Source organism: Aotus nancymaae, unplaced genomic scaffold, assembly GCF_030222135.1.
Source record: "Aotus nancymaae isolate 86718 unplaced genomic scaffold, 86718_ANA_hifiasm-v0.15.2.pri h1tg000081l, whole genome shotgun sequence".
Lineage (NCBI taxonomy): Eukaryota > Metazoa > Chordata > Mammalia > Primates > Aotidae > Aotus > Aotus nancymaae.
In genome coordinates, this window is record NW_026988496.1 from 1633509 (window position 1) to 1705423 (window position 71915).

Below are 71915 nucleotides of genomic sequence, written 5' to 3' on the forward strand. Positions count from 1 at the left end.
TGCTAGAGAAGATGCTAGAGAGAGACCAACAACTATTGGGAGGAAGACTGCTTGTTTGTCTCGGTGAGCAGAGGGAGGCGTAAGGAGAGATAGGAGCTCAGCTTGCCCGTATACCTTTAACTGCGGGACTAGGGTAATGGGCACACAGGGGAGGGGAACTGTGCCTAAGAGGGGTTTGTTAAGGGAGGCACATAAAAGCAATTAGTGAAGTTTATGGCTTCGACTAGCATTAGCCAGGAGAAAGGTTGGGGGTTGCTGCACCTTCATTATTACCCTTATCATCATCACTGTCATTACTACAACCTTTATCATCACCACCTTCAGCATCATCACCTTTACCATCACTACCATTACCATCATCACCATTACCATAACCTTCATTATGATCACCACTTTCACCATCATTACCATTGCCATAACCTTCATTATGATCACTATTTTCACCATTATTACCATCACCTCCATCATCACTTACAACATACTACCATCACTTCATCATCACCTTCATTATACCTTCATTATCATTACCACTTTCATTACCACCACCATTATTAACAGTCACCTTCATCTCGAGGGCCTGAGTTGGTTAGTTAAGGTGGCCTCATTCTGTAGGTCCACTGGGGAGGTGACGTGCCTCAAGGGTGGCTGAATCTGTAACTACTGCATAGGCCGCTTTTTGTTGTGCCACGGCTGTCACTATTGAACTCCTATTTACAAAAAGGCAAGGTCTGGGCTAGAGAGAGGAAGGTTAGACAGGCCCTCCCGATGTGTAACAAATGTGTCTATTAGTTTAGGATAGAAATGGGCTGGGGAGGGGGAATGGGATGGAAGAGGAAACGAAGTAGCCGAGTTGAGTAGAGAGGTGGGATGAAGGCTGACTGAAGGATTTTTAAAGAGAAAGTAAGACTCAGAGTGTGGAGGAATGGTAAAGAAGGCATTTTTTTCTTTTCTTTATGGAAAGCCCTGGTTTGGGTAGATTCTGGACTAGGCATCCTAATGGCGACTTGGGGTCTAAGCGGGACTTCTCGTTCCTCATAGTTGGCTTTTGTGGGGCAGTCAGAGGTGAGGAAGGGATAGGAACAGGTACTACACCTAACACGGACAGAAGTATTCCTTTCCTGAAGGAGGTGGTTGAGGGAATTTTCAGGCAGCAATAAGTATTAAAAGAAGGAGAATGGAGAGAGACAGGACTGAAGTTACTTGAAAATCAGGAGGCACAATAAAGACAGTATTACATAGAGGACCAACAAACAAAGGGTGGGTGCCCCCCAGAAGGGAGACCAGTCTGATGCCTTCCCGACCACGTCCCCGAAGGGATATTTCAGGGACGTCTTGGCTAAGGTGTACCCGTATAATCTCCGGGCCTGGTCACCTCAGAACTTTTCAGTCCAGAGGTGAATCACCGTTATGCCTTATGACGTCCCCGTGGAACTGCAGGTTGAGGCCCACACAAGCCCCGTAGCTGTTAGGCTGTGGGACTACACATAAACCCACTCACTTACTCGCATCGGAATTAGGAAGAGAGAGAGAAAAATAGAGTTAAAAGTGGAAAGTGGCTGCCATTTTAAGGGCGGGGAGCGGCCGCCATTTTGAGAGGAAGAGAGAAAGAGAGAGAGAGAGAAACAGAAAGAGAAAGAAACCAAAAATACAGTTTCTTAACAGGAGCCTTTTATGCCAATGGGCTAGTTTAAAACAACAATTTTGATATAAGCTGGGGGGTTTGGCTCTGCCATGAGGCAGAGCTGCTTGAACAGGGCTTCTGAGTACCCACACCTCAGTCACTGGTAAGGGTTCAGGAAAGTGGGGATGTTTCCCTCAAATTCCTGACCCTAAAAACCCCTCACGGGGAAAGAACAAGAGTGTAGGGACGTCTCCTCTTACACTCAGGTCCTAAGCCAGGGCCCCGGACCCATGGCAGAAAGCCAGAGTCCTGGACCCACGGCCAGAGTCCTGGACTCCCAGCAGGAATCCCTGACGCTGCAGTGGTTTCCAACAGGGACTCCCCAACTGTGGGGTGGTGGGCAACAGAAGTCTTACCTTGTGGTGAAACGGCAGCTCCCCAGTCCGGCTTTGTGTGGAGGAGTCAGTTTCCCCCAGGAGGGGTCTTACAACTCCTCCCGGGTTTCAGCACCATTTGTAAGGTTTGTTCTCGCTGAGTTTAAAATGAAGAAACTGAGGCCAGCACAAGAAGATCCAATGCGAAGGGTTTATTCAGGCTCCCGGGTGAGGTTCTGTGGTCTGACAGGAGGGGCCGGAGAAGTCGCATGGACTCTTCTCAGGCACGGGGTTTTATAGGGAGTGAAGGAGCTCGATTGGTTGTGGGAGAGCAGGGTGTGGGCACAGCAGGACTACTATTGGGTAGGGTTACAAGCCTTTGTTTGAAGGCAAGGCTGTGCGAGAAAGGGAGAAGGGAACATGCCTGTGCGTGTCCGAGCATGCCCGAGCATGTCCGAGCTTCCCCGAGCATGTCCGAGCTTTTGAAAAAAGCGGGGGTTGGGGGGCGGTGGTGTGCATCCATGCTCCTGGTGAGGCAACCGGCCTTACACATGTCATAAACCAGTTTTCATATTTAGTCTTCCATAATTATAATTTTTAACAGCTACATAATGGTCTATTGCTGGCACTGAATTCCATAAGAAATTTCTCATGTAGGATTAACATAAGGGACAGTGTCCTCAGTAACGGTTTTATAATGCACACAGAAGAGATTTTCACATTACTTTCTTGAAACTACCCTGGCTGAAAGCCAAGGATGTAGCATTGAGGCACTTCTGCGGGGCTGAGCTCAGATGGGTCAGGCATGTAACCTTCTGGGGCTCCAACTTGATCTGAGGACACAAAAAGTAAAATGCCACGAAAAGGAGTAGATGGATAGAATGCCCCTGACAATATATTCCATAAATGTCTCTTCTCATAGCCAGGCTTTTGACACGATCTCAGAGGCAGAGTATTATTCTCTGATGAAGGTCAGAAGTATTGGTATGCTCTGTTGTTGACTGAGGCAGGATCCATATGTTTTGGAAGCCAGATAAACAGGTGGACGGGTGACAGAGTTACCATTCTGGCTTGAAAGTTGAGAAGCCTGGCAAGTGTTGTTGTCTGCATAGAAGTTTACCTCATATCTTCATGGAGGTAGGGTGCAGGTGAGGTCAGATTTTTCTTAGGAAGCAGCTTTTGGATCTGAGTTCTATACCACAAAGGAGGGATTTTCGATATGAACAATTTTCAAAGCCCATTATCAGTCAGGTGGCATGGGCATAAGAAGAGAGTCTCAAAATATTCCAATGGAACCTTGGGTTTTAGGAATTATAGGGTCCCGGTGTGCCTTCCAGTATCAATTAGCTGCAGAATGGGGTTTTATATCAACTAATTGAATTTTGGAGACTGTCACTAAGAACAATTAAAATTTTTTGCATAAATGATATCAAGCTGTTATTTCTGGCACTAATTATATAGCAAAGCCTATTGCTTCTTAAGAACCATACCTAATATACAATAATAAAATTTTGTCAGCAGCATAAAACCAGCTTCAGTTTTATTTTAAGAATTTATTTTTTTTAAGAGAGTCTCACTATATTGCCCAGGCTGGTCTCAAATGCCCAGGCTAAAGTGATCCTCCCACTTCAGCCTCCCAAAGTGTTGGGATTATAGGCATAAGCCAGCGTGCCTGGACCAATTTTAATATTTTTAGTATATAAACATTACAACCACATAACAAACAAACCTTCTTTAAAATGGAGAAAAAGAAGAAAATAATTAGCTGCAATACCATCATCCTAACACAACTATCAAAGGGTTTTGTGTAGATGGATAGAATGTCCCTTACAATATATTCCATAAATATCTCTTCTCATAGCCAGGCTTTTGACACGACCTCAGAAGCAGAGTACATTTATTCTCTGATGAAGGTCAGAAGTATTGGTATGCTCCTGAGTCTCCTGATTTTTTCACCACCGTATTTTACATATTTATATTCATATAATATATATATACACACATTTATGTCCTGTCTTAATAATTATAATTGCACATATAATACATAAGTGTATTTTCCTTTAAAAATTTGGAACATTAAAGAAAAAGCTAAAAGTCCCTTTGGACCCTTATCCTACACACCTTCCCCCCTCCCTGAAATAACCACTGTCATGAGTTTGATATGCATTCTTCCCATCCTTTAAAAAAATAGCCGGCATGGTGGCTCACACCTGTAATCCCAGCACTTTAGGCAGTTGAGGCAGGAGGATCCCTTGAAGACAGGAGTTTGAGACTGAGACCAGCCTGTGCACCGTCTCAAGACCCTGTCTCTACAAAAAATTTAAAAATTAGCCAGGTGCAGAGGCATATGCCTGTGTCACCTACTTGGGAGGCTGAGGCAGGAGGATCCCTTGAGCTCAGGTGCTCAAGGCTGCAGTGAGCTATGATCGTACCACTGTACCACTGCACTCTGGCCTGGGTAACAGAGTGAGACTCTCTCTCTCTCTCTCTCTCTCTCTCTCTCTCTCTCTCTCTCTCTCTCTCTCTCTCGACAGATTCTCACTCTATCACCCAGGTTGGAATACAGTGGTATGATCACAGCTCATGGCATCCTTGAACACCTGAGCTCAAGGGATCCTCTGCCTCCCAGGTTCAAGCGATTCTTGTGCCTCAGCCTCCCAAGTAGCTGGGATTACAGGTGTGCACCACCACACCCAGCTAATATTTGTATTTTTTTTAGTAGAGACGGGGTTTCACCATGTTGGCCAGGCTGGTCTCGAAATCATGGCCTCTAGTGATCCACCTACGTTGGCCTCCCAAAGTGCTGGGATTGCAAGTGTGAACCACAGCACTGGGCTGAGACCGTCTCAAAACAACAACAACAACAGCAACTGTTGCATGGGAAATACATAGTATTGTTTTGTGTTTGTTTTCTGTGCATAAATGATTACATTTGGCAACTCGGATTTTTCACACAAAAATGTTTTTGAGGTCTATTGTTATTGACACATCTAGTTCATTCCCTTTAACTGCTGTATTGTAATCCATTTAGTGAATAGGACACATTTGATTTAGCCATTCCCTAAAGAATTCTCATCTTTGGCCGGGTTCAATGGCTCATATCTGTAGTCTCAGAACTTTGGGAGGCTGAGGTGGGCAGACTGCTTAAGCTCAGGAGTTCAAGACCAACTTGGGCAATGTGGTGAAACCCTGTCTCTACTAAAAATACAAAAATTGGCCAGTGCAGTGGCTCACCCCTGTAATCCCAGCACTTTGGGAGGCTGAGATGGGCAGATCACTTGAGGTCAGGAGTTTGAGACCAGCTTGGCTAACATGATGAAACCCCGTCTCTACTAAAAATATAAAAATTAGCTGGGCATGGTGGCGCACGCCTGTAGTCCCAGCTACCTGGGAGGCTGAGGTGGGAGAATCACTTGAACCCAGAGGTTGCAGTGAGCCCAGATTGCGTGCCACTGCACTCCAGCCTGGGTGACAAAGGGAGACTCCACCTCACCCCTCCAAAAAAGAATTATCATCTTTAAAAAAAATTGTGGCAAGAGAAAGAGTGCTAATAAGTCTGCTAAACTGGCTCAATTTCCCTGGTGTCACTCTGAGCACACCAGTGCAAAGAGACAACCTGAAGTAAGATGAAATAAATCACTTTGCATCTCTGCATACAGGTGCTGAGATGACTGGTCCTCACATTACCATACTGTGAGTCTAGATTCACAGTGCTGTTAAGTTGAACTTTTTGCAATGATGGAACTGTTCTCTATCTACACTGTCTCGAAAGTAGCCACTAGCCCCATGTAGCTATTGAAATATGAACAGTGCAACTGAGATTTGGTTTTTAACTTAAATTTGGTCACTGGCAGCTAATGGCTATCAAATTGGATGGTGCAGTAGTCTAGCAAATGGTCATTAAAGCCACAGTTTTTTTTGTTTTTTTTTTTAATATTACAAGTTACATCATCAGAAGCTCCAAGACAATTGAGTCCATTCTCTAAAGGTGAAGTGGTGATGCTGAGATCTGGTCTTGGCCCTCTTACAGACTTTTCTTTTAAGGTTAAGTCTCCTTATTCCTGGCCTCAAGATGGGTTAAAAGATTCATTATCATACATAAAAGACAAGGTTGCTAAAATGTCTGTCTTTCTGGGAAATAACTATCCTCAAACCAAGTAGAAATTAATTTCTAATTCCAACACCCTCACTTGACATTTAATAAACTAAAATCCCTCATCAATCATCCCACTAGCCCACTAAAAGCTTCAAGGATGACAGAAGTATTACACAAAATCAACAGAAGAGTATAAACATCTTACAAAAATGGTCTTGGCTAAGAGCCAGTATTGTTCAGTTAGTTGGGTTATGTCTAATAAATGGGGTTTAGACTCAGAGAGAACTGATCTACTTTCTTGTTTTCCATAAATGCCTGTGGGGCTCTCTGAATCCCCATGTTGATCTCCTTTATCACCCAGAAGGTTCCTGACTGCCCCATATAGCCTGCTAAATCTATAGCTCACATAGATAGGCACGTGGTTATGCAATTTAATCCTAGAGCGGGCTCCAAAATGTCCAGGTCTAGTGTCCAGTTGATCTTCCCTGGCAGTATCAGGCAGATATGACAGCACATGTGAGCTGAAAGGAGGAATAGTGAGAGGCTCAAAGGCACAAATACATACACTCTAAATACAGACAATGGTAAAATAACACGAAAAACATGTTAGCTATGCCTGTTATAAAAATCCATTACTTGGCCAGGTGCGGTGGCTCACGCCTGTAATCCCAGCACTTTGGGAGGCTGAGGCAGCCTGACCAACGTGGAGAAACCCCATCTCTACTAAAAAAATACAAAATTAGCCGGGCATGGTGGCACATGTCTGTAATCCCAGCTACTCAGGAGGCTGAGGCAGGAGAATCGCTTGAACTCGGGAGTCAGAGGTTGTGGTGAGCCGAGATCGCACCATTGCACTCCAGCCTGGGCAACAAGAGCGAAACTCCGTTTCAAAAAAAAAAAAAAAAAAAAAAAAAAAAAAAAAAAAAAATCCATTACTAGCTCCTCTTTTTCATATGGGCCCCGATGTATAAAAGTATACCTATCCTCTGGTCTTTCCCTCCCCCTCCCATTTCCTGTTCTTTTATGTTTACTTTCTCCCATCTCTTTGCTTAGTCTCTTTCTCCTCCTGCCTCTGGCAATTTCCACTGCTGATCCCCTTTCTTCTTTTTCTGGGGCCAGTCTTTTAGCATCCTTCAACAAGGTCATGGACTCAGTTAATCTATAAATGATATCAGGCCATTAAGATATAAGTTAAGGATAGGGGCAGAGCCTGGGTAGGAGAGCCTGGCCCTGCTGTCCCCACCGGACGGAGGCACCATGCACTCGGTCCACTTGTGCTCTTCAGCCAGCACACCAGACATGGTCCAAACTCCTGCAGGGCTGGCTGCAGCAACTCCCTGACACTCAGGAAGGCCCAGGCTGGAGAGGCAATACCTGCTCCCAACAGCCATCTCCCAGGAAGGACCCTGTTGCTAGTGTGGAGCAGACGAGTCAACTTTATGGGCTGGAAGTCCTACCCGGAGGCTGCTTACTGAGCTGTGATGGCTACAAGGACAGATGGGGGGAAGGGCTCAGGGTGCCCAAGACCTGGCCCGCTGGAGCCTGTCACCTGATGGCTGGAGACCACTACACACCAGCCTGCCCGGGCCTTTCTTTCGGCTCATTTAGGGGCCTCCCCTGTGGAGGCAGGGATACACAAAATGCCTTGGGGCTGGATAGGCCTGCCTTTCAGTCTAAACAGAGGCCTAAACACAGCTGGCCAGAAGAGGCAGATAACAGAAACGGATAAAGCTGGCCGGGCGTGGTGGCTCACGCCTGTAATCCCAGCACTTTGGGAGGCTGAGGTGGGTGGATCACGTGAGGTTGGAAATTCGAGATCAGCCTGACCAACATGGAGAAACCATATCTCTACTAAAAATACAAAATTAGGCGGGCGTGGTGGCGCATGCCTGTAATCCAAGCTACTGGGGAGGCTGAGGCAGAAGAATCGCTTAAACCCAGGAGGCAGAGGTTTCGGTGAGCTGAGATCATGCCATTGCACTCCAGCCTAGGCAACAAGAGCAAAACTCAAAAAAAAAAAAAAAAGAAAGAAAGAAATGAATAAAGCTGGCTGGGTGGGGACTATCCGAGGGGCAACCACCAGTGAGCTCTGCTAGTTGCGGCTATATAGGACATATGTGTTGCCAGATCTGATTTTTCAATAGAAACCAGATAGGAGTTTTTTATATAAATGTTTAATTGACTGTTAATTGAAAACTTCTATGTATCAGTGAACATGATAGAGCCCACAGCCTGTGGGTCTGCGCCCCTGGATTAAAATGCAGCCCCACCAGGAAGCCATAACCTGCAGTCCCATCCTGACTCTGGCCACCCCATCCTCCAGGCATGCTGGCTGCTGCTCCAAGACTCTCCTGTCCCCAGGACCAACATGATGCCCAACAACACTGGGGAGGTGCCCAGCTCCATTCCCAAGGGGATTCTGGGGCTCTCCCTCACCCTGGCAAGCCTCATAGTCACTGTGAACCTGCTCCTGGCCCTGGGCATCGCCTGGGACTGCCACCTGCGCAGCCCACCTGCTGGATGCTTCTTCCTGAGCCTGCTGCTGGCTGGGCTGCTCACGGGTCTGGCGTTGCCCACGTTGCCAGGGCTGTGGAGCCAGAGTCACCGGTGTTACTGGTCCTGCCTCCTCCTCTACTTGGCTCCCAACTTCTCCTTCCTCTCTCTGCTCGCCAACCTCCTGCTGGTGCACAGGGAGCGCTACATGACAGTCCTGCGGCCACTCCGGCCCCCTGGGAGCACACGGCTGGCCCTGCTCCTCACCTGGGCAGGCCCCCTGCTCTTTGCCAGTGTGCCCACTCTGGGGTGGAACCACTGGACCCCGGGTGCCAACTGCAGCTCCCAGGCTATCTTCCCAGCCCCCTACCTCTACCTCGACGTCTACGGGCTCCTGCCGCCCACCGTGGGTGCTGCCACCTTCCTCTCTGTCCGTGTGCTGGCCACTGCCCACCGTCAGCTGCGGGACATATGGCAGCTGGAGTGGGCAGTGTGCCATGATGCACCCTTGGCCCTGGCCCGGGCCCTCACCTGGAGGCAGGCAAGGGCACATGCTGGAGCCATGCTGCTCTTTGGGTTGTGCTGGGGGCCCTATGTGGCCACACTGCTCCTCTCAGTCCTGGTCTATGAGCAGCGCCCGCCGCTGGGGCCTGGAACTCTGTTGTCCCTCCTCTCCCTGGGAAGTGCCAGTGCAGCGGCTGTGCCTGTGGCCATGGGGCTGGGCGACCAACGCTACACAGCCCACTGGAGGGCAGGTGCCCAAAGGTGCCTGCAGAGCCTGTGGGGAAGAGCCTCCTGGGGCAGTCCCAGCCCTAGCACTGCCTATCATGCAAGCAGCCACAGCAGTGTCGACCTGGACTTGAACTAAAGGAAGGGCCTCTGCTGACTCCTACTAGAGCATCCGTCCATCCCAGCCACCCAGCCCATCTCCACATCTCTGGATCAGAGCCCCTGCCTCTGTTTGACCCCACACTGACTGAATAAAACTCCTCTGACCGTTTAAAAATAAAAAAAGAAGATATAAGTTAAGAGAAAGGAGGCTTAAACACCATCCTGTTTTTGTTGTTATTGTTGTTTGTTTTGAGACGGAGTCTCACTCTTTTGCCCAGGCTGGAGTCCAGTGGTGCGATCTCAGCTCACTGCAACCTCTACCTCCTGAGTTCAAGTGATTCTCCTGCCTCAGGCTTCTGAGTAGCTGGGACCACAAGTGTGTGCCACCATGCCTGGCCAACTTTTTGTGTTTTTAGTAGAGACAGGGTTTCACTATGTTATCCAGGATGGTCTCACTCTCCTGATCTCAGGATAGTCTCACTCTCCTGATCTCACGATCTGCCTGCCCTGGCCTCCCAAAGTGCTGGGATTACAGGCGTGAGCCACCGCGCCTGGCCAAACACCATCCTGTTTTACTTGTGCTGTGGTTTGGTGTACTCAGAGACTTCTTCTTACCCTGAGACTTTCTATCTTTAACTTTTAAAAAAGAAAGCCTCCCACTACAGGAACAATACATATTTATTAAAGAAAAATGGTAAAGCACAGAAAAAAATTTACAAAGTACTCATAGTCTCATCACTCAATGAAAACCACAGCTAATATTTTGGTATATTTCTTTCCAGTATTATTTTTTCCTACATGGATTTTAAAAAATTGTAGTCACATTGTACATACAATTTTGTATTCTTTGTTTTTTCCTTAACATATAAGTATGTATTTAAATGATTACACAGGTTCATAAATATAATTTTTGTGCCTTTATAATAGTCTATCAGTTGGATATACCGTCGGTTAATCATTTCTGAATTTTTAGCCATTTATCTTTCTTCTTTTTTGAAAAAACAGACATGGGTTCTCACTCTGTTGCTCAGGCTGGTCCTGAACTTCTGGCCTCAAGCAATCCTCCCACCTTGGCCTCCCAGAGTGCTGGGATTACAGGTGGTGAGCCACCACACCCAGCCCATTTATCTTGAAGTGGTATTAAAATGAAGATTTGTACAAGCATTAATTATCAAGGATCTATGTTAAGCACATATAGATTGTCCCAAAACAGTAATTGCCTATGTAATCACTGGAAAATTATAGTTCAATGAAAGCAGCAGGTTTCCAGTGAATGGTAGTTTTCTCCATAAAGTTTAAAAGTACTGAATTTTGTTTATTTATTTTTTGTTCTTTTTTTTTTTTTTTTTTTTTTTGAGATGGAGTGTCGATCTGTTGCCCAGACTGGAGTGCAGTGGGCAGTTTTGGCTTGCCGCAACCTCCACCTCCCGAGTTCAAGTGATTCTTCTGCCTCAGCCTCACAATTAGCTGGGACTACAGGCATGCACCAGCACACCGGCTAATTTTTTTTTGTATTTTTAGTAGAGACGGGGTTTCACCATGTTGGTCAGGCTCGGCTTGAACTCCTGACCTCAAATGATCTGCTGCCTCGGCCTCCCAAAGTGCTGAGATTACAGGCTTGAGCCACTGTGTCTGGCCTGTTTTAAATTTTAAAAAATGAGATTGGGTTTCAATATATTGACCAGGCTAGTCTTGAACTCCTGACATCAAGCAATCCTTCCACCTCAGCGTCCCAAAGTGCTGGGATTACAGGCATGAATCACCACACCTGGCCAAGAGTAGTGAATTTTGTAGTAGTGCCAGGACCTCCGTCTCTATTATGGTATCCTGGTGTAATAGAAAGAAAAACAATATTTTGGAATCAGACATTTTTTCCTTTAGTCGATAAATATTGATTGAGCATCTATTATGTGCCAGGGACTATAAGTACACTAATAAGAAAAACCAGGCCAGGCACAGTGGCTCATGTCTGTAATCCCAGCACTTTAGGAGGTTGAGGCAGGTGGACTGCTTGAGTCCAGGAGTTCAAGACAAGCCTGGGCAACATGGAGAAACACGATCTCTACCAAAATACAAAAATTAGCCGGGCATGGTGGTGTGCACCTGTAGTCCCAGCTACTCGAGAGGCTGAGGTGGGTAGATTGCTTGAATTCAGGAGGCAAAGGTTGCAGTGAGCCAAGATCGTGCCACTGCACTCCAGCCTGGGCTACAGAGCGAGACTCCAGCTAAAAAAACAAAAACAAAAACAAAACCCAAGTGGTTCCCCTCGTGGAGCATATAGTTTAGTGGAGTTCATAGGCAATCAAACAAGCAATCACATATAGCATAATAAGGGCTAAGATGGGGAAATATGGGGGGCTATACGTGTATGAAAGAAGAGATCTAATTTGAAATTGGGGTATCAGGAAGGCTTCCTGGAGAAAGTGGCATGTGAGCTTAGATGTGAAGGATGAGTAGGAGTTATCAAGCTAAAGATACAGAGGGGACTGGGGAACAGACTATGTGTTCCAGACAGAGGGAATAGCAAGTGTAAGGTCTTATAAGTATGTGAGAGACTCTCTTTTATCTGAAGATGCCATTATTTTGCCTTCATTCTTTTTTTTTTTTTGAGACGGACTTTTGCTCTTGTTGCCTAGGCTGGAGTGCAATGGCGCGATCTTGGCTCACCGCAACTTCCACCTCCTGGGTTCAAGCAATTCTCCTGCCTCAGCCTCCCAAGTAGCTGCGATTACAGGCATGTGCCACCATGCGTGGCTAATTTTCTATTTTTAGTAGGGACCGGGTTTTTCCTTGTTGGTCAGGCTGGTCTTGAACTCCTGGCCTCAGGTGATCTGTTCACCTCAGCCTCCCAAAGTGCTGGGATTACAGGCGTGAGCCACTGCGCCCTGCCTGCCTTCATTTTTTTTTTTTTATGAGATGGAGTTTTGCTCTCGTTGCCCAGGCTGGAGTGGTGCAGTGGCACGATCTTGGCTCACTGCAACCTCCGCCTCCTGGGTTCAAGCGATTCTCCTGCCTTAGCCTCCCAAGTAGCTGGGATTACAGGCATGCCTGGCTAATTTTGTATCTTTAGTAGAGACAGGGTTCCTCCATGTTAGTCAGGCTGGTTTTTAACTCCTGACCTCAGATGATCTGCCCTTCTCAGCCTCCCAAAGGGCTGGAATTACAGGTGTGAGCCACTGCGCCCGGCCCTGCCTTGATTCTTAAAGGATATTTCTACAGAATATAGTATTCTGGACTGACAGTTGTTTCCTTCTCACCAATTTAAATATGTTTTCCCTCTGCTGTCTAGTCTCCATAGTTCCTGAGGAGAAGTCCATGGTAATTTGAACCACTGAATGCAATGTTGTTCTTCTCTGGCTGCTTTCAAGATTTTCATTTTTTTTCTCTCAGCAGTTTTAACTATGATTCAAGTAGGTGCAGTTTTCTTCATATTTATTCTGTTTGAGCTTTGGTGAGCTTGAATCTGTAAATGTATAGCTTTGCCAAATTTGGGAAGTGTTCAACCATTATTTCTTCAAATAATGCTTCTGCCTTATTCTCTCTTTCTCCTCCTTCACACATATTTTATTTTATTTGAGATAGGGTCTCACTCTGTTGCCCAGGCTGGAGTGCAGTGGTGCAATCTTGGTTCACTGTAACCTCTGCCTCCTGGGTTCAAGTGATTCTTGTGCCTCAGCTACCTGAGTACCTGGGATTACAGGTATGCACCACCAGGCCTGGCTAATTTTTTGTATTTTTAGTAGAGGTGGGGTTTTACCATGTTGGCCAGGCTGGTCTTGAATGCCTGGCCTCAAGTGATCTGCCTGCCTTGGCCTCCCAAAGTGCTGGGAGTACATGTGTGAGCTACCACACCCAGCCTCCTTCACACATATATTAGACCTCTGATATTGTCTGAGAAACTCTGTTCTTTTTTATTTTAATCCTCTCTCTCTCGAGATTGAATAATTTTTATTATGATATCTTCAAGTTCACTGACTCCTCTGTTATGTTTCATTCTGCTATTAAGTCCATACACTTAAATTTTTATTTCAGATATTGTATTTTTTTAGTTATGAAATTTCCATTTAGTTCTTTTCTATATTTTCTATTTCTCTGCTGAGGTTTCCTATTTTTTTCATTTGTTACCATGGTATTTTTCTCTCCTCATTAAGCAACATCATCTTTGAATTGTCTTTTTCCTTTAGAATGAGTCACATTTTCCTAATTCTTCACATATAGTTGTCCCTTGGTATTCATGGGGGATTGATTCCAGGAACCCTCTTATGGATACCAAATCTGAGGATACTGAAGTCCATCATATAAAATGGTGTAGTTTTTGCATATGATCTACACATATCCTCTCATATATTTTATTTATTTATTTATTTATTGAGCTGTAGTCTTGCTCTGTTGCCTAGGCTGGAGTGCAGTGGCACAAACTCGGCTCAGTGCAACCTCCGCCTTCCAGGTTCAAGTGATTCTCCTGGCTCAGCCTCTTAAGTAGCTGGGATTACAGGTGCATGCCACCACACCTGGCTAATTTTATACATATATATTTTTGGTAGAGATGGGGTTTCACCATGTTGGCCAGGCTGGTCTCACACTCTCTTGACCTCAGGTGATCCACCTGCCTTGGCCACCCAAAGTGCTGGGATCACAGGTGTGAGCCATCACACCCAGCCTCCTCATATACATATATTTGAGACGGAATTTCACTCTTGTTGCCCAGGCTGGAGTGCAATGGCACGATCTCAGCTCACTGCAACCTCCGCCTCCCAGGTTCAAGCAATTCTCCTGCCTCAGCCTCCAGAGTAGCTGGGATTACAGGCATTTGCCACTACGCCTGGCTAATTTTTTTGTATTTTTAGTAAGACGGGGTTTCACCATGTTGGCCAGGCTGGTTTCGAACTGCTGACCTCAGGTGGTCCACCCACCTCAGCCTCCCAAAGTGCTGGGATTACAGACGTGAACCACCATGCCTGGCCTCCTCTCATATATTTAAAATCATCTTTAGATTACTTATAATACCTAATACAATATAAATGCTATATAGTTTTTATACTTTATTATGTGTTTATTGGTGTATTGCAATTTTTGTTGTTGTTTTTAAATTTTTTTTGAGATGGAGTCTCACTCTGTCGCCCAGGTTGGAGTACAGTGGCACATCTCAGCTCACTGCAACCTCTGCCTCCCAGGTTCAAGCAATTCTCCTGCCTCAGCCTTCCGAGTAGCTGGGGACTACAGGTACGTGCCACTATGCCTTGCTAATTTTTGTAGTTTTTGGTGGAGACAGGTTTTCTCCATGTTGCCCAGGCTGGTCTCAAACTCCTGATCTCAAGTGATCTGCCCACCTCGGCCTCCTAGAGTGCTGGGATTACAGGCATGAGCCACTGCACCCAGACTGTTTTTTGAATATTTTTGATCTGTAGTTGGTTGAATCCACAGATGCAGAACCCATGAATATGGAGGACTGATGGTATTGAGTAATTTTAGAGGGGTTCCTGGACATTGTGTATGTTATGTTGTGGTGATTCTTGATTCTGTTATATTCTCTGAGAGGGTAGATGTATTTCTTTTAACAGGCAATTAACTTGTTTAGATTCAAACTGTACTTTGCCTTGCCTGTGGCAAGTGACAGTTCAAATCTCAGTTCCATTTTTTTAGTTTTAGATGGCCCTATGCATGCATGGTTCAGAATACGCCTTGGGGAAGAATTTATACAGATAGTTTAGGGCTCCTTTTCTCAGAATCTCTCCTTTCTTAGCTATTTCCTCACTTTCCAGAGACTGTGGTTGTCCCAGGCTCTGTCCTCTGGTTCTTCAGGCTAGAAAGATAAGGATTTCCTAATGGACTTTCAGTGATGTGGCTGGTGATTGCAGCCTGACCTCAGGCTGAGGCCATAAAAAATGGGAAACTCACCCCATGCTGATCTCTTCTTCCAACTTCCAATTGCCCTCTGAAACCTGCCTGCTTTTGTTCACTCTCAGGAGTCTTCAAATTTGTGTGTGTGTGCGCGTGTGTGTATCTGTCCATGCGCGTGTATTTTGTCCAGAGCTTACAGATATTATCTATTGAGAATTTACTTCATCATACTGAGAATGGAAACTGTGAGAGATTCTTAGATGAGCTTACTTCATATTTTAGGGGTAAAATCATAGATCTCAACTTCTTTCTTTTTCACCTTAATATTTCTGCATATCATCACCCATATTCTCCTCTTGCTTCAGAGAAAAAGCCCAACTTGTTCTCAGGACCTACAGTTCACCAATCCATTCATTCATTTACTCAACAAGTATGTATCAAGCCAGGTGCTCTGCTAGGTGTTAGGGGTAACAAGAGTAAGCAAAAATAGACCCTACTTCACTGAAACTGCTCTCTTCTAGGTCATCAAAAGTCTGGCTTCTTTTTTTTTTTTTTTTTTTTCTTTGAGACGGAGTTTCGCTCTTCTGCCCAGGCTGGAGTGAAGTGGTGCGATCTCGGCTCACCGCAACCTCCGCTCCCCCGGGTTCAAGCAATTCTCCTGCCTCAGCCTCCTAAGTAGCTGGGATTATAGGCACCTGCCACCATGCCTGGCTAATTTTTGTAGTTTTAGTAGAGACAGAGTTTCTCCATGTTGGCCAGGCTGGTCTCGAACTCCTGACCTCAGGTGATCTGCCCACCTCGGCCTCCCAAACTGCTGGGGATTACAGGTGTGAGGCACTGCGCCTGCCAAGTCTGGCTTCTTAATCAACAGATAAAATAACTTTTTCTCAATCATCCTCTTTAACTTCATTGTGTCATTCCCGATTAACTCTGGTGACCAGTCTCTCCTTAAAATTTTTCCTTTGCCTTCCAGGTCTTCTCCCGTCTCATTGATTTTTCCTCTCAATTTCCAAGTAGGGGAATTCTCAGAGACTTTGTCCTTGGCAGTCTTACTTGTCCAAGACTTTTCTTCTCTTGTCCTTGGCAGTCTTACTTGATCTTAGAATTTCAACTACCACTTTTGTGTCCAAGACTCTCAAATCTCTCTTCAGCCCTGACCTCTCTCCTGAGGTTGAGACTTGAATTTCAGCTGTTTGTCTCTGCTTGATTATCTAACAATCACATTAAATTGCAAATAGTCAAAATCCAATTCATTATCTTGCCTCTGAACCCACTCTTCCTACTGTGATTCCTATTTCAGTTAATTCCTGATACTGGAAGCATAGAGTTAAATAAGAGCTGCATTAAGGGTGTTGCAAAAGGGATTCTTGCATTGGGTAGGAAGTTTGATGATAGGGAAAGCTGTAAAGTCCCTTCCAGTTCTGTGATTCTGTTATGTTCCCAGCACAGCGCTGTCCATTTCCTTCAAGGGGCTCACAATTGAACCGAAGGAGACAAACCAATTGAGTGATAACTGGTCTTGACTTTGAATGCCGCAGAAATTCACAGAAACGAGATAACATGCACTGAAGGAGTAAGAGAAGACTTTATGAAGAAGAGAACTAAACCAAGCTCTTTAAAGGTAGAAGCTGTCTTTTATTTCATTCATAGTCCCATAGCACCATTCTCTGCACACTGTAGAAACTCCACAAAGGCTTTTTGAAGTATTTTGTAATATTATTCATGTTCATTGAGTACACAGTTCTTCACTAAATGATGTGGAGGATAACCGAGATTTGATGCAGTCTCTTACCTTTTTCAACCAATCAGTCAACCAAGGAATATTTACTGAGTGCCTATTATTATAAAACACCACGCTGGAAATTATAGGGATGCAAGATGCAAGATGCAAGAAAAATATGTTTTAGACCCTCCCTTAGGGAGTTCACAATGTGGTTGGTAAGATGAGACATATATGCACAGGAGGCTAACTAAGAATGTGAGCCAGAGGCAAATGAACACTACAGAAAATAAGTGTAAACACAATTTTTAAAGTACAGGTTACTGTAGACTGAGTGGATATGGAGGCTTTATGGAGGAGATGGGACCTGCACTAGGCTTTGAAGGATGGGCAGAAATTAAATAGGCTTGAAGTTCTCATAGTTAAGATACAATCCAACACATAAAGCATCGGGCTAAAGACCAAACAGATGAAGAACAAGATCTAGGCAGGAGTATGCAGCTTATATCAGCATTTGTAAGTGTCATTCTACCTCCCTCCCACATAATCATGTTTTTTGTTTTTTTCTTCCTTTTTCCTTTTTAAAATATTTCCCCCCCTCCTCTTTATGGTGACATACAGGCTAAAATATTCTCCTCTGAGAGGAATGTTAAAAGCCTGAGCTCAAAACCCAGACTGTCTGAGTTCAAATCCTGATTTTATCACTTATTAGCTGTGTTATTTTGGGCAAGTTGCTTAATCTGTCTATGCCTCATCAGTACACTACAGATATAAAAATATCACCTATATAATAGGATTATTTTGAGGACTAACTGAGTTAAAATATATAAAGCACTTAAAATAGTGCCTGGCACATAGTAAGTGTTCAATAAATATTAGCTTTTATTAAGGGAAGGAGGCTGGCTAATTTAACGTTATTGCCTTTCCAGGTCTTTTTGTCTCTAGGCAACTAAGTATATAATGAATGAACACCTCTATGGAAGCTGGAGGTCAGACTCTGGTCAGCTGATAGGTTAGGTCTTTAGCAACCCCATTAACATGCACAGACACACTTAGGCTGCCTCACTTTTTCCCAGATTGCCCTCACCCCTAGGCAGCTTAGAGATACTTTTGTGAAATAAATACAATCACCAACTTAAGTAGGCAAGTTGAGTATTTAAAGGCCACTTCATCAACATAGGGAGACAACTGACAACTTTCAGAAGGGATTTAGTTTAAAGTAGACTATCCCCAGCGAGGCCTCAAGTGAAATTAGGGTTAAATGAATGTCAAGAAGGGGACAAGTCACTAATGGTAATAGGCAGCTGGATGAGTGTGTGTGGAAAGGAATAGGGTGCTCCACAGAAAGGCAGTTAAGCTCTGAATCCAGATCCCCTGGAATACAGATTGTATTGATCTGAGCGTTGCTCTTTTGTTCTCACCACTCTACTACCTGTTTTTACAACCAGACCCTCCCCTTTCCCCCACTCCCTGCAGTTCCAGCCTCCTGCTTCCAGGAACACAAACACCCCAAATTATAAGGGCTTTTGATTGGCCATTTCCTTGGGACAGCCTGAAGAGAGAATCGAAAGAAGTTCTTGTCAGTATGGTTGCATAACACTGAGTCGGAGATTGTGAAATGTCCTTTGAGAAAAATGTACGGGCAGGAAGATGAATAGGTGTCTGTTTGATTAATGTACAGTATTGCCTGTGAGCAGGATGATGAACTAATGAGATTCCATACAATTTAAAGTTCCTAAATCTCCATTTCTCAACACCCCCATTCTTGACTCTTTTTGGCAAAAAATCAATGTGGCCAAGGAAACGCAGTAAAGTGTACATCAAGTTCTTTTTTTTTTCTTTTTTTGAGACGGAGTTTTGCTCTCGTTACCCAGACTGGAGTGCAATGGCGCTATCTCGGCTCACCGCAACCTCTGCCTCCTGGGTTCAAGCAATTCTCCTGCCTTAGCCTCCCGAGTAGCTGGGACTACAGGCATGCGCCACCATGCCTAGCTAATTTTTATATTTTTAGTAGAGACGGGGTTTCACCATGTTGACCAGGATGGTCTCGATCTCTTGACCTCGTGATCCACCCGCCTCGGCCTCCCAAAGTGCTGGGATTATAGGCATGAGCCACCGTGCCCGGCCAAGTGTACACCAAGTTCTTATGTCACCTATTTGTCAAGAGATTTGACTCAGCTATTGTGTGTGTGTGTGTGTGTGTGTGTGTGTATGACAGTTGAGGTACAGAGGATAACTGTGCTTCCCCCAATATCACTTAGTAACTCTGAACCTCTGTGCCTGCCATGAAAAATAAAAAGGGTGGCGTGTGTGTGTGTGTGTGTGTGTGTGTGTGTGTGTGTTTGGGAGCCAGCTATTAACAGCTGTTATTGCCTTATTAATGCAAAGGACTTAATTAGCCCAGTACCCTCTACTCTTCTCCTCTTTTCACCCTATCAACATTTTCTCTCAAAGACCATTTATCATTTATTTACACTTCATTGTGAATTTAATTTGCACAATTATCCTAGGGCTATTTGATTTTAAGCCTTATTTCATCTTCACTTATCTATATATTCAACTTTTCACTTTCTATGGAATTGGTCCCTGTAGCACTAAACATATTTAAATCTTGGGCCGGGCACAGTGGCTCAGGCCTGTAATCCCAGCACTTTGGGAGGCCGAGGCGGGTGGATCACGAGGTCAAGAGATCAAGACCATCCTGGTCAACATGGTGAAACCCCGTCTCTACTAAAAATACAAAAAATTAGCTAGGCATGGTGGCGCATGCCTGTAATCCCAGCTACTCAGGAGGCAGGAGAATTGTCTGAACCCAGGAGGTGGAGGTTGCGGCAAGCCGAGATCGCGCCATTGCACTCCAGCCTGGGTAACAAGAGCGAAACTCCGTCTCAAAAAAACCAAACCAAAACAAAACAAACAAACAACAAAAAAAAAATTTAAATCTCTCCTACCCTAAAAAACAAATCCTACTTTGACTATGCATTGCTCTCTAGCTACAACATATCTTTCTTAGACAAGTTTCTCAAAAAAATCTCTACTAAATGTTTCCACTTCACCTCTGATTCAATTCTCAATTCACTACTCCCAGGGCTCTACTGAAACTATTTTCATTTAAGTAGTTGTTAAATCTAGTGGACATTTCTCAAGGCTTATCTTATTTGACCTTTCTACTGTGTTAAACACTATTAACCACCTATTTGCTCTTTTAGAAACATTTTTATTCATTGCCTTCAGATAATTATTGTCTTCTAGCTCTCTTCCTACCTCTCTGAGCACTCCTTCCTAATCTTCACAAGCTTTTCCTTTTTTTTTCTTTTCTTTTTTTGGAGATGGAGCCTTGCTCTCTCACCCAGGCTGGAGTGCAATGGTGCGATTTTGGCTCACTGCAACCTCCGCCTCTTGGGTTCAAGCAATTCTCCTTCCTCAGCCTCCTGAGTAGCTGGGACTACAGGTACACGCCACCATACCCAGCTAATTTTTTTGTATTTGAGTAGAGACGGGGTTTCACTGTGTTGCCCAGGTTGGTCACAAACTCCTGAGCTCAGGCAATCTGCACGCCTTGGCCTCCCAAAGTGCTGGGATTACAGGTGTGAGTCACCGCACCCAGCCCACAAGCTTTTCTTTCTGTGCCTGCCCTTTAATGTTTTTTCCCAAATGGAAATAGTTTTACTTTTTCTGATTAAAAAAGAAATGTAAGTTTACTGTTAAAAAAAAATCAGATCCTTTAGAAAATTATAAAAATATAAAATCCAACTGAAACCCCATCACACAGAGGTAACCATTGCTAACATTTTGGTGTATGTCTTTCCAGACTTTAAAAATTATTATTATATATATATCATATACATTAATACAAGTGATATCATACTACAATATTTTTACCAGCTTTTTTCACTTTTTCATGGACAGCATTCTGTATCAACAAGCATAGGACATTATTTTAAATGAATCGATAGGGGAACTGTAAATTAGGTCGTTTATACAAGAGAGTGAAATTTATGATGGAATTGACTAAGATAAAAAGCCTTGTAAAATATAAAATCCACTGCCCCTTTATAAGAGTTGTTATATAAACAAATTCACAAATTAGAAGAAAAATGACTACAAAAATATTGCAGAAAAGGAATAATTATTTGCTCTTAAAAACAAGATCCTTACACTGGTATCTTTATGTGATTATCTGATTATTTCTGAGGATTAATTATTGGAAGTAAAATTTTTCAGTCAAAAATTTGGTAAATAACATTAAAAATAAAAAAATACAAAGGCACTATACTTAAACACAGTTAATGAAAAACAACTCTCTGCCGTCTGTGACTCCTTTTCTCCAGTTCTGCTCTCCAGAGACAACCAGTATTACAAGTTTCTTCAAGTCAAAGTTTTTTTAAAAAAATACATACTGCCAATCTATTTCCCAGAAAGATTGTACCGATTCACATTCCTACCAAAACTGCATGCCCTCACCAACTTTTAAATCTTCTGTCCTTGCCGCTTCATGTTTTTCTTTTTACATAGTATGCTGATGACTCTTATATCTCTATCTCTCTAACCCTGACCTCGCCCTCGAGCTCCAGGCCAGTATTTCCAGCTATTTGCTGGACATCTCCACCTGGATATTCTACAGACACCCCATATTTATCTAAACTGAATTCATTTTTTAAAAAAATAGAGACGGAGTTTCACCACGTTGGCCAGGCTGGTTTCGAACTCCTGACCTCAAGTGATCCACCCGCCTCAGCCTCCCAAAGTGCTGGGATCACAGGTGCTGAGTCAACGTGCCCGGCCTGCATATGCCATTTCTTATTCCAGAAATTACCTTTTCCCATTTCCACTATTTGTCCTTTATGTCTTTTCATGTTTTTTAACTCAGATGTTTCCTCCTCCAGGGGAGCCTCCCCTAATTTTTCCAATTTTACATTTCCTATGTGCTGCTTTGAACATTTACTTATTTTGTATTTGTCACATTATATTAGTTTTGTTCACCTGTCTCCCTTGCTAGAATGTTAACTCCTTGAGGGCAGGGACTCTCTTATTTAACTCCAGGACTTTAGTGTGTAGCATGGTGCTTGGCACGTAAGTAGTTGCTTAGTGGATATTGGTTAAATTGAATTAAATAACAATTGTGAAATCGTAGGGCCTTGTACTCTGTTGAAAGAATTTCAGGCATCAGTGATATGGGAAATATTTTTTGAGCAGAAGAAGGCAGGGGAAAAAAAGGTGGAGAAAGGATGACCTGAAATCACCACCCAGTCTACCCTTTATGTGGCTCATGTGTAAATTAGTAATATAAATATTAATATTTCTATATTCTCACGTAAACATTTATTCTATCCCCATTATGGGTTGCAGGCAACTTCAGAGCAGTGCCAAGTATTAAGTTCTGCGAGTAGAAATAGAAGATATGAAATAAGTGCCCTCAATTTGCTGAGAAATGTAACATTGAGTGCACCTGGAGTTAGCTTTTACGTGGCAACAAGTGAAGGAATAAGATATGCCCAATTTTCACGAAAAGTGCGAGAGAAATATCTTTCTTTACTCCATCCTAGTTGCTTGCTGCTTTCCTGGCACCATACATAGTGCTGAGTGCTCCACTGCGTGTGGCAGGAACTGAAACCGTCAATGGCACAGGTGGCACAGCTACGTTATAGGTTCTCGGTACTATTGTTGGAACCCCACCCTCCAGAGACCACCCTTCTATTTTCGCGGAAAACCAGGACTTATTCAGGTCACGGGACTTGGGCCTATCACTGTAAGATCCTCTCTCGAGGGGCAGTGCCCACTGTTGATTAATACACGGTATGAGACAATTTCTTGGGTTGAGGAGCCGCGATTGGCAGAACCAGCCTGCGGTGCTAAGCAGGGTATTGGGTACTGCGTATTGGGGATGCAGGTTCCGGGGTGGCCACAAACATCACCCGGAAGCCTGAATATTGCCTCCCCTCTACAGGTCGCGCAGCAGTCAGCATGGCCGCTATTCAGGGCGCAGGGCTCCGGCCGGAGCGGCGTGCGCGTGCGCGCGTGCGTGAGTGCGTGGGCGCGCGTGCGCGACGCCGCCGCCTGTAGGTTGGCTGGTTATTTTGCAAGCGGGAGGGGCCGTGCGCGCTCCTGCCTCAGGCCTCTGTCCCCCACCCCCCTTCCCCGGTCCCAGGCTCTCCTTCGGAAAGATGTCGGACACTGCAGTCGCTGACACCCGGCGCCTTAACTCGAAGCCGCAGGACCTGACCGACGCTTACGGGCCGCCAAGTAACTTCCTGGAGATCGACATCTTTAATCCTCAGACGGTGGGCGTGGGCCGCGCGCGCTTCACCACCTATGAGGTTCGCATGCGGGTGAGTCACGGGGTGAGGAAGACTGCTGAGGGAGGACCGGACGGCGCTGGCGGGAGAGGGGGGAGGGAGGCTACCGCGGGGACGACTAACGGCGGGGAAGACGCCTGAGGGGTCATTTGGGGGTTAGGGGCTTAATAGACTTGGAAAGAGGTCTGCAGATTCAGTTGTGGCCGGAGGATGCAGAAAACTCCTGAGGGAGACATCAGACGGGGGTGCAGGAAAACTACCCATGAGGAAGTGAAGCATGGCTGGATAGGGTGGGGTGGATGGAAAAAGATTAGAGTGAGGAATTCAAGGAGATAGAAATCACGGCTATAGCGACAGAAGGAAGGGAGGGAGGATGGAAGAGGGCTGGGGGATGGAAAGCCAAGGGGATATATCGCTGAGCTCCCTAACTAAACTAGGTTGTGGGAAGTCTGAAGAGGGAGGGCTGGAAGGCCGGCTGCTTCCTAATGAGGTCTCCCTGGGATGATGGAGTTAAGCAAAGCCTTGAATTAAAGGGAAGGTAGATTCCAGAAAAGGCAGACAGTGGGCTTGTGGGAGCAGAAATAAGAAAGGGAGTCTCCTTGAGACTGAGCGCTTCCCTAACTTGTGTCGGATTAGCATCTGAAGGAGAGAAATGTTTTATACTTAAGTTTTTGCAGGTACTACATGCTGTCTCACCTTGAAACCTGGCCTTGCCCTGGGATTGGTGCCTTGTTAGTCACTGCTTTCATTCTATGTTGATCCTTTAGATTTGAAGTATCCAGAATGTTTATTTCAGTATTTATTGACTCTCATTTAGATGCTTTGTATATGAATGGCTTTTTGCCCTTTCTGTCCTAGATTACCCTTTTGGATTCTGACCCTGGTCTGTAGTTACTTTAATACATGACATTTCAGAACTGCCCAGGTATGGCTTCTTCCAGCCTGCATGACAGAGGACTCTAGTGCTTAGCCCATAATGCAAGGATGGAATGTGCAGATAGAGTACTTGGTTTGCAGGTTCTTTTGTCCACTTGAAATGGCTATAGGCAAAACAGTTTGAGAATCATTTTCCAGTTTTCCTTATGTTTTCTTCTCAGATGAGAAGGCCAGAATATTCTCTATGGACAGCATCCTGCTCAAACTACATTGAAGAACTAAAAGAGTGTATGTGCTTTCATTGTTGAATGAGTGAATTGAATGAGAAATTGTGGTCTCCTACCTGGACTTTGAAATCTTATTGAGAAATGGTGATTTCCAGATTCCAAGTTTGGCAAAGTCCAAACCGAAGAAAGAAAAGTGAATAGCAAAGCATGAGAAACACTTGTCTATATAAGAACTATTTGCATTCATCTCTTTGGGGAAGAATGGAATTTAGGTCCTTCAGAATATGATAAAAGCAGGAAACAGTCAGTGCTGGAGAACTTAGTTACCTGAGGGAGCTTGGGCATAACTAGTTCAGCATAAGGGCTCTCTGCTGTGGGATTTTGGAGACGTTCGATGCATTACCCGAGTCTTAGGAATTCTGAATGAAATCGCTCTTTACTCCGGGTATTCCTTTTTTTTTTTGAGATGGAGTCTCGTTCTGTTGCCCAGGCTGCAGTAGCAGTGGTGCGATCCTGGCTCACTGCAACCTCCGCCTCCTGGGTTCAGGCAATTCTCCTGCCTCAACCTCCTGAGTAGCTGGAATTACAGGTGCGTGCCACCATGCCTGGCTAATTTTTGTATTTTCAGTCTAGATGGGTTTCACCATGTTGGCCAGGCTGGTCTTGAACTCCTGACCTCAAGTGATTCTCCTGCCTCAGCCTCCTGAGTAGCTAAGATTACAGGCAAGGTGCCACCACACCCAGCTACTTTTTTTTTTTGAGACAGAGTTTTGCTCTTGTCTCCCAGGCTGGAGTGCAGTGGCTTGATGTTGACTCGCTCTGCCTCCCAGGTTCAAGTGATTCTTCTGCCTCAGCCTCCCAAGTAGCTGGGATTATAGGCATGCGCCACCATGCCTGGCTAATTTTTGTATTTTTAGTAGAGACGGGTTTTGCCACGTTGGCTAGGCTGGTCTGGAACTCCTGGCCTCAAGTGATCCGCTTGCCTCGGCCTCCCAAGGTTTTGGGATTACAGGCATCAGCCACCATATCTGGCCTAATTTTTGTATTTTTAGAAGAGACAGGGTTTCACCATGTTGGCCAGACTGGTCTCAAACTCCTGTCCTCAAGTGATCCACCCGCCTCAGCCTCCCAAAGTGCTGGGATTACTGGCGTGAGCCACTGTGTCCAGCTTGTTAATTATTTGAGACAGGGTCTTGCTCTATTGCCCAGGCTGGAGTGCAATGGCATGATAATGGCTCACTGCAGCCTTGACCTTCTGGGCTCAAGTGATCCTCCCACCTTAGTCTCCTGAGTAGCTGGGTCTAAAAGCACATCCCATCACACCTGGATTAAAAAAAAAATTTTTTTTTTGTAGAGACGAGGTTTTATAGAGACAGCCTGGGTTGTCCAGGCTGGTCTCAAGTGATCCTCCTGCCTTGGCCTCCTAAAATGCTGATATTACAGGCATGAGCCATTATGCCTGGCCTCTTATTCCTCTTCTTTCTTTTTTTTTTTCCTTTTTTTTTTTGAGACAGAGTCTTACTGTATCACTCAGGCTAGAGTGCAGTGACACGATTTCAGCTTACTGCAACCTCTGCCTCCTAGGTTCAAGTGATTCTCCTGCCTCAGCCTCCTGAGTAGCTGGGATTGTAGGTGCATGCCATCATGCCCAGCTAATTTTTGTATTTTTGTAGAGATGGGGTTTCACTGTGTTGGTCAGGCTGGTCTTGAACTCCTGGCCTCTGGTGATCCACCCACCTCAGCCTCCCAAAGTGCTGGGATTACAGGCGTGAGCCATTGTGCCTGGCCTTATTTATTCTTTTTTCTGTTTTTCAAGATGAAGTCTTCCTCTGTTGCCCAGGCTGGAATGCAGTGGCATGATCTTGGTTCACTGCAGCATCCATCTCCCAGGTTCAAGCGATTCTCCTGCCTCACCCTCCTGAGTAGCTGGGATTACAGGCACCTGGCTAATTTTTGTATTTTTAGTAGAGAGGGTTTCACCATGTTAGCCAGGCTGGTCTTGAACTCCTGACCTCAAGTGATCCTCCCACCTCAGCCTTCCAAAGTGCTGGGATTACAGGTGTGAGCCACCACACCAGTCTTTTATTTATTCTTTTAAATAAATAATGGTTTAGTAATATTACTTTACATGAATCTCACTCAATTTCAACCCATTGATGTTCCTTGGACCTTGACGATCCTGGATGGAGTTTGATGTAATTTGGCCAGTTATTTGGCTTCTGATGGCCTATTTCAGAACTGGATTCTGAAAAGACAATTTCTAGAGTCAAGGAGTAGTGGCATCTGTGTGAAGCTCTAACAGAGCTTTTCCTGCCAAGAGGCAGTTGTAGAGAAAGGAGATAACTAGTTTCTTTTATTATCCATCCTCTCACCTGAATTGACTGGCAGGAAATATGGTCAGTATTAATACATGTGGTTGGCCATTTCTATTTAGAACATGTAGACAGGAGTGAAGATCAGGGCTTTCTCTCTGTCAGGGGATTCATGTTGCCACTAGAGCCTTGGGAATCTTCTCAGTGATTAAAATGTGGGAATGAGCTGATTTATATCAGGGAGCAAGCTAACTTTTGTAATGGCGATTTCTTCTGCATTTTCTAGATGAGGAGAGGATAAACAGACATATAGGGTCTCTTAATCAGCCTAGCATTTATTGAGTAACTTGCGTATTCTGCATTTTAGAAGATGCAGAAGTAGTCATAGTTTCTGATCTTAATGAGATTAGTTAGGCAGACAAGACAAACATGATGCATGAAACGATAGTGTATCAGGCAATACTAAAGTATAAGTGTCTGAAGAATTCAGAGAAGAGGAAGAACAATAAATCCAGTTGGCGTTATCAGGAAATTTTCTTGTATGAAGTGAGAGTTGAGTGAGCACTGGTAGAATGGAGAGGATTTGGACAGGAAAAGCAGACCTAGGCATACCTTGGATGTGTTTATCTCTTTATAGGGAATTTAAATTCACTTTTAAAAGGAAAATATAATATGTACACATAATAAATTCAAATTATACAATGAAAAACATGACTATTCCACCTATTCCAGTTGTCTTGTCTTACTCTTGGAAGCCAATCACTATTACCAGTATCTTTTCTTTCTTTCTTTCTTTCTTTTTTTTCGAGACAGAGTCTTGCTCTGTTGCCCAGGCTGGAGTGCAGTGGTGTGATCTCGGCTCACTGCAATCTTTGCCTCCCTGCAATCTCTGCCTCCCTGCAATCTTTGCCTCTCAGGTTCAAGCAATTCTCCTGTCTCAGCCTCCCAAGTAGCTGGGACTTCAGGCGCATGCCACCATGTCCAGCTCATTTTTTGTATTTTTAGTAGAGACGGGGTTTCACCGTGTTGGCCAGGATGGTCTCGATCTCTTGACTTCGTGATCCGCCCACCTCAGCCTCCCAAAGTGCTGGGATTACAGGTGTGAGCCACTGCGCCCTTCCTACCAGTATCTTTTCATAGATATTTTATTCATCCGTATAAATATATACATATATATCCCTTTTTAAAACACAAATCGAGGCAAGCCATATATATACTGTTTTACCATCTCATTCCCACTCTGTCTCCCTCTCATGTGACTGGAGTTTCATGTTTATACCTTGATTTTATACCTTGATTTTACTACTTAATATCTTTATACCTTGATTTTATACCTTGATTTTACTACTTAATATCTTTCCATACTGGCACATAGAGATCTTTCATTTTTATTTTGAGACACAGAGTCTCTGTGCCAGATTACAGTAGCATAATCACAGTTTACCATAGCCTCAACCTGTGGGTAGCTGGGACCACAGGAGAGCACTGCCACCACACTTGGCTTTTTTAATTTTTGTAGAGATGGAATCTTGCTATGGTTGCCCAGGCTGGTCTCAAACTCCTGGGCTCAGGCGATCCTCCTGCCTCAGCTTCCCAAAGTGCTGGCATTACAGGTGTGAGCCACTGCACCTGGTTTTCACATTCTTTTCATAGCTATTTAATATTCTACCATACAGGTATACCATAATTTGAGACGGAGTCTCACTGTATCTCTCAGGCTGGAGTGCAGTGGCATGATCTCAGCTTACTGCAACCTCTGCCTCCTAGGTTCAAGTGATTCTCCTGCCTCAGCCTCCAGAGTAGCTGGGATTGCAGGTGCACACCATCACACCCCCAATTGTCTATTGATGGGCATTTATTGTTGTTATAAATGACAAAATGCAATGAAACTCTTCTTTTTTTTGAGACAGAGTCTTGCTCTGTCTCCCAGTCTGGAGTGCAGTGGCGCGATCTTGGCTCACTGCAACCTCCGCCTCCTGGGTTCAAGTGATCCTTCTGCCTCAGCCTCCCAAGTCACTGAGATTACAGGTGTGCACCAACATGCCTGGCTATTTTTTGTATTTTTAGTAGAAATGGGATTTTACCATGTTGGCCAGGCTGATCTTGAACTCTTGACCTCAAGTGATCCACCAGCCTCAGCCTCCAAAAGTGCTGGAATTATAGGCATGAGCCACCGAGCCTAGCCAAAACTCTTGTATATACATATTTACATACTACTGGAAGTCTACTTGTAGGATAAATTCTAAGCAGCAAGGGACTTCTGATCATCAACTGTGACAAGGTTGGGTATGGTAAGGGTTGGTCTTTACCTGGTGGTGAGTTGAAAGGGTTATAGGAGCATGATCCATAGGAGCTATTTCTTCATTGAGACCTGTCCAAGTCATTCAGACAGGTGGCTACCACAGGCTGAACATTACTTACCATCTTTCTTCTTTAATTTTTCCTTCCATATAGACAAACCTACCTATCTTCAAGCTGAAGGAGTCCTGTGTACGGCGGCGCTACAGTGACTTTGAATGGCTGAAAAATGAGCTGGAGCGAGATAGCAAGGTATGGCCTAATTCTCTGTGTGGTATCTTTGGAGGAGGAGATCTACATAGGCTGAGGGGGCATACAACCACAGTCTGTAAAATCTTGAAGGAAATGAAGAGGGTGAACACATTCTTATCCATCAAATCTCAGTATTTTAGATCTGGGGATACCTTTTGAAACTTGAAAGTGGTAAGTTCTGGCCGGGCATGGTGGCTCATGCCTGTAATCCCAGCACTTTGAGAGGCCGCGGTGGGTGGATCACCTGAAGTCAGGAGTTCAAGACCAGCCTGGCGGCCAACATGGTGAAACCCCATCTCTACAAAAAATATGAAAAATTAGCTGGGCGTGGTGGCGGGTGCCTGTAATCCCAGCTACTTGGGAGGCTGAGGCATAAGAATTGCTTGAATCCGGGAGGTGGAGGTTGCAGTGAGCCGAGATTATGCCACTGCAGTCCAGCCTAGTCGACAGAGGGAGACTCCATCTCAAAACAAAAAAAAAGCAAAAAAAGAAAGTGGTAAGTTCGGGACAAATTTTTTTTTAAAGTATTACTTCACTTAGTCGCTAGTAAGGTTGTACAACTTAATTCCTATAGGTGCTAAAAATGGAAAGTCTAGTGTCAGGAAAATCCTAGCTAAATTATTGAATGGTAGTGGCTTGTTAAGGAAAGTAATTATTTGGAGTATATTTCCTTTCTTTTGAGATGGTAAACCTGTCCTCCCACAGAAATGGATTAATTTTTGACCTGAGCCATTCTGACTGTTGGTATGGTTTTAGTTCTTGCAAGTTGCTGGATGTGGGACAGGATGGACCCTATGCTTAATAAGAAATGAGGTACACAGTGCTTTACCATCTCATTCCCACTCTGTCTCTCTCTCATGTGGCTGGAATTTCATGTTTGCCTGCAGATTGTAGTACCACCACTGCCTGGGAAAGCCTTGAAGCGGCAGCTCCCTTTCCGAGGAGATGAAGGGATCTTTGAAGAGTCTTTCATTGAAGAAAGGAGGCAGGGCCTCGAGCAGTTTATTAACAAGTAAGCCAAGTTTCTGGGGGCTCTATTTGCTACTTTTGCCATTGTAGTCTTTCTATATGTTTTGTTTACCTCACCTTTTATTTTATGTTATATTTATTTGTCTATTTATTTATTTTTTGAGACGGAGTTTCGCTCTTGTTGCCTAGGCTGGAGTGCAATGGTGCGACCTCAGCTCACCACAACCTCTGCCTCCTGGGTTAAAGCAATTCTCCTTCCTCAGTCTCCCGAGTAGCTGGGATTACAAGCATGAGCCACCACGTCAGGCTATTTGTTTATTTTTTTTAGACTAAGTCTCACTCTGTTGCCCAGGCTGGAGTGCAGTGCTGCAATCTTGGCTCACTGCAACCTCTGCCTCCTGGGTTGAAGAGACTCTCCTACCTCAGCTTCCTGAGTAGCAGAGATTACAGGCGCTGGCCACCACTCCTGGCTAATTTTTATGTTTTCAGTAGGGACAGGGTTTCACCATGTTGGCCAGGCTGGTCTCGAACTCCTGACCTTAAGTGATTCACCCGCCTTGGCCTCCCAAAGTGCTGGCATTACAGGTGTGAGCCACCGCACCCAGCTCACCTTTTATAATGGGTACCATGATGTGGTACCAATTGTGTGGTGGGCTGACTGGACATTAAGACTCCCATTTCTTTGAGTAGGATTCTGATCCTTTATGTCAGGGCTTGAGAAAGCACTGCATGATGGTTATATCTAGGGATTTCCCTGTCTTGCCTCTCTATTCCCTGTCCCCTCTACAATATTAGGGTTGAGGTGGTACCCTAATACCTTACTGTTGTCCTTCACTGGCTTGAACCTTAGGGCTGACCTTGCCCTTCCTGTCCTGTTCACATCCCCATCCCTCTGCTAATTTTCTCTTATTCTCAATACTACTGATAACCATCCTGGTTTCTTTGTAGAATTGCTGGGCACCCACTGGCTCAGAATGAACGCTGCCTACACATGTTCCTGCAGGAGGAGGCAATTGACAGGAACTACGTCCCGGGGAAGGTGCGCCAGTAGGAGCCCCTCTCACCACTTGCCCTCTACTTTCCTGCTGAAATGACATTGGTTTTTACACTAAGCCTTTCTCTGTCTTTGATCTGAAGTTGGCTGCCTGTCTCCTGGCCTGATAGACTGTCTGGCATTGTGCTCATTGGTACCTGACTACACCATGTGGGTGGGCACTCTGCTGGGATCCTCTTCTCTGAGGAGAGGTGGGAAACGACAGGCAGATGCCCTTTGCTTGGGGGTTGGGGTGGGTGGGTTGGGGGAATTAGACTGGAAGGCAATTTCTTGGGCATTTACCCATGCCAGAAGGCTAACCTGGGGGGAGGGGGGCACTTGTGCTGGTGAGGCACTTGGATACATACTGATGCTGCAAGTCCAGGGGATTTTTCTTACTCTTAGGTTTAACCAAGAACACTGAGCAGGGAAAAACCCTGCCTTTCCTAACTGCATGAATTTTTTCTTTTTGGAAAGGTGGTAGAGACCCAGAAGCTCTCCCTGTTTTCTCTAGGCCTGCTCCCAGTTTTCTTAACAATTTTTTTTGTTGCTTTCTCTCTCCCTTGTTGCTTTCCATGGCAGTAATCCTCCTAGAGTCCAATCAGTCTGTTGTATGGAGCAAGGTGTGTGGTTTTCTGGGCCCATCATTATGGCTGCTTCAGAATCAGAAGAAAGCCATAGGGCAGTGGGGGAGCTCCTATTGCCTAGCCCCTCTCCCTTTGTGGCTCCCACTCTAGCTGCCTATTTTTTGCTCACCAGCTGGTGAGTCAGTATGGGCCAGCAGTTCTTCCTCCCTAATCCCTTGCTACTTTATGGCTTAGCTTTGCAGGTTTGGTGGCTTGACAGGTGGGGGCAACTCACCACTACCAGGTAACTCCCTGAAGGGTGGGAGTGGATTATCTTCTAGGCTCTTCCCAGCGGTAGGGAAGGGTATCACCATTGTCTTCCTTCCATTCTCCTTTTCCCCATCCCATTTGGTGCTGCCACAGGGCAGAAGCACACAAACCAACACAGTCTCTGACTTCTCCTAAGCACTTTGAGCTGTTGAATGGGGCTCAGGGGCAAGAGTTTTTGCTGCCCTCCCCAGCGTGGTCACAGGGTTATTGAACTGCCTGCACTTGTTTCTCATGCAACTCCAGCATTTTCCCCAGAAGTTGAACTATGGATAGCAGCTTAGTATGGATTTTCTAAATCTTAACATCTGAAGCAGCTTCTTGAGGCTGGCAGCTATCCTGGCTTCTGTCAGGGAGGGGGTGGTTTGTTTGCTGGGGCCCAATATCTGTCCCAAGTGGCGGTGTGAGAGCAAGTTAACTTCGGTGCCAGGTGAGAGGTGGGGGCTCTTTGCTTAGACTCCCTATCATGGAAGGATTGGAGTTTTCTATACAGGGCCTTGGGGAAAAGGATTGTTGATTGTGACGTGACCCTGATCAGAGTGATTAGGATTGTACTTTGACATAGGATTTGGAGCCCATCTAAGTGTTGAAGTTCCCTGAGACAGCTCTCCAGCTGCTGAGCCTGTGCCAGGGGCTAAGCAGCCCCTAAAAAGAGGCTCTGCTCCCGTTCCCACCTCGCCAGTGTTGTTGCTGCCTTTTTGATTTGTATCCTCTGTTAGAGACATTTTAAAAAATCAATTCCTTCTTTCATTGTGCACAAGTGCTGAGAGTCTGAGGCCCCATTTCTGCTGTGTATATATATCCTGACTCGGGGCTTTTATTCAGCAAACTGTTCATTCTTCTGTCAGACAATGTCATATTCAACTCTGTTCATATTAAACCACTGTGAAGCAAGCGTCTGTTTTCCTGCCTAAGTTGTAAATTTAGTATTTTTTAGTATCTAGGATGTGCTGGGTATTATGTAGAAATCATACAATGTGGCCAGTGTCCTGCGGTAATGTTTTGCATTTAAATTTTTTTAAAAAAAGCAGAATCTTAACTGTCTGTAATGATATTTACCTATCCTTTTTGCAACTCACAATTGATTTTGTCATAGATGTAATGCATCTGCTTGCAGGAAGTAGCTGTAAGCTCCGTACCTGTGGTTCGAGTCACATTTAGCAGATTTGGTTTTTAAGCTTGTGGGTTTGTGCTAATTTGGGCAGAATATATTTATAATATATGTGTGTGTGTGTGTGTGTGTGTGTGTGCGTGCATATGTAATATGTGTACATAAACACACATGCATGTGCTCATCCTCTGACACACCCACACAACACCAACAAACATTATTTCTTCTATAGGCTTTTTACCTCAATTGACACTGTTTCTTTTTTTCCAAATAAAATTTGATACAGGCAGAAAGGTGGGTGAACTCTCAAAACTTTTGGTGGGTGGATATTCATCTGACCAATGAGCTCTGAAATGGTTTCCCTACACAGGGTGGGTTTTGGCAAGAGCTGGAATGAGGGGAGGTAGCAGTCTTGTGATTTAGAAAATCAAAGCTAGTTTTAATGTAGTTCAGCATGGAAAGAAGATATAGAAAGTGATGTGTTCAGACATTAGCAAATTAAAGCTGGATGTGGTTGGCTCATGCCTGTAATCCCAGCACTTTGGGAGGTCGAGGCAGAAAGATTGCTTGAGCCCAGGAGTTTGAGACCACTCTGGGCAGCAGAGTGGGACACTGTCTCTACAAAAAATTTCCAAAACAAAACAACAAAAAAAAGTAAAATTAATGTTATTTAGCAGTATTTGGTTCAAAGTAGAAGAGTGGGGGCTGTCAGGAAGTTGTTTTTGGTAGTTCATTAATGAGATGACTAAAAATGGTTTAGAAGATAGGGAAGAATAGGTATTTCCGTGAAATAAAGGAAAGGAAGGATAAAGAGAGATGCATCCTTCATAGGCATCAGTGTTAGAGAATGAACTGCAGAATAACTAGAAAAAGCAGCTATAAAATAAAATGTTAACAAAAATTTGGACAGATAACAGTTAATAAGTGCTGATAATCTTCTATGTGTCTGATCCTATGCTAACACCTGGGCTGGGAGTAGGGTGGAGTGGTTGTGGTACAAGTAAAATATGATATTACATTCTCTTTCTTTGTAGACCTTAGGAGCTCTGCTGAAGAGATGTCTAACTGGGTGTGCTGGCCCATGCCTGTAATCCCAGCATTTTGGGAGGCTGAGGTGGGAGGATTGCTTGAGCGTAGGAGTTTGAGACCAGCCTGGGCAACCGAGTGAGATCTTATCTCTACAGAAAAAAAAAAAAAAAATTGAAAAACTAGCCAGGTATGGTGGTGCATGCCGGTAGCCCCAGCTACTTGGGAGGCTGAAGCAGGAGGATTGCTTGAGCCCAGAAGGTTGAGGAGTGAGCCATTCAGTGAGCCATGTTGGTACCATTGTACTCCAGCCTCAAAACAAAATGAAGAGATGTCTATATAAGACAGGAAAATGCTGGAGACAAAGTAAGAGGTTCACGCACATCTGGTTAGTTGTCTAGTCTTTTTTAAAAAAATATCAGACCAGGTAAATCTCTCTTGGATGTCAAATTGGCCATTTTGGCACAGTAACTGGGTCGGGCAAGAACCCTAAATCCAAGCCCTCTTACCCATTAACACTGAGGAAAGGCATACTTTTCTTTTATAAGGAATTTAAGTTTACACAGGTATCTGCATGTTTACTGCTAATTAATCCCCTTTATCTATAGTGCAGAAAGGGCTTAACCTTATGTTGGAACCTGGGGGACAGAGGCTAATGAAAAATTTTGAACATAGCTAGACCCAAAAGAAGTGTTAAATCTTCACATTCCAAAGATGACTTATCTACCCTTTGGCCCATTTGAGACAAGGAATTAAGCTAGTAAAGGTGGGAGAGGTGGATAACATTCAGGCTTCTCCGGATGAGACACTTCTGTGTTGAGATATATGCTGTAATAATATAAGTAAAATTATTTTCTTCTGTGGAAATGTAGAACAGCTGTTCACTGAAATGGATATTTCTTCATATCCTTGAAAACTGTTGAATCATCCTTAGTATTCTCTTCTTAGATATAATAAGTTCTAATTTTTCCTTACTTGGCTCATTTTTAACCCTTTTATCTTTTTATTATTCTGAAATCTCTCTAAGGCCCTCACATGTCCTCAAGTAGTAGAGTCTTAAATTGGACAACACTTTAATTACAGCCTGAAGGTTAGGTAGTTGTTATTCCATTTATATATCTTAGTATTTGAGTTTACTTTTAAAATATAAACTCTTTGTGACGAGTTTAGCATGTGGTTCTCTGCCACTCCCTTCCTGACTACCCACCACCCATCATTCTTGTCTTCTTTTTTTACTTGCTTGTACAAAAACTAGTTGTTGCCTGTTTTATTTCTTCTTTCCATACCCTGTCTCTCTGTCTATGCGTTTAAACACAGAGAACTCATTCTCTATAAAACAGACAAACCAGGGATAATTGCCAACGTCGCAAAAGAATTCTTTAAATCACTGCAGGCTTCCTTTAAATAGGTGTTTCCTATGGTGGTTTTAAGTGTTTTTATATAGGTCATCAACTACTTGATATAAAGAAAATGAAGGTAAAGGGTTAAGAGGCAGTGCCAGTTGAAGAACAATTAGAAATTAGGATAAAACAGTAGTTCTTAGGTAAACAGTAAAATACAGTTAGATTCACAGAGCATTTGATATATGTATATATACATGTACATATACATATATATTTTGAGATTGAGTCTCGCTCTGTTGTCCAGGCTGGAGGGCACTGGTGTGATCTCAGCTTACTGCAATCTCTGCCTCCCAGGTTCAAGCAGTTCTCCTGCCTCAGCTTCCCAGGTAGCTGGGACTATAGGCATGGTACCACCACACCCACTTAATTTTTATATTTTAGTAGAGACGGGGTTTCACCATGTTAACCAGGCTGGTCTTGAACTCCTGAGCTCAAGTGATCCACCCACCTCAGCCTCCCAAAGTGCTGGATTACAGGCGTAAGCCACTGCACCTGGCCTGATTGATTTATGTATTACTTTTCAAGAGATTGTTATACCATAATGTTTTTTTGTTTAGATACAGTGAACTTTTCATTATCTGTACTAACGGAGGCATATACATTTTAATTTTGTTTATGCATTTTATAAAATTTAAATATAGGGATGTCTAATCATAAAATTTAAAAATATTTCATAATATATCATCAGACTGAAGACTCAGGAAGATCTGAAAAGAAACAAAAGAGTACCAGGTCTGGAATAGAAACCTGACTTCTAAAGTTGGCTATGTAGCTATAGGACCTTAGTTGAATTGCTTCACCATTTTGGGCCTGTTTTCTGAAGGGATTTTGACTAAATGAGGGATTTTAACTAAATGATCTCTGAGGTATCTTAAATTTCTGACTTTTTATGATTTCCCATCCTAGCCAAGGAATTGAGTAAACATTGGAGATGATGCCACCAAAAAGGTGAAAGCACAATTTTTCCTGCATATGATGGAGTTTGCTATAGTGTAGTTAGTTTTCTCTTCCAGAAATGAACGATTCTTCACTTAATCCTGATGAGATTTTGTTTGCCCACATCCTGTTGTATCAAGTCATGAGTATACTCCCATTGAAACTCAGAGTTGATTTGGTTTACGGTTGTCCTAATTGTATCCTAGGTCTTCTAGCTGAAATTTTAAAATGAAGTAGTCACCCCTTGGAATTACTTATTTATTTATTGAGACGGAGTCTTGCTCTGTCGCCCAGGCTGGAGTGCAGTGGTGCAATATCAGCTCACTGCAATCTCCACCTCCCAGGTTCAAGTGATTCTCTTGCCTCAGCCTCCTTAGTAGCTGTGACTACAGGCACGCATCACCATGCCCAGCTAATTTTTGTATTTTTAGTAGAGATGGTTTTTCACCCTATTGGCCAGGCTGGTCTCTTAATTCCTGATCTCGTAATTCGCCTGCCTTGGCCTCCCAAAGTGCTGAGATTACAGGCATGAGCACTGCATGCAACCCCCATGGAGTTATTTTTATTTAAAACACATACATTATAACTTTATTGATCTGATTACAAAAGTGCCTATTTTGTTAAAATGTTTTATTGTGGTGATAAAAATTCAAAAATTATTAATGTTGACAAAATTCAAACAAAACATAAATGTATAAAGTAAAAAGTGAAAGATTCTTCCTTAGTCTCTCTCACCACTCCCATTTTCCAAGAATAACTTAATTTGGTGTGTGTCTTCCCAGATGTTCTGTGTGTGTTTATATATTAATATACACATATATACGTATATGAATACCCACACATTTGTATATAGGGTTTTTTTTAAAAAAACAAAATGGGATATTATATGTACTGTTTTGCAACTTTTTTTCACTTTGCATTGTATTCTGACTTCCTCTTGCATTAATACATGGAAATTTACCCCATTTAAAAAAAAATGGCTGCATAACATTTCATGGTATGGTTGTATCACAATTTAATGGTTCACCTATTGATGCAAATGTGTTTCCATTCACTATTATAACTAATGCTACATATAACCTTGCTCCAGTGTATAAGTATTTCTGTAGGATAGATTTTGAGAGAAGGAATTGCTTGGTCAAAATGTGTGTGCCTTTTACTGTGTGTATCGTGTGTGTGTGTGTAGAGACGGGAGGGGGTGGTCTCACTTTGTTGCCCAAGTTAGTCTTGAACTCCTGGCTTCAAACGATTCTCCTGCCTCAACCTCCCAAAGTGTTGGGATTACAGGCATGAGACACTCCGCCTGGCCTCATTTTATATTTTAATAGCTAAAGTGAAATTGCCTGCTTAAAGAGTGCAGTTTAGGCTTCCAGTGACAGCAAATGAGAATGTTTCCCCACCCAAAGTGGGGAAATTCTGTTCACAAAAAGTTTCCTTGCCAAAAGTGGTAAAAATTTAAACAATTGATAATTAACCAAACTATTTGGTGAAAATCGTATTCCATAGTTTTAATTTGCATTTTCTGGTACATTTAGTTATAATGATACCACTGTCAGGTTTTAGTTTCCCCACACATGTACTTTTGGTCCTTCTGGAGGCGGTATCTATTGCCACTAATTGAGGATACTGACCACTTTTCACCATAAATAAACCATCACACTTAAAGGCCCTGAGTGTTTGTAAGTTTCTCCCATCTGACTCTGGGGGAAGATGAAATCATTAGCCTGGTGACAAAGCAACATTACCTGAGGCGCTCTCACAAAGGCTTTTTCAGATTGGCACTACTTGAGGTGAAGCCCAGAGCAGCACTGACAGCTCAATTACAGGCTCTTCTGACCTCATGGCCAACCTGCTTTTATAGTCGAGGAAATATTACTTTGTCTCTTGAGCCACCATCCCTGCAGCTTGGACCCCCGTTTAGTTATTTCTCCTAGATCCGTATCTTAGATTCTAGGCAGGGACAGAACAAGGATGGGGACCAAGATCCTAATGGTGACTGTAATAAGGGGTCAGATTACGAGGCCTTCTGGTTATCTGTCCGTGTGTCAGTCAGAAATGAGCAAGCTTTAATTGGTGGTACGCAATGGGAAGCACAAACTTGTCATACACAATAGGAAGCACATACCCTCTCCTGATTGGCCTCTTAGTTGAGGGGTGGGCCACAGGGAAACCTGCTGGTTGGCTCTAATGGAAGACCAATAGGAACACTGGCACTGCTTTAGAAAGCGAGGTTTGCCGCGCGCCTGGAGCTGTCAGCGTATTTCCTCCGAGCTCCAGAGCCCTAATTTGGTAATTGCGCCTTCCTGCAACCTAGGTATCCTCTACCCCGGTCACGTTTCTGAAGTTTCAGAATGTCTCCGGTTGTGCCGCAGCAACTGAGGCCGTAGTCCGCTAGTCCAGCCCTTAGGAAGGTCCTGCCTTAGCCTGCCGGTTTCCTTCCACAAACGCCAGCCCGGGGCTCTCCCTGGGATAGGGCCGTTGAAGTCGTGGGCCTGGGCCTGGGGAGTGGGGATCAGGAACCAGGGAATGGGATAACACTTTGCGGGCATCAGGGTGAAGTTCTTCACCGCCAGCATTGTGACCTGATTCGCGGCGGAAGGGGGAGAGGCTGCAGTCTGCGGCTGTGAAGGCCTTTTTCGTATTAAGTCTCAAGAAGGGAGCAGGAGGTATGTGACCCAAAAAGTTCTGCCATCCAGGTGGCCACCACCATTTCAGCCAGTCACCACCTCTGTTGCCTACTTCACCCATTGTGGTGCCTTCCTGGATTCATCAGCTCTAAGACCACTGTAGTAAATACATTAGCCCTCACAGCCCGGACTCAGAAAGTCCCCTTTCTTCCTCAATGTCAGTCGGCTTGACCTCGTTGCTTTTATTTTTCTAGTTATTTTTAATTACACCAGTACATTCTCGTAAAAAAAAATCAAAACAGTATACATATATGGAGCTAACACTTGGCCATTACCCACAATCCTAGTCCTTTTTCCCTCTTCCCCAAAGTAACCACTGTTGACAGTTTGGTGTGTATCCTGGTAGCCTTCCAAGTCTTTTTTTCTAGTTATCATAGAAAATACATTGTGTTATATTTTTATTTTAACAAAAAGTATACCCTACTGTACATATCCCACAAATTTTTTCATTCAGTCTTTTGGAAATATTTTTATTTTGGTACATCTAGATTTACTTCTTTTTATATTATTTTATTTTTTAGCAGAGACAGGGTTTCCCCATGTTGGCCAGGCTGGTCTCAAACCCCTGACCTCAAGTGATCCACTCGCCTTGGCCTCCCAAAGTATTGGGATTACAGGTGTGAGCCACTGCACCCAGCCAGATTTACTTATTTTTGAAAAAAGTGACGTATTATGCCATAGTATGGCTATCAAATAGTTTATTTAACCATTTTCTTATTGATAGACTACTAGATTTTTTCAATGTTTTGCTTTTACAAGTGGTACTTCTATGAACATTCCTGAACATGACAGAGTTTCTCTAATGCAGTGGTTCTCAAACATTTTGATTGTAGGACCCCTTCACATTCCTAACAGAATTTGTTTATGTAGGCATATGGCTCTCTTTATTCAATGAAATTAAAACTGGCCAGGCGCAGTAGCTCAAGCCTGTAATCCCAGCACTTTGGGAGGACAAGGTGGGTGGATCACCTGAGGTCAGGAGTTTGAGACCAGCCTGGCCAACATGGTGAAATTCGGTCTCTACTAAAAATACAAAAATTAGCTGGGTGTGGTGGTGGACACCTGTAATCCCAGCTACTCGGGAGGCTGAGGTGGGAGAATCACTTGAACCCGGGAGGCAGAGGTTGCAATGAGCAGAGATCACTCTACTGCACTCCAGCCTGGGTGACAGAGTGAGACTCTGTCTCAAAAAAAAAAGAAAACTGAGAAATTAAAAAATATATGTTTATTCATTAAAAACAATGGTAGTAAGCCCACAACATGTTAATATAAATCATATTTTAAAATGCAAAATAACAGCTGGGCGTGGTGGCTCACGCCTGTAATCCCAGCACTTTGGGAGGCTGAGGTGGGTGGATCACTTAAGGTCAGGAGTTTGAGACCAACCTGGCCAACATGGTGAAACTTCGTCTCTACTAAAAATACAAAAATTAGCCAGGTATAGTGGTGCACACCTGTAATCCCAGCTACTTGGGAGGCTGAGGTGGCAGAATCGCTTGAACCTAGGAGGCAGAGGTTGCAATGAGCCGAGATCATACACTACTGCACTCCAGCCTGGGTGACAGAGTGAGACTCTGTCTCAAAAAAAAAACAGAAAACCGAGAAATTTTAAAAAGTATGTTTTTTCATTAAAAATAACGGTAGTAAGCCCATTACATGTTAACATAAACAATATTTTAAAATGCAAAATAATAGCTGGGCCTGGCGGCTCATGCCTGTAATCCTAGCACTTTGGGAGGCCGAGGTGGGTGGATCATTTGAGGTCAGGCGTTCGAGACCAGCCTGGCCAACACGGTGAAACCTCATCTCTACTAAAAATACAAAAATTAGCTGGGCATGGTGGTGGGCACCTGTAGTCCCAGCTACTTTGGAGACTGAGGCTGGAGAATCACTTGAACCTGGGAGGCAGAGGTTGCAGTGAACTGAAATCACGCCATTACACTCCAGCCTGGGCGAAAAGAGCAAGACTCTGTCTTAAAAAAAAAAAAAAAAAAAGGCAAAAGCAAAATAACTTTTCCAAAGAAGAGTAAAATTGTTTTATATATTTTTTTACAAGTCTTATTAATGTCTGGCTTAATAATACACATCTGGATTCTCATATCTGCCTCTACATTTGACCTATTAGGATGTTTTGGTTGAAGTATATCACACATATATTATTGTGGTAAATATACATGTGACAAAATTTACCATTTTAACCATTTTTAAGGGTACATTTCAGTGGCATTAAGTACATTTACATTGTTATACAACCATTACCACCATTCATCTCCAGAATTTTTTCATCTTCCAAACTGAAACTCAAAACAATAACTCCCCATTGTCCCCTCTCCTAGCCCTAGCAACCACCATTCTGTTTTTTGTTTCTGTGAATTTGGCTGTTATAGGTAACCTTATATAAATGGAACCATATAGTATTTTTGTGACTGGCTTCTTTTCTTTTTTTTTTTGAGACGGAGTGTCACTCTGTCACCCAGGCTGGAGTGCAGTGGTGTGATTTTGGCTCACCGCAGCCTCTGCCTCCTGGGTTCAAACAATTCTCCCACCTCAGCCTCCATAGTAGCTGGGACTACAGGCGCACGCCACCACACCTGGCTGGTTGTATTTTTAGTAGAGACGGGGTTTCACCATGATGGCCAGGCTGGTCTTGAACTCCTGACCTCAAATGATCTGCCTTGAACTCCTGACCTCAAATGATCCTGACCTCAAATGATTGGCCTCCCAGAATTCTGGGATTACAGGCATGAGCCACTGCACCAGGCCGCAACTGGCTTATTTCGCTTAGCATAATGTGTTCAAGGTTCATTGATGTTATAGGTTGACTAATATTCCAAGGTGTGTGTATATACAAACATACATACATACATACATACATGCCATGTTTTGTGTGTCCATTCATCTGTCAAGGACACCTGGGTTGTTTCCACCTTTTGTGGGTTGTGAACAATGCTACTATGAATATAGGTGTACAGATATCTGTTTACATTTCTGCTTTAAATTCTTTTGTGTATATATACATAAGTAGAATTGCTGGGTCATATAGCAGTTCTCACCTTCTGATGGACATTTATATCAGTGCTACTCAGACTGTATTCCACAAACTGGTGCCAGTTGTGAACTATCAGCTGTCCAAAAGGAGATAAGTATAGGAATTGAGGATAGGCATTTAAAAACTTTTATAGCAATTTCATGTGGCCATGACATCTAAGTGCATGATCACTTTTCTAGTAATTTGTTTTTTCTCTACAAAGGCATCAGTCCGTGACAGATTGGAAATTTACAAAAAAACCCCAAAAAAACAAAAACAAAAACAAAAACAAAACCTGGGTCAGGCGTGGTGGCTCACACCTGTAATCCCAGCACTTCAGGACGCCCAGGCAAGAAGATCACTTGAGACCAACCTGGGCAACAAAGTGAGAGCTCATATCTACAAAAAATTTAAAAAATTAGCTTGGCATGGTGGCATGTGCTTATAGTTCTAGCTACTCAGGAAGCTGAGGCAGGAGGATTATTTGAGCCTGGGAGGTCAAGACTGCAGTGCGCTATGATCATACCACTGCACTCCAGCCTGGGCAAAATAGTAAGATCCTGTCTCAAACAAAACAAACAAGCAAATAAAACCCACCCAAATCCCTGGTCTTTTGCCACAGATAGTTTTTATTTTTGTTTTTTTTTACTAGAGATGGGATGTTGCTCTGTTGCCCAGGCTGGTCTCGAATTCCTGGCCTCAAGCAGTCCTCCCACCTTGGCTTCCCAAAGTGCTGGGATTACAGGAGTGAGCCACTGCACCTGGCCACCACAGATAGTTTGAAAAGCACTGATTAAAGTAGATTCCAGTTTGGGGTTATCGTTTTGCCATTAACTCTTTTTTGTGGACAATGTTTCTGTAAGGTGGGTACTAAAGAGTAGAATTACTGGGTTACTGGATTGAAGGGTACGTGCATTTTACATTTTATTACTGCAAAATTGCTCTTTAAAAAGGCCAAATACTTCTAACAATGTTATATGAGTCCTACTTTTTTGTGCCAGAAATGATATTTAAAAAAAAGAAAACTAAAACAGTATATGAGAGTACTTATTTCCCTACACTCCTGCCAACACTTGATATAAATCTCTTAGACTTTTGTTAGTATGTCAGGTAAAAAATGGTATCTTCTCTTAATTCACAGTTTTCTGATTATTAGTGAATTTATATTTTCATGTTTATTAACTTTAAATTTTGATGTAGTCAGATATGGTATTCTTTTTCTTTATGGCTTTTACTTTTTTGTTGTTTTTTTGTCTCACTCTGTTACCCAGGCTGTAGTACAGTGGTACAATCATAGATCATTGCAGCCTTGAACTCCTGGGCTCAAGCAATCCTCCTACCTCAGCCTTCCCAGTATCTGGGACCATGGGCACGTGCCACTACACCTGGCTCAGTAAAAAAAAAAAATTTTTTTTTTTTTTAGAGATGGGGTCTCACTATGTTGCCCAGGCTGGTCTCTAACTCCTGGCTTCAAGTGATCCACCCACCTAGGCCCCCAAAGTGCTGGGATTACAGGCATGAACCACTGCACTTGGCCCAGCTTTTGTTTTTTGAGTCTTAAGATGGCTGTTCTTGCTCTAAGGTTTTAAACATATTCACTTATATTTTCTTCTCATGTATTTTTTTCCCCCTTTTCCTTACAGCTTTATTGAGGTATAATTGATGTACACTAAACTACACATCCTCAAAGCATATAATTTGATGAATTTGGACATATGTACACACCCATGAAACTATTACGACAATCGAGATAATGAACATGTCCGTCACCTCTGAAAATGTCCTCATGTGTTCCTTTGTTCTCATACATTTCTAATGTGTGTGTATATTCATACATGCGTGGATGGATGGATGTGTGCTGGGATTATACACTTTTTCATTTCTTAATTAAGTTAAATATATAGTAAAATTCATCTCGAGTATACATTTCTGCAGGTGCTGACAAACGCATACAGTCATGTAGCAACTAACACAACAAAGATATAGAATAGTTTCATCACCTCAAAAAATTCCCAGTTCTCTCTTATAGTCTACTCTTTCTTGCTACTTCCCAGTAATCACTGCCTGTTTTCTGTCACTATAGTTTTGCCTTTTCAAACCTGTTATGCATATGAAATCATATAGTATATAACCTTTTGAGACTGGCTTCTTTTATTCATTTATTTTTATTATTATTACTTTTTTGAGACGGAGTCTTGCTCTGTCACCCAGGCTGGAGTGTAGTGGGGTGATCTCAGCTCACTGCAACCTCCGCCTCCCAGGTTCAAGTTATTCTCTTGCCTGAGCTTCCCGAATAGCTGGGATTACTGACGTGCGCTACCATGCCCAGCTAATTTTTGTATTTTTAGTAGAGACGAAGTTTCGCCATGTTGGCCAGGCTGGTCTCAAACTCCTGACTTCAGGTGATCTGCCTGCCTCAGCCTCCCACAGTGCTGGGATTACAGACATGAGCCACTGTGCCTGGCCTATTTATTATTTATTTATTTTTTGTTTTTTGAGATGAAGTCTCACTCTGTCACCCAGGCTGGAGTGAAGTGGCACAATCTTGGCTCACTGCAACCTCCACTTCCTGGGTTCAAGCAATTCTCCTGCCTCAGCCTCTTGAGTAGCTGGAATTACAGGCATGTGCTACCAGGCCTGGCTAATTTTTTTGTATTTTTTGAAGAGGCAGGGTTTCGCCATGTTATCCAGACTGGTGTCTAACTGCTGGGTTCAACTGATCCTCCCACCTCAGCCTCCTGAAGTCCTAGGATTGCAAGTATGAACCACCACGCCTGGCTGATTTTAATTCTTTAAACTGTTTAGAAGTTACTTTTGTGAATGGTATGAAATATTGCTATAACTTAATGCTTTTTCAAATATTAGGTTGTTGCAAAAGTTATCGCAGTTTTTGCCGTTAAAAATGGCAAATTTATTTTGCACCAACCTAATAAATAGGTAATCATTGCTATACTATTTACTTTCTCCAATGATTTGAAATGCCACCTTTATTATATACCCAGTTCACTTATACACATGAATCTGTTTCTGGACCATCCATTTTGTTTTACTGATGTTTGTTCTTGTGCCAAAATCACACTTTTGATATTACTGCTATAGCTTTATCATAATTTTGATACCTGATAGAGAAAGTCTTCACTGTTGTTTTCAGACATTTCTTGCCTAACTAGTTCACTTTTCCTTCTACAAGAATTTTTAGAATCAGCCAATACATTCTCCAAAAAAAAATCGTTGAGATTTTAGTTGAGATGATGTTGAATTTTTAGCTTAATTTGGGGAGAGTGGATATCTTTACATTATTAAATTTTCCCAACCAGGAACATAACATATTCCTCTATTTATTAAGGTCTTCATTAATGATATGTCTCTCCTTTTATTTAGGCTTCTTTTATGTTTTATGTTATTTCATAATCCTGTGTTTACTTCTCTTTCTTTCTTATCTGTAAACTTTTGGGTTTTTTGAGACAGGGTATTGCTGTCACCCAGGCAAGAGTGCAGTGGTGGACCACAGCTTACTGTAGCCTTAACCTCACTGCAGCTATTAAAAAAATTTTTTTTTTTTGGAGAGACGAGGTCTCATTATGCTGCCCAGGCTGGTCTTGAACTCCTGGTCTCAAGTGATTCTCTTGCCTCAGCTTTCCAAAGTGCTGGGATTATTGGCCTGAGCCACCACACCCGGTCTGTAAACTTTTTGATTGTAGGGAGTTTTTGTTTCATCTCTGTATTTGCAGTGCCTGGCATATAGTAAGTGCTCAGTAAACGTTTGATGAGCAAATTACACCACAATAAGTGTTCCAGCATTTCATTAAAAATGGTGGACTTCAGCCTGGGCAACATCGTGAGAGTCATCTCTACAAAAAATAAAAAGATTAGCTGGGCATGGTGGCGTGTGCTTGTGATCCCTGCTACTCAAGTGGCTGAGGTGGGAGGATCGCGTAAGCCCAGGAGGTCAAGGCTGCAGTGCACTCCAGCTTAGGCAATAGAGCAAGACCGTGTCTCAAACAACAGCAACAACAACAACAAAAGAACTTGTGGACTTGGGAGTGACGGGCTGCGGAGGGAGGGGAAGCGGGAGTGGGGGAAGGGGAGGTGGCTGGGGAATTGGTGCGGGCCTGGCAGGAGCAAGCAGCCGAGCTGGGGTCCCTGAGCTCTGTCAGGAGGAAGCCAGGCTGCACTTGCTGGGCAGTCGGAGGGGACAGGTCGCACCAGAAGGCAGGTGGACTTACCCTGTCGGTGACTGTGCCCTCTGCCCACCCCGCCTGGTGGCAGATGCCTTGGATGAGGCTGCCCCACGTGCCCTGAATGATTTTTATAATCAGTGAATAAAGTGGGAAAAATGTGGAAGAACTTCAAATACAGGTGACAGAATGTCTTCAGTCAGGAAGGAAGCTGTGGTGAAAATGTGGATATGAACTCCGACAGATACTTGTCAAAAAGAAAAAAAAATCAATATAGGAGACTCAGCTGCTCAGCAACAAAGTAGTCCCTTAAGAGAAAATGTTGCCTTACACCTGGGATTAAGCCGTTCAAAGAATTCTTCAAGGAGAAACCTACATTGTGCCACTGAAATCCCTCAAATTGTTGAAATAAGCATTGAACAGCATAATGATTCTTGTGTTACCCCAGGAACTAGACTTGGATGAAGAGATTCCTACTTTTGACATGCTCCATGGGGCAGGAAGATAAACATTCCTGTTACAATGACCCAGAATTCATTGGATACTGATAAAAACTTTGGTAGAACTCAAAGTGGACCTCAAAGGAGAGAGAGGCACTAAGCTCTATACAGGACATGGACAGCGTTTCCAGAAGAACCGTAGGGAAGTCGCTCTCTGAGACAGAGGTTGCAGGATACTGTGGGCTTGTGTTTTCCCATGAGAACTTAAAACAAGTAGTCAAAGCGTCTCTTTCCCAAAAAAAGAAAAATCTATCTTTCTGAATTAATGCTGGAGAAATGCCCTTTTCCTGTTGGCTCAGATTTAGCCCCAAAATGGCATTTGATTAAACAGCATACAGCTCCTATGAGCTCACATTCCAACATTTTTTGATGCATATGATCCATCTTTGTGGGTTTTTTTTTTTTTTTTTTGGATGAAGTCTTGCTCCGTCACCCAGGCTGGAGGGCAGTGGCGCAATCTTGGCTCACTGCAACCTCAGCTCACTGCAACCTCTGCCTCCCAGGTTCAAGCGATTCTCTTGTCTCAGCCTCCCAGCCCCATATTTGGTTTCTACAGAAGATGAAGAAGATAGGCTTAGAAAGAGAAGATGGCTTAGTATTGAAGAAGGGGTTGAGGCTGGGAGCAGTGGCTCACACCTGTAATCCTCGCACTTTGGGAGGCTGAGGCGAGTGGATCACTTGAGGTCAGGAGTTTGAGACCAGCCTGGCCAACATGGTGAAACCCCATCTCTACTAAAATATAAAAATTAGCTGGGTGTGGTGGTGCGTGCCTGTAATCCCAGTTACTTGGGAGATTGAGCTGGGAGAATTGCTTGAACCTGGGAGGCAGAGGTTTCAGTGAGCCAAGATCACGCCACTGCACTGCAGCCTGGGCGACAGAACAAGACTCCCTCTCAAAAAATAAAAATAAAAAAAGAAGGGGTTGATCCCTCTCCTGATGCACAAATACATGTATTTGAAGCGACTGCACAAGTTAATCCATTATATTAACTGGGACCAAAGTTAGCTCCTACAATGACTGAAATAAGTGGGGACAGTTGTGCAGTTCCGTATGCTAATTGTGACCTGGAAGAGGATACAGCCACTCTGTGTTTGCCATCATGGAGGCAGAAGCAGCATAAGGTACATGTCCATGTTAGCAGACAGGGAGCTTGGGAAGTCCACACACAGGTTGATTACATACACTACTTCAGACTACAGGGAATCCTTGTTATTCGGGAGTGATGGACCATTATGAAACAGAAGCCCTTTTTGAGGTGAAACCTGGAGACACATTCTTGCTCAGGGATGCTGCACAAGGGGACTGCCTCTTCTCTTTGAACTCCTGGGGCTACAACAGATCCCTGTAGGCCTGAATTGAGCAGTGGAATCACAACTTTGGTTTTGATGCCCATGACCCCTGCTTATTTCACTCCTCCACTGTAACAGGGCTTTAAGAACAGTATAAAGATCCCAGTTATTGCATGTTTTTTGAACCATTGCTTACTGTATCACTAAATAGGACTTTCCCCTTTAGTCTGTACTATGTCAGTCATACAGTAATCTGCAGGTGCACTACATATGATGGAATTAATGGGCTCCCTTTACCATCAATGTTACAGGATTTTAAAAAAGAGTATCATTATAAACAAAAATTTAGGGTTCGCTGGTTCAAACGAGAACCAGTCAAGGCAAAGTGAACTCTCCTGTCCCCAAAGGGTGTGAACCTGGTCTGCTTTCATGTGCGTCAGATGTACACCTATAGCAAGCACACATATCAGTGCTAGGTTTTTTCACATAGTATGTAAGCTTAGTGTTAGTATCAGATGCAGCCTTCTGTTATCCAGATAAATGTGGTGCCTAGTGGAACAACAGAGGATAGAACTACAGGTGTTCAGGCCAGGTGTGGTGGCTCACGCCTATAATCCCAGCACTTTGTGAGGCCAAGGCTGGGGGATCACCTGAGGTCAGGAGTTTGAGACCAGCCTGGCCAACATGATAAAACCCCATCTTTACTAAAAATACAAAAAATTAGCTGGGCGTGGTGGCGGCCACCTGTAATCCCGGCTACTCGGGTGGCTGAGGCAGAAGAATTGCTTAAACCTGGGAAGCAGAGGTTGCAGTGAGCTGAGATCACGCCACTGCACTCCAGCCTGGGCAACAAGAGGGAAACTGTCTCAAAAAAAAAAAAAAAGTTGATGATGGGCAGTCTAATTGTTGTTTCATAAAAGTTGGATCTTTTCGTGTGCCTATAATGATTTTGTGAATCATGAACAAAATGAGACCAGAAGATGCCCAAACAAATCAGATAATAGTAACTACAATGGTTGCTGATGTTAGATTATTGTTGAGCTGTAATTACTAATTTGGATGGCAGTATTTCTTTTTTGTAAACATTCATAGCTAAATTGCTTAAGTATAATTTACAGAATTTCAGTGTAATTTACTCTCAATGGAAAATCTGAAACATAAATTGCAGATTTGAAAGGTACTGTACAACCATTATATCTGTAAATAACTACTTAACACCTCTTTGTCACTTACAATACTAGTTGAGTATAATACTACTTGAATACTATTGTGAATGTAATACTACTTGAGTGAGCTCTTTTGGAAGTTATATCAAGTTCTAGTGTTTGCTTCTTAGTGACTGAACTGAATGTACAGTTCTGTCCTAGACATTTTGCACTAAAGTAGCCGAATCTATTCTTGTGTCTTTTTGTCAATGTGCTCTGTACCACTGGTGAATGATCCATAATTTCCTGACCTGCTGCTACAGAATGTTATTTTACATCCCTATGGCAATTGCCAAGGCTACAAAAAAGAAAAGCTACATTTGTATGCCACACTAACTCTTTGACTGCTAATGTATATTTCTATTGCTGTGCCTTGTTATGGCTGCTTTTTTGTGCTAATAAAGTATGTTTGGTGTTCTCCTTGTATATCTACTGTTTTATACATTTGCAATAATTTCTCTTGTAAACAGAATGGTTTGGGGTTTTTTAAAATAAGCATTATCTAACAACCTACTATAGCTAATGTAGAGTTACTGTACAGTCTCATATTCACTTATCAGAATAAGCTAACTCTAAGTTTAATGCTCTACATCTTATCAATCATAGTCACATATAGTGTGGAGCAGTATCTATAGTTACTGAAAATTATTGTACAGTTTAGATTATAATAGAAAACTGACAGAAATAATAAATCTATTGATTTCTCTGTTTATGGGTAAGCACTATGTCACTATCAATGACATATTATAGTAAATGAGTATCTGTAAACTTCCACACATTAGAAGAAGATTAAATCAAGTCTTGTGAACTAATAATATATCAGTACCACTTATCGATTTGGGGACCATCTTAATTGAAAATAAATGCCACAAATATAGGACTTTAACCAAAGACTTGTCCATTTTAAAGCAAGATGGGGATTGAAGTCACTTATAATTTCTGTTGTTTCTATGGAGAACATATATCAAAGTGAGAACTTCACTCAAACCTATTTTTTTTATTTTTTTCTTGAGATGGAGTCTTGCTCTGTCTCCCAGGCTGGAGTGCAGTGATGTGGCTTCGCTCACTGCAACCTCTGCCTCCTGGTTTTAAGCAATTCTCCTGCCTCAGCCTCTGGAGTAGCTGGGATTATAGGCAGGCGCCACCATGCCCAGCTAATTTTTGTATTTTTCAATAGAGACAAGGTTTCACCATGTTGGCCAGGCTGGTCTCCAACTCCTGACCTTAGATGATCCACCCACCTCGGCTTCCCAAAGGTGGGATTACAGGTGTGAGCCACCGCACTCAGCCCAAACTTACTTTTAAAATTTTATATGCAATTAGGTTGTTATGACCAAGATTGTGTTTTAGGGAGGAAACTAGAAACTTTAAGAAACACTTGATGTTTTTATATACTTGTAGCAAATTGATGTTCTAACTGTAGATTTATAGAAAGTATTAATGCTTTTATGTATTTCAGAGCTTTCATATGTTAAATGGAAATTATTTTAAATGTGTTAACTAGTTGAGTTTATGTAAGCATGTATACACTGTGCTAAAAGTCACTTGTGTTTCAGTTTGTGTATAATATTAATATGCAACTTTTGGTTTAAATATTTTTTTCTTAAAATATTAGTGGATTACATTTTAAAAAAGAAAAATTACCAGCATGAAATTGCAAAAAAAAAAAAAAAAAGTCTATGGACTTTCCCCCCTAAGAAAATGCACAAATATACACAGAATTTTGTATAAATTTTAAACCTGGACATGTTCCCTGATGCCTATCCATAAGCCTCATATTAAATACTCCTAATCAGAAGTAATAAATCCTGTAATAGGATTGCTATGGGACTTGTTCATAATTTGACCACAGGTGATCAGGGAAGGCTTCATAGAAAAGATAGTTTTTGATCTGAGATTTAAAGAATGAGTAGGAGTTTCCTGGGTTTTCAAGGGCAGGGAAGGGCATTTTAGGCTGCAGAGTCCAGTTAACCTGAAAACCAATTAATACTGCAGGGCTTTTTTTGATCATCTGCCTTACTGTTCATTCTGTCTTGAACCCCTTTGGGCTTCCTTCTGTTCTTCCACACTTTCCTCTACCTTCAATCATCCACCAACTATTGCCTCTCTTGCCAATTATTTATACTATGTTTTCTGGAAAACTGATTCCATTATAGATAGACTCTACTGTACCCTCAATTTCCTCACCGAATTCTCTCTCCACTTGCTTGCTTTAACTGAAACCTGGCTTCTCTCTCAGGGTATGCCCTCTTTAGTGCTATGGTTCTTGAGTGAAAGCCTCACATAATTTATTGAACAAATCTCCTTACTGACGAACATTTAGGTTGTTTCCAGTTTTACAAACAATGCCACAGTGAAAAGCTAATACATGTATGTTTGGGTACACGTGAATATATTTGTAGGATAAATTTGTGGATTGGGAACTGCTGAATCAAATGACATGAACTTTAAAAACATTGATAAATACTGCCAAATTTTTATCCAGAAAGTTTTTTTCTAATGTACCTTCTTACCAAGCATACATGAGTGCCCATTTTCTTATACCTCACTGATACTGGAGAGTTATTAATCATTGCAATTTTTGTTTCCCAGAAGTCCTTATCATTCATACTCTTCATTACTGCTTCTAGACCTTTCCTTTCAACCCTCAGATTATAAGCCTCTCTTTTAAGGCTGTCTTTTGAAATATTACCTTTTATTCCTTCTCCATGTAGTCATTTATTGCCTTCTTGGATATTTCCTGATATTCTATGGAGGCTTGAGCATCTGCTCTCTACCTCCCAGCCAGTCACAGTGCTCCTGTTGATGAACTGGCTGAGCATCACTCTACCTTCACAGCTCCTTGACCATTTCTAGTGCTCTTGTTCACTCCTGCAAGAAAATTTCTTAGCCTCATTCTGGATTTTGTTATTTTCCAGAGTTACTCTATATCTGAAAATATAAAATTCTAATAGCTCATTCTCTGTCCATAACTTTTTTTTTTTAAGATAGATTCTCGCTCTGTCACCCAGGCTGGAGGGTAGTGGCACAATCTTGGCTCACCTCAACCTCTGCCTCCCGGGTTCAAGCGATTCTTCTGCCTTAGCTTCCTGTGTAGCTTGGACTACAGGTCTGCACCACCATGCCTGGGTAATTTTTGTATTTTTAGTAGAGACGAGGTTTTGCCATGTTGGCCAGGCTGGTCTCAAATTCCTGACCTCAGGTGATCCACCTGCCTCGACCTCCCAAAGTGTTGGGATTACAGGCATGAGCCACCATGCCCGGCCCAAACTTTATTTTATACACTGTGCTGCAACTTCCTTTTTTACATATTTTTGACATTTTTATTGTTTCACTACACATAGCACCAACTTATTTATTTTACTTTATTTTATTTATTTATTTGTTTAGAGATGGAGTCTCGCTCTGTCACCCAGGCTGGAGTGCAATGGCATGATCTTGGCTCACTGCAACCTCTGCCTCCCAGGTTCAAGGGATTCTTCTGCCTTAGTCTCCCGAGTAGCTGGGATTACAGGTGCCCGCCACCACACCTGGCTGATTTTTTGTATTTTTAGTAGAGATGGGGTTTTACCATGTTGGCCAGGCTGGTCTCGAACTCCTGGTCTCAGGTGATCCACCCGCCTCAGCCTCTCAAAGTGCTGGGATTACAGGCGTGAACCACCGCGCCCGGCCAACTCATTGATTTTAACAGGTGCATGGTGTTCCATTGTATACATGGACCATTATTTCATTTTGCTAAACTCACTGATAGGCATTGTTCTAATGTTTGACTGTTGCAAATATGACTGCATTCTTTTTTTGTGCACAGGTTATATGTAAAACCATACTCTTTGTACCTGAATCTTTGTGTGTCTGTGTGAGTATTACTGTGGGATAAATTTTTAGAAATGGATTTCTGTGTGAAATGGTAAGCAGATTTACAATTTTAATAGTACAGTCATATAGCCCTCTAGAGTCTACCAATTTACACTCCCACTAACAGTATATAAAAATGTGTTTTCCCCACATAATTGCCAGGATTAGGCCATTTTTCAATCTTTATCATTTAGCAATCATTTTTCATCCTTATCAATATGATAGGTGAAAATTACCTTGTTTTAACTTATTTTTCTTTATTTCATGCTGTTTTTAATCCATTTTTTTCACTCAACAGTATGTTTTGGACATTTTTCTATGTCAATGAATATAGATTACACTGTCATTTTAAGTGGCTGTGTAAGGTGGGCACAGTGATGTGGTGCCTGTAGTCTCAGCTCTTTGGGAGGCTGAGGTGGGAAGATCACTTGAGTCCAGGAGTTCAAGACTGTAGTGCCCTATGGTCATGTCTGTGAATTGCCACTGCATTCCAGCCTGGACAATGTAGTGAGATTCCATTTCTTAAAAAATAAAAAAGGCTGTATAGCATTTTATTTTGAGAATGTAATATTATTTCATTTATTTTCGAGACAGACTCTCACTATGTCACCCAGGCTAGAGTGCAGTGGTGTGATCATGGCTCAGTGCAACCTCTGCTTCCCAGGTTCAAGCAATTCTCATGCCTCAGCCTCCTGAGTAGTTGGGATTATAGGGATGTGCCACCATGCTGAACTAATTTTGTATTTTTAGTAGAGATGGGGTTTTGCCATGTTGGCCAGGCTGGTCTTGAACTCCTGGCATCAAATGATCCACCCACCTTGGCCTCCCAAAGTGCTGGCATTACAGGCGTGACCCACTGTACCCGGCCTTGCTCAGTGTAATGTTTTTGAGATTTATCAGTGTTACTGTGTGTATCAAGTTTGTTCCTTTTCAGTGCTGAGTAGCATTCTATTGTAGGACTATGCTAGTTTATCCATTCTGTTTTGTTTTTTTTTTTTTTGAGACAGAGTCTTAATGTGCCTCACCCAGGCTGGAGTGCAGTGGCACGATCTCGGTTCATTGCAGACTCTGCCTCCTGGATTCTGTCTCAGCCTCCTGAGTAGCTGGGACTACAGGTGTGTGCTACCACACCCCGGCTAATTTTGTATTTTTTAGTAGAGACAGGGTTTCACCATGTTGGCCAGGCTGGTCTTGAACTTCTGACCTCAGGTGATTCACCTGCCTTGGCCTCACAAAATGCTGGGATTACAGACATGAGCCTCCGTGCCCGGCCTATCCATTCTATTTTTGATAGGCATTTAGATTATTTACAGTTTTTGACTACTATGAATAAAGCTGAAATAAACATTCTGGTATAAGTCTTTTTGTAAACATATGCTTCTTTTTTTTTTTTTTTGGTAAATACCTAGAAGTGGAATTGCTAGACTATGGGATAGATGTATATTTAAATTTATAAGAAACATCTAAATAATTCTCTAAACAGGCTGTACCATTTTTTATTCCCACCAGCAATATATGAGAATTCTAGTAGTTCTTCATTCTCTCCAACACATGGTATGGTCAGTCCTTTAACATTTTAGCCATTCTGGTGGGTGTGTAGGAGTATCTCATTGTAGTTTCCCCCTGCCCCCCAAACAGGGTCTCACTCTGTCATCCAGGCTGGAGTGCAGTGGTGCAAGTAGCTAGGACTACATGCTATGCCACCACGCCCAGCTAATTTTTGCTTTTTTTTTTTTTTTTGTAGAGACAGGGTTTCACCATGTTGCCTAGGCTTGTCTGGAACTCTTGGGCTCAAGTGATCCACCCGCCTGGGCCTACCAAAATGCTCAGATTACAGGCATGAGCCACCGTGCCTGGCTCATTGTAGTTTTAATATGCATTTCCCTGAGTATTAATGATGTCAAGCACTTTTTCATGTGCTTAGTGACCATTCAAATATCTTTGCTAAATATCTATTCAAATCTTTTGTCCATTTTAAAGTTGGATTAAATCTGTTTTAAAAGTATTGATTTGTATAAGTTCTTTAAATATTCTGCTTACAAGTCCTTTGTCAGATATATGTTTTTCAAGTATTTTATCTTAATCTGTGCTTGCCTATTCATTTTCTTAATGGTGGTTTTTTGTGAGCAGGTTTTAAAATTCAGTGAATTCTAATTTATCTATTTTTTCTTTTATGACTATAGCTTTCTGTGTTTTAAGAAACTTTTGTTTTTCCTTAAGTCCCACAGATTCTCTTCTGGATTTTCTTCTAGAAGCTTTAGAGTTTTAGTATTTATATTATATGTTTAGTGTCATGATCCATCATCAGTTAGTTTTTGGGTATGATGTGGGGTTGGGTTGAGGTTTTCCCAAATGAATATCCAGTTATTCTAGCACCATTTGTGGAAAAGATTTTCCTTTCCCCAATCCAATATTGCTTGGTCAAAAATCAATGACTTTATATATGCAAGTTTGTTTCTGGGCTCTGTATTCTGGTCCATTGATCTATTTGCCTATTAAGTACTGTAGTTTTTTAGTAAATCTCAATGTCAGGAATATAGGTCTTCCAACTTTGTTGTTGTTTTTCAAGATTTTGGATATTTTAGATCCTTTCCTTTTCCATATACATTTTAGAATCAGTTTGTCAATTTCTGTTTTAAAAACCTGGTAGTATTATGACTGCTGTAGTATTGAATCTATAGAAGAATCCAAAAGCTAAATGACTTGGCTCAAGATCATACAAATAATAAATGATAGAGCAAGGATTTGAAACCTAGTCTATGTGACACAAAATGCCATACTATTTCTGTTACAGAAAGCCTATTTTTAGTCTCTTAGTAGCTTTTCCAAGTCTTAAAAAATTATTTAATATTATTGTCTCTTTTGCTAAAAGCCTTAGTTTTAGAATTTCTCTCTTACTGATACTCTTGTTAGAATTTTAGAGAACATTTAGTATTCTCTCTCTTTTTTAGTCATTCAAAACTTTTAAAAAACTTCATTACTTCAAAATAATTTCAAATTTAAAGAAAATTTACAGTAATAGTACAAAGAACTTCCACTTACCCTTAACCCAGATTCATACATTTTTAACGTGTTACCACATTTGCTTTATCATTCTATCTCTATCTTTATCTATGTTTTCTCTGAATCAGAATAACCTGGAGACATAAGTCCCCTATACTCCTAAATACTTCAGCATATCTTTCCTGAGAACAGGGACATTCTCTTACAAAACCACAGCATAATGATCAAAATCAGGAAAATTAACATTGATGTAATACCACTGCTGTCCACCTTCAGCTTTTACCTCTTGTCCCAATAATTTTCTTTATAGCATTTTTCCCCAGTCCAGAATACAGTCCAGGATTATACATTGAATTTAGTTGTCATGTCACTTTAGTTGCCTTTAATTTGGAATGGTTTCTTAGCCTTTCTTTGTCTTTCTTGGCATTGACACTTTTGAAGAGTACAGGCCAGATATTTAGTATAATGTCCCTTAGTTTGGGTTTGTCTGATGTTTCCTCATGATTAGATTCAGATTATGCTTCTTTTTGTAGGAATATCACAGAAGTGATGTGTTCTCAGTGCATTGCCAACAGGAGGTACATGATGTCAGTTTGCCTCATTATTGGTGATATTAACTTTGACTACCTGATTAAAGTAGGGTCTGCCAGGTTTCTCCACTCTAAAGTTACTCTTTTTACCTTTGTGATAAATATACAATTTGTTGGGGGACACTTTGAGACTGTATACATGTCCAATTCTATATCAAACTCTCAGCCAATAGATTTTAACATTCATTGATGATTATTGCCTGAATCAGTATTTACTATGATATTTGAAAAAATGGTGATTTTCTGTTTTTTTGTTGTTTGTTTGATTGTTTTTGAGATGGAGTTTCACTCTTGTTGCCCAGGCTGGAGTGCAATGGCAAGATCTCGGCTCACTGCAAACTCCGCCTCCCAGGTTCAAGTGATTCTCTTGCCTCAGCCTCCCGAGTAGCTGGGATTACAGGCATGTGCCACCATGTCGGGCTAATTTTTTGTATTTTTAGTAGAGACGGGGTTTCTCCATGTTGGTCAGGCTGATCTTGAACTCCCAGCCTCAGGTGATCCACATGCCTCGGCCTCCCAAAGTGCTGGGATTACAGGCATGAGCCACCGCGCCCGGCTGAAAAATGGTGATTTTTCTAAATACATCATTAGTTATACACTTATTTACTGGCATTCAATTGTAAGGAAGAGATTTCCTTTTGCCCTGTGAATTGATTGATTGATTTTGATTATTGGTATGAACTCGTGGATTCTTACTTATTATATGAGTTATAGCGTTTTACTGTTTATTCATTTTGATGCTCTAATTGGCCCAGATTTGTTCAGTGGGAGCTTCTTCAAGCTGGTTTCTGTGTCCACTGACATGCCTCCATCATTCTTTGGCACTTCCTTACTTTCTGGGACAAGAAGAATGTTTCAGGCTTATGATGTTTTTTCCTGGCCCTAACCTTGGAATCAGCTATTTCTCCAAGGAAGCCTGGCTCCCTTAAGTGGGGAATGATATTTAGCAACCAAGATCTCTATGCTGGGGTATACTTACTGCTACTGAAGTGACATCACTTTGGGGCTCTTTTAGCTGAGAGACCTAGGATTTATCCCAGGCTTTTGAATCTCTCTCAATATCTCCACTAAGTGAGTTTAGGTCTGTGCTTGAATACTTCATTATTTGAGGAAATTGCTCTAGAGACAGTCTCTTCCATTATTGGGCAACCCTTTATATTTGAACACCAGTGGTCATTGGTTTCCTCTACTAAGTCTTGTCTTCTCTGTGCTAAACATCTGCAGTTACTTTACCACATTATTCTCATGGCAGAGTTTTAAGATCTCCTCATCATTCCAGTTATACTGTTCTGTTCATATTTCAGTTCATGAATATCTCTCTTTCAAGACTGACATCTAGATTGAAATGTACTATTTCATGTACATGTTCTGATCAGTACAGAGGAGTGGGTCAGTGATTTTCTTTTAGACCCTATGCTGCTACTCATGCAGGCCAAAATTAAGTTAGCTTTTCTTCTTTTCTTTTCTTTTTTTTTTTTTTTTGACAGCCACATTGATCACTCTGTTGAGTTATGTTGAGCCTATAGTTAGTTGAAATCACTGGGACTTTAACTCAACTATGTTTATCCATTTGGTACTTGATGCTTGTATTTTAGCACCTAGTATAAGGCTTTGATTTGATCTCTGTCTTTTCAGCTTAAGAAATTTAGCTTATCATTCCTACTTGTCAAACTTCTTTTGAATCCTGAATGTCATCCAGTTGTTCTAGCTTCTTTTCCAGTTTATCATCTGCAAATTTGATTAGTATGCCACTAAGTGTCTTCATACGAATGACTATCTTAAAATATCAAAAAAGGCAAAGTGGAGTTTAAATATTTTCAGGCTGACTAGACACCTTTCCTAAGTTGAAATCAATCCATCAGATAAGGGTTTGCTGCTGTTCATCTACTTTCACCTGCTGTTGTATATAGGATCTGAGCCATCAGATCTGTCACAATACTACTTTGAACCAATTTCTAGTCTTTTCCTGGGATTAGTGTTTCAAAGTTATAGGGAAACTTGTTTATTGTAAAATGGGGACCTTTCACACAGTCCAAACTTGCTATGCTTGAGTGGAGATTGTCCTGGTGTGGCTCGGTCTGTGTCCTCCTTGGTGCCAGAGGCGAAGAGAAATGTTTGAGGCAGCCAAGGCTATTCTACCTTAATCAGAATCTTCATCAAATCTAAGGAACAGAGGTTATCTAGTTCAGGCTTCTAAAATCTTACTGATAAACCTATTAATGTGTCCTTTTCTTTTAATGCTCTATCTGTCAACAAGTACTCTTACACATTATTTAAAAAGGAGGAAAGGTGCCTTCTAGAAAGGAGCCCTCAGAATTTGCAAGTAAGGATGGGGAAAGGTCACTGTCTGAAAATGAAGTAAAATGAAACAAAATGGATAAAAACAGCTATCCGAAGGCACACATCTGCAGAATTAACCTACCCTGAGAGAACTAGGTTTTCTTTTAATGAGACAAGGTGTTTTTTAAGTTTCCATCAAAGACCAGAGTACGGTCTCAGGAAAAAGAGAATGACATGTAATAATGTAAAGAAATCCTAACTCACTCAACTGCCTTATAAACTGGCCATCTGAAATACTGATCTGTGAATAGAAGGGTAAAGGCTGATTACCTGCAAAGGGCCTGGAAAGGGGAAGAATGATACTTTGTTTCTTTAGCCTTTTTGTTTGTTTGTTTAATTACATAGGTAACATGTGAGTACATTCTCCTTATAAAAATATTAAAACATTACAGCTAAGAGTAAGTTTCTTCTCACCAATCTTCTTGTCCCCATTTCTGGTTAGGCAGGCTTTTTATAAAAATATCTTGAGTAGAGAAAGATAGTTTATCAGGCTTATGTAATCTGATGTTAATATATCCTTGTGGATATAAACTCCCTTTGTTTTATTTATTTTTGTTTGTTTTTTTGTTTTTTTTTAAATATTTTTCCCTTTGTTTAAAAAATGTGCTCACAAATCAACCTTTTAATATATAGTCTAGCCTGCTGAATTTGCCTGCCTGCCTCACTGGAGGGACTACCTTATACAAAGATGTTGCCTACCTTTGTTCTTGTATAGTCAGCAACTAAGCCTCCGGATCTCAAACAGCTCTCTGACTTCTGTATGTACAATGGGGGATACAGGAAACAAAGACTTTTTTTTTTTGAGACACGGTCTCACTCTGTCACCCAGGCTGGAGTGCTGTGGCACAATCTTGGCTCACTGCAACCTCCGCTTCCCAGGTTCAACTGATGCTCCCACCTAAGCCTCCTGAATAGCTGGGACTACAGGCAAGCACCACCACACCCAGATGATTTTTTTGTATAGATGGGATTTCACCACATTGCTCGGGCTGCTCTCGAACTCCTGGACTGAAGCAATCCACCTGCCTCAGCCTCCCAAAGTGCTGGGACTGCAGGCGTGAGCTGATGTGCCTGGCCTAAAGAAATTTTTAAAAAGCTTTATGAGATGCTTTCATTTTATTAGGAAGACTAGACACGGATGTGAGGCCTTTTTCAAAGTGGATAATACTATATATTCGTAATATGATATGACAGTATATAGCAAAGGGTTAATTGGACAGCATAGATGAGTGCTATACAAATTCATATCCACTTTTAGTTCCTGTCCTCTCTTTCTTCCCCTTCATTCACCTTTTATTTCCTCACCTCCCACTCTTCAATTCACTGTGATCTGATTTCTTTTCTGCCATTGGTGTGATGTTACTTGAGGTAAAAGATATGGGGCTACAGGGACACATGTTATGCCTTGCTGTTTTTTGTTTGTTTGTTTTTGAGACAGGGTCTTGCTCTGTCACCCAGGCTGGAGTGCAGTGGCACGATTCTTGTGCCTCAGCCTCTGGAGTAGCTGGGATTACAGGTGCACACCACCATACCTGGCTAATTTTTTTTTTTTTTTTGAGATGGGAGTTTTGCTCTTGTTGCCCAGGCTGGAGTACAATGGCACAATCTTGGCTCACTGCAACCTCCATCTCCCGCATTCAAGCAATTCTCCTGCCTCAGCCTCCCAAGTAGCTGGGATTACAGGCATGCGCCACCATGCCTGGCTAATTTTGCATTTTTTAGTAGAGACGGGGTTTCTCCATGTTGGTCAGGCTGGTCTTGAACTCCCGACCTCAGGCGATCCGCCCGCCTCAGCCTCCCAAACTGCTGGGATTACAGGCATGAACCACCACGCCCAGCCAAATTTTTGTATTTTTAGTAGAGACGGAGTTTCACCACATTGGCCAGGCTGGTCTCGAACTCCTGACTTCAAGTGATCCACCTGCCTTGGCCTCCCAAAGTGCTGAGATTACAGGCGTGAGCCACCATGCCTGCCCACTTTGCTGTTTTTGACTAGGCTCATCTTATCTATTCTCATGGCTTCAGCTGCTTACTAAACACTGACTTCACACAAATGTATGTTCAACCCAGACCTCTTTTCTGAGCTTCAGATCCCGTGTAGCTATCTGCCTATTTGCATGCTCCATAGTCATTGCAAATTCACTATTTCCCATACTGAGCTACTTCCTTCCCCATCCTCTCTCTGCCTAAGCCCATTCCTCCTCCTGTGTTCCTTATGTCAGTGATGGTTACATCAACCCAGTTCCCCAAGTCTGAAACCTTCACACCATCCTCTCTCTATTTTACCATCAAATCCTTTCAGATTTATTTGCTAAATATTCATTGAATCCATATACTTCACCTTTTTCCTAATGCCACTACCTTGGTCCAGGTTACAGTCATCTCAAACTTGAACTATTACAACTGTCTCCTAATTCATCAACCTGCCCCCATTCTTATCTTACCCTCAAATCATGTCCCACACTATAGTCAGAGAATACATTCTAAAACAAAAACCCTTCAGTGACTTCCCAGTCCCCTTAAGAGAAAATTCAAGGGGGGTGGGGCTGAATAAAAAAAAAAAGAGAAAATTCAAAATTCTTTAAGTGACTTACAAGGCCCTACATCTGGCTCCTGCATCAACTTCATTTATCACCACCCCTCACCTCACACTCTGTACCTCAGCAATTCTAAATTCCATTTTCCATTCTTGGAATATGCCATGCTCTCTTTCTCTTGAATCCAAGCCCTCACACAGGCTACTCCAATGTCTGGTTGGTCCACTTTTAGTGATGCTATGACTAAGCAGTGAGTACAGATTGTTGACAGCTTGATCTTTCTGTTTTAAAATTCCTTTTTGTCTTTCTCATTTACCCTCGTTGTTGGAAAGCCATCCTCACTGTCATAACATCCACTGATGATCATCATCTGAATTATTTGTTTCATAAGGGGACTCCAAATGGTGATTTTTCTAATTCTGTCATTCCATCTACACTATTTTTTTTTTTTTTTTTTTTTTTTGAGTCAGGGTCTTGCTCTGTCACCCAAGCTGTAGTGCAGTGGCACAATCATGGCTCATTGTAACTTTGAACTCCTGGGCTTAAGTGGCCTCCCAAAGTTCTGGTATTACAGCTGTGAGCCACCTTGCCCAGCTCCTTCTACAACTATTAACTGAAATTCTTCTGTAAATAACTTTCCCTTACCAACTAGCTCTTTTTGGTATCCTAAAATAACCATTTGTACATCATGAGCAGAGTAAATGTTTAATCCTTTTGTGAATTTTTCTTTCTGTATAATTTTCTTTGTGTATTTTTAAAAGTTTAAGTATTGAAATTAGCAGTTTGGAGCTTTGGACAATTTTGTCAGAGAAACCATTTGTAAGTGGTGGTGGTTATGTTTCCAGAATAGCAGATAAAAGCTTGCTTAATCCACAGGGTCAGTAAAATATTACACATAGCAATAACAAATGGAAGATATTTTGTAATATTAGTTATTAAACAAAAGAAAACAGTTTTTAAAGTTTAACTTGAGTGCTAGTACTTGAGAGAAAAGCAATCTTAATTAGAGGAAGAAGAGGTATATGGATACTTATGGTGATATGAAGGGATCTGCTGAGTACTTTCAAGGGCTTTAAGAGTTTGAAGGCATTGGTTCTTTTTTCTTTTTTGAGACAGAGTCTCTGCTAAAAATACAAAAAATTAGCCAAGCATGGTGGTGAGTGCCTGTAATCCCAGCTACTTGGGAAGCTGAGGCAGGAGAATTGCTTGAACCAGGAGGCAGAGGTTGCAGTGAGCTGAGGTCGTGGGAGTGCAATGGCACTTGGGCTCAAATGATTCTCCTGCCTTGGCCTCCCAAAGTGTTGGTATTATAGGCATGAGCTACCATGCCTGCCCTTAAGTTTGTCTCTCTCTCTCTCTTTTAGACAAGGTCTCTCTCTCTGTCATCCAGGCTGGAGTGCAATAGCATGATCATAGCTCACTGATACCTTGAACTCCTGAGCTCAAGGGATCCTCCTGCCTCAGCCTCCCAAGTAGCTGGAACTATAGGTGCACGTCACAATGCCTAGCTAATTGTTTTTTAATTTTTTTGTAGAGATTGGGGGGGGTGGGTCTCACTATGTTGTCAGGGCTGGTCTTTAACTCCTGCCTTCAAGAGAGCTTCCTGCCTCAGTCTCCCAAAGTGCTGCTATTACAGGCATGAACCACCATGCCCAGTCAGTCTCTCTTAATTGAGAGCAGTCTATGCCTCACATTTTCTTTGTCAAGCCATTGACTTATTGCAGAAAGTAGATCAATGGTCCTGTACAATATCTCACATTTTAGATTTGTTTTCTTTTTTATGCTGTCATTTACTTTATTTCTCTATATCCCATATTTTTCTATAATGGAAGTTAGCTTTAGAGGCTTGATGATATTCAGGCTCAACTTTCTTCATTTAGTCAAGAATATTTCACAGGGGTAACTGTGTATTTCACTTTGAATCACATCTGGAGGCACACATCCATTCTATTTTTTTCTTTTTTTTAATTAGAGAATCCCTAAGTGTCAACATCCATTCTATTTTTAAAGAATGAGTAACATCTTGATTCCTTCTTATTTTATTTAGCTTATTATTATTATTTTTAGAGATGTGGTCTTGCTCTGTCACCAGGCTGAAGTGTAGTGGCATGATCATAGCTCACTGCAGTCTTGAACTCCTGGCTCAAGTGGTCCTCCCGTCTTAGCCTCCTGAATAGCTAGGACTGCAAGCATGCACCACCCTGCCTAGCTAATTTTTGTGTGTGTGTGTGACAGAATCTCACTCTGTCACCCAGGCTGGAGTGCAGTGGCAACCTCCACCTCCCAGGTTCAAGAGATTCTCCTGCCTTAGCCACCTGAGTAGCTGAGATTACAGGTGTGTGCCACCACAGCCCGCTATTTTTTTTTGTTTGTTTTTAGTTTTTACTTTTAGTAGAGATGGGGTTTCACCATGTTGGCCAGGCTGGTCTCGATTTCCTTGCCTTAAGTGATCCACTTGCCTTGGCCTTCCAAGTGCTAGGATTATAGGTGGTGAGACACTGTGCCCGGCCCTGGCTAATTTTTTAATTTTAATTTTTTTTTTTGTAGAGATAGGATCTCGATACATTGCCCACGCTGGTCTTAAACTATTGGGCTTAAGTGATCCTCCCACCTCAGCCTCCCAAAGTGTTGGGATTACAGGTGTGAGCCACCATGCCCTGCCTGACTCCTTCATTATGTTTCCCTTCAACTTTCCATCTAATAGTTTAATCAGTTGATGACCATTGGTGGAATTAATCATTTCACTAGCGGTTTCAAAATAGTGATTCCCTAATTTTGTTTTCCACATTAATTAGTTGGAATTTTTCTGAAAGCGAACTTTTCCCTCATCAACTGGGACTATTGTGTTACTCCTACAGGGAAGGCAGAAAAAATGATTAATTCTTTCCTTAATTACCAATTTTCAGAGTAAAGAGTTGGTGCTCTACTTACTTTCAATGATAGCCAATGTGTTGCATATGTTTGTTCTTTCCCTGTCATTATTAACTACCCTTTAAAAAATGTCTATAACATGTACCCCAAAATAAATATGTACATCTATTTATGTATCCATAAAAATTAAAAATTAAAAAATATATTCAATGGGTTTTAATTGACTGCATTCACTATCCTTGTTAATGCTCAATATTTCCCATCTTTTGCCAATGTGTTGCCTCCTGTGTGTTCCTGACATGACTCATTAGTGTTCCATAGCTTTCTTGATTCCTGTCACAAGGCTTATATAATTCCTGTCTCAGACTTGGTATTTTTCCAAGGAGTTCTAGTTGATTTATATTTTCTTTTTTTAAAAAAAACAGCTTATTAAAGTTTAATTTACATAGCATAAAAGTCATCTATTTTAAGTATACAATTCAAAACTTTTTAGTAAATTTATACAGTTGTGCAACTATGTCCACAATCCAGTTTTAAAACATTTCCATCAGAATAAAAGGTCCCCTATACACTTTTGTAGTCAATCCTGCTTCCTGTCAGTAGCCCCAGGCAAGCAATAATATGCTGTCTATAGATCTGCCTTTTCTAGATATTTTATATAAATGCAATCATATGCTATATAGCCTTTTGCATCTGGCTGCTTCCACTTAGCACTAAGTGTTTTTGAAATTTGAGATATAATTCACATGCCATAAAATTCATCATTTAAGAGTGTATAACACAGTAGTTTTTAATATATTCACAAGACGGTGCAACTATCACCACTATTTAATTCCAGATCATTTCCATCACACCAAAAAGATACCCCATACCCATTAGCACTCATTTTCCATTTCCCCCGGCCCTCAGCCCCTGGCAGCCTTAGTCTACTTACTATCTCTATGAATTTGCACACTCCGAACATCTCATATAAGTGGGATTATATAATATGTGGTCTTTTGTGTCTGGTTTCTTTCACTTAGCATAGTATTTTCAAGGTTCATACATGTTATAGCATGTATCAGTATTTCATTTCTTTTTATGGGTAAATAATATTCCATTGTATGGATATATAACACTTTGTTTATCTATTCATCAGTTGATGGACATTTTGGGTTGTTTCTACTTTTTGGGTCATAGAGTAACTCTAATGTTTAGCCTTTTGAGGCACTGCCACAGTGTTTTCTAAAGCACAAGCTTTTTACATTGGTTGTACCGTTTTACATTTCCACCAGCAAACTATGAGGGTTTCAGTTTTCTCCACGCCCTGGCCAACACTTACTTATTGTCCATCGTTTTTATGATAGACATCCTAATGAGTATAGCCACTTTGGAAAACAGTGTGGCAGTTCCTCAAAATGTTAAGCTCAGTGTCCTGATCCCTACTCCCTGATGATTGTTGTAGCTTTCCTTTTTTTCTCTATTTTTTTTTTGCCCCATCCCACTCCACTCCTCTGTTGTATTTTCTTTCTCCTCTCCTCTCCTCCTTTCCTTTCCTCTTGTCTCCTCCTCCCCTCCCCTTCCTTCCACTGCCCTCCCCTCTCTCCTATCCTTCTGAGACAGGGTCTCATTCTGTCACTCAGGCTGCAGTGTAGTGGTGTGATCATAGCTCACTGCAGCCTCAATCTCCTGGGCTCAAGTGATCCTCCCACCTCAGCCTCCCACGTAGCTGGGACCACAGGCATGTGCCACCACGTCCGGCTAATTTTTGTTTTTTTGTAGAGATGGGGTCTCCCTATGTTGCCGGGGCTGGTCTTGAAGTTCTGGGCTCAAGTGATCCTCCTGCCTCAGCCTTCCAGAGTGCTGGAATTACGGGCATGAGCCACTGTACCCAGACTTTTGGTGAGTTAAAAAAAAAAACTGGCTGGGCATCGTGGCTCATGCTTGTAATCCCAGCACTTTGGGAGGCCAAGGCGGGTGGATTACCTGAGGTCAGGAGTTTGAGACCAGCCTGGCCAACATGGTGAAACCCTGTCTCTACTAAAAATACAAAAATTAGCTGGGTGTGATGGCATGCACTTGTAATCCCAGCTACTTGGGAGGCTGAGGCAGAAGAATTGTTTGAGCCTGGGAGACAGGTTGCATTGAGCTGAGATCTTGCCACTGCGCAGCCTGGCTGACAGAGTGAGACTCTAACTCAAAAAAACAAAATAAGTCTGAATGCGGTGGCTCATGCCTATAATCCTAGCACTTTGGGAGGCCGAGGCAGGCGGATCACGAGGTCAAGAGATTGAGACAGTCCTGGCCAACATGGTGAAACCCTGTCTCTACTAAAAATACAAAAATTAGCTGGGCATGGTGGTGTGTGCCTATAGTCCCAGCTACTCAGGAGGCGGGGGCAGGAGAATCACTTGAACCCGGGAGGCAGAGGTTGCAGTGAGCCGAGATCACACCACTGCACTCCAGCCTGGGTGACAGAGAGACTCCATCTCAAAAGAAATAAATTAATTTAACATAATGTAGTTTAAAAATAAATTTTTTTAAAAAAAATTCTAAGCCTGGCTTCCTAGGTGTCATATCTGGGTCAGAATGACTTAGTGGTCAGCCAGTAATTTGCTAAAGGTTGTCCTTAAACACCTTGGGCCAGTATGTCTTCTGCTCTTTGCTGACAAAGTTGTGTGTGGCTTGGGAAACACATTCAAAGTTTGGAGAGTTTACAAGTCTTCCTTGACTTTTACTTCCTGATAGGCCTCTATTTTATACTCATGTCCTTCTGTGTCTGTGCAATGCCTTACATTCAGCCAAGGAAATGTAAATAACTGGGCCCCTCTCTGGTACCTTGAACTTCAGTGCAGCCTTGCACATGCACACCAGCCTTCTAGACAACCAGGGCCTTGAAAGTGTTTATCAAGCCCCACTATTACTGTCCTGTTTTCTGGAAATCTCCGTAAACTTCTCGTAGATCTGCTATTCTGTTGCTGGCTTCAACCAATATTATAACCTCAGGTAACTGCGATGTTGGTTTCCCTTGATTGTATGAAATTGAGTTTACTATTGTTTTAAACACCTCTGGGCATAGGACGTTTTTGGTGTTCATTCTTTATGAAGTAATTACCCTCTAGCATCTAAATTGTTATTTTTTATGGCTTGCCTTGACTTTCCCTGTAAAATCAGCTCGAAGGGACCTGGCGGGGGAGGGAGAGATGGAAGCAGCCTTGGGCTAATAGCCCTGTAGTCTCCCACTGGTCTTAGCAAAAGGTTCCACAGGTTTTCTTAAATTCTTCTTAATTTGTGTAATTTTTGTCTGTTTCCAGAGTCCTGAAATTATTGTTTTTGACAATTTTTACAGTTTTATCATTGTTTTAAGGAAGAGAGGATTTGCTGAGTTCCTCTGCCCTTCCAGAAGTCCTGCCTAATTTATGTTTTAAAAGATCATTCTTAAGTGTTGTTACCACAAAAAAGTATGTTACATAATGCACATGTTACTTATTAGCTCAATTTAGCCATTCCACAATGTATACGTATTTTAAAACATCATATCGTACACAATAAATATATATACTTCTTATTTACCAACTTTAAAAAAAGAACATTCTGTTGGCAGTGGAGGATGGATTGGATGGAAGGGAAGTTGGTGGTCAGGAGTATATAATTTTACTCAGCAGTACTTTGTAATCTGTAAGCAGAAATGGAGAATATAAACAGTTGGGTTGATTTGTGGGTGAGAATTGACATAGGTATGGTGGAAAATCAAGGAGATAGGAGAATAGAGAGTGTTGGTTACTGTTATTGAAGTCCCACTGTCCATGGACTCTTTCCTAAGTAGACAAGGAAGTGCAGTCCAAAAGTATGTGATGGCAATGGACTTTGGGGACTCAGGAGGAAAGGGTGGGAAGGGGGTGAGGGATAAAAGACTACAAGTATGGTGCAGTGTATACTGCTCAGGTGATGGGTACACCAAAATCTCCCAAATCACCACTAAAGAACTTATTCATGCAACCAAACACCACCTGTTCCCCTAAAACCTGTGGAAATAAAAAAAAAAATTTAAAGATAAAATAAAGAATTCCAGACCCCCCCAAAATCCAAAAAACCCCAAAAGTACACAATGGCTTTGGAAAATAGCTAAGAGGGTTAATGAATTAAAGGCCTTGAGGAAGTTGAAGGGTAAATTCAGGGAGTATAAGGTTTAGGAGAGTGGACCCTCTGTGTTCGGTTTTGGAAGTAGAGCCATTCCAGGTGTCACTACAGAAATGAATAACTGATACCTGGCAGGGGAGATACCATGATCACAAAGGTGGTTTTGTCAGGGTGAGGCCCATTCATTGCACTCTGGGTGTGTTGGCTCTTCCTAGTTCCCCAAATACAGCAAACTCGACTATGTAATTTGTGGTAGTGGGAGACTGCGTTTGTGCTTTCCCCTGAAATAAAATGGATGATTCAAATGGAATTGAGATGAAGAAATTAGAATAGGGTATGTCAAGGATCTATGAGGTTTGGGTGTTAGATCATCAAGGGGGATAATGAAGGCTTTCAGGATGAGAAGAGAAAAGGAAAACAGTTGGTACTGAAGTCCTCAGTGAATGTTGGGGGGAGAGTTGGAGATTGAAATTTAACATTGAGAGAGTCATAAAACTGAGTATTATGAACTTTCAAGAAAGAGGCTATTGAGGTAAGATGGCAAAATAATACCTTGGGGATCCAGGGAAGAAGATACAAGAAAATGATAACCTGATCTTGACTTACGGAAAGATATGAGCAAAGGAAAATGAACAGCCTCAGCTGGGTTTGGTTGTGTGCACCTGTAATTCCAGCTACTTGGGAGGCTGAAATGGGAAGACCACTCAAGCCCTAGGACTTCGAGGCCAGCCTGGGCAATATAGAGCAGGACCACTGTCTGGAAGGAAGGAAGGAAGGAAGGAAGGAAGGAAGGAAGAAAGAAAGAAAGAAAGAAAGAAGAGAGAGAGAAAGAAAGAAAGAGGCCAGGTGCAGTGACTCACACCTGTAACCCTAGCACTTTGGGAGGCTGGAGCAGGTGGATCATGAGATCAGGAGTTCAAGACCAGCCTGGCCAAGATGGTCAAACCCCATCTCTACTAAAAATACAAAAATTAGCCGGGTGTGTTGGCACACGCCTGTACTCCCAGCTACTCAGAAGGCTGAGTCAGGAGAATCGCTTGAACCCGGGAAGCGGAGGTTGTCGTGAGCTGAGATTGCACCACTGCTTTCCAGCCTGGGTGACAGAGTGAGACTCCATCTCAAAAAAAAAAAAAAAGGAAGGAAGGAAGGAAGAAAAGAAAGAAAGAGAGAGAGAGGGAGAGAAAGAAAGAACAGCCTCAAATGAAGAGCTTTGCCAGGGAGGAAACAGCAGCACAGTTCATGGTTTGGGATGACCAGAGTTCAGGTAAGGAGAGGAGATAGAGGTTGAATGGATAGGCATGACCCAAAAGCTGGAAGGCTTTAGGGAATGGTGACTAGTTTTGGCTCAAGCATAGGGTGCAATTAGTTGTGTAAGAAAAAGATAATATTGGGATCTACGTGATTAGTTGAAATCCAGAACATAACTAGAGTCATTATTGTTAAAAATAGTATTTGTTAGACAATAAACTCATAAAGCTGGAAACTTTTAAAAATTGTTTTGTTTAGATCTTACTGAAATTTGGGAACTGCTATTGGTAGCTGGGAAGTAATTTGACAGCTTTGGAATACTGTGACTATGAAAATGTGAAATTGGTATGTTCGATAAGTTACGAGTGCCACTACTGCAATTAAAGTTGACTATAGATCACAATTTTGGTAAGAATGAAGTTTAGTATAAAATAGATTTTTTTCTTGGGCTGTATCCGGTATATTGTGATGAATTTTGATATATTTTTGTAGTTAGAAAATTGGAGCTTAAAAAAATGTACTGATGCTGGGCATGGTGGTATGCGCCTGTAGTCCCAGCTACTCAGGAGACTGAGGCAGTAGGATAGCTTGAGCCCACGAATTCAAGGCTGCAGTGAGCTATGATTGTACCACTGCACTCCAGACTGGGTGACAGAGTGAGGACCCATCTCTAAAAACACGTATTGACTTTTCAGAATGACTTTTTTATATTCTTTTCCAGGACCATTTGAAACCCATAATATATAGAGGACTACTTAGGATCTGCTTAAGTATGAGGGTTCCATCTTAATTACCCTAGCTATATTTGATATAATTTTATCTCTGTATAAATAAGATACATAGCTAGAAGCATAGGAGAAGAGAAAATGTAAGCAAAAATGAGACTGAATCAGAGATGTAGAGCTCCAGTTTTGAAACCCTAAAATTAATTGCCATAATGATAATCAGGCACATATTGAGTTCTGACTACCATTTGTTACAGGATAAAAGAACATTGGAATAACTGGATACCAAGGTGCATAATTGCTGGCAATGGAGTGGAGGAGAGGAGTTGATTAGCTGGAAAGGAGCCTTATAGCTGTTTCTATACTAGTACTGTGTATTTGATATTGGTTGACAACAGCGGAAAAATTATTTATCACCATGCTAGGGACTTATTAAATTGATTTCTACTCTGAAATAATATGGAAGAATTTAATGGTTACTCTTAGAGATGTATTTCTTTATTTTTCATTCTAGCAGCCATCAGAAAAAAACAAATCACAAAAAATCTATTGCTTGTACAGTCCTCTGTCATTTGTGACCTGTGATATTGAGCTCTTGGTCTGTCAGAATTCCAGTTTATGAGGCAATCTGTGTCATTCTGGTTTAGCCAGGTGAGTGAGTAGTCCCCCGGCTCTGTAGAAAAGAACAAGAAAGAAAAGAGCAAAAAAGAGGAGTATGGAAAAATATAGATATGAATCTTAGACCCTAGAGGACAAGTTAAGGCCTCGATCACAAGCAACAAAACAGAGGAGGCCCCAGGGGCTGTGGACAAAGTCAGTAGAGTGGTAGTCATGAATTATACAAACTGAGAGAACTAAGAGAACTAAACCTGTGTGGGGACCTGGCTTAAGTTCAAGAATGAAGAATAATAAACTATAATTAAAATATCTATGAAGGCAAGGTTAAATAGAAAGGAAGTATGCTTTCAAGTTAAAATGAATAGAAGGCCAGGCACGGTGACTCATGCCTGTAATCCTAGCGCTCTGAAAGGCCAAGACGAGAGGATTGCTTGAGGTCAGAAGTTCGAGACCAGCCTGGACAACATAATGAGACCCCGTACCTAAGAAAAAATTTTAAATTTTCTGAAAATG

General features: G+C 42.3%; 2 protein-coding genes, 1 non-coding gene and 2 pseudogenes across 3 annotated transcripts; all 5 read left to right on the top strand.

Annotated features, from left to right (window-relative positions):
• The first annotated feature begins 8459 nt into the window (after positions 1–8459).
• On the top strand, positions 8460–9452 carry LOC105732792 (G-protein coupled bile acid receptor 1-like). Its single transcript, XM_012475033.2, has one exon. It carries the CDS (start codon positions 8460–8462, stop codon positions 9450–9452), a length of 993 nt encoding a protein of 330 aa, XP_012330456.2.
• A 13574-nt stretch (positions 9453–23026) lies between these two features.
• Positions 23027–33027, top strand: SNX12 (sorting nexin 12). The gene is made up of 4 exons (XM_012475039.2): positions 23027–23305; positions 29142–29237; positions 30125–30249; positions 31155–33027. The coding sequence occupies exons 1-4, from the start codon at positions 23141–23143 to the stop codon at positions 31255–31257; spliced, it is 489 nt and encodes a 162-aa protein (XP_012330462.1). The 5' UTR covers positions 23027–23140; the 3' UTR covers positions 31258–33027.
• A 13689-nt stretch (positions 33028–46716) lies between these two features.
• Positions 46717–49913, top strand: LOC105732798 (suppressor of cytokine signaling 5-like; annotated as a pseudogene).
• A 19016-nt stretch (positions 49914–68929) lies between these two features.
• On the top strand, positions 68930–69095 carry LOC135271569 (U1 spliceosomal RNA). Its single transcript, XR_010339692.1, has one exon. It is a non-coding gene; the product is annotated as a U1 spliceosomal RNA (small nuclear RNA).
• A 916-nt stretch (positions 69096–70011) lies between these two features.
• The window catches only part of LOC105732782 (nuclear transport factor 2-like), a 2764-nt pseudogene continuing 860 nt past the window's right edge, over positions 70012–71915 (top strand).

Excerpts from the sequence above, each read along its gene's own strand:
- LOC105732792 (XM_012475033.2), top strand. The coding sequence starts at position 8,460 with ATGATGCCCAACAACACTGGGGAGGTGCCCAGCTCCATTCCCAAGGGG.
- SNX12 (XM_012475039.2), top strand. The coding sequence starts at position 23,141 with ATGTCGGACACTGCAGTCGCTGACACCCGGCGCCTTAACTCGAAGCCG. Across the intron at positions 23,306-29,141 it reads CCTATGAGGTTCGCATGCGG|ACAAACCTACCTATCTTCAA; the intron begins GTGAGTCACGGG and ends CCTTCCATATAG. Across the intron at positions 30,250-31,154 it reads CTCGAGCAGTTTATTAACAA|AATTGCTGGGCACCCACTGG; the intron begins GTAAGCCAAGTT and ends GTTTCTTTGTAG.